Raw genomic sequence first — 72,089 nt, 5'->3', positions numbered from 1 at the left:
CACAAGGTGGCGACAGACTCACTTATGAATTCGTACAGGAACACTCCTGTGAAAGGCGAGTCCAGAAAGAAATATTTAACATAACATCCTCAAATGCTGCCTCTAAGAGCAGAAATGTGAAAATCCCAGAAGGCAAAAATCATTGAGAAAATTCACGCCTTATTTGGGTAGCTCACATTCAGATAAGTGCTGGAAAGTGGAAGGAACCCTGGAGTAGGAAGAAGCCAGGACGGATACGTGCTTCAGGGAAAACCGAGTCTCTGGTCCTGGCCTCACCAGCATCTCACTCTGTGACCCCACTCAAGTCGGCCACGAGTAGCTGTCACGTGTAACAGGAGGAACTTGTATGAAGAAACCCTTGGAGAGCGATTTCAGTCAGAATTGGAACTGCCTTTAAAAATCACGCTTATTAGAGGACTTTGCTTAGAAATTTTTAGCCAGGTAGCAGTTGCCTAATTCTTAACGTAGAACATTGACAATTTCCCATGAAGCACAGAGGGTAAATCCAAAGCACATTCTGATTACGCGGGCTTCAAAGTTTATTTTGAAAGGACCTTATAGACTGTTTTGACAGAGAGTGCAGTTGGATCCATATACCTGGCTGGTTGTATTTCGGTTCTAGCTCTATTAGTGCATCACCTCCTGTGCTCATGTGCTCAGTTGTGTCAGACTCTTTTCAGCTCCATGGGCTGCAGCCCACCAGGCACCTCTGTCCATGGAAATTTTGCAGGCAAGAATACTGGGGTGGGTTGCATTTCCTCCTCCAGGGTGTCTTCCTGACCCAGGGATCAAACCCTCATCTCTTGTATCTTCTGCCTTGGCAGATGGATTCTTGAGCACTACCACCACCTGGAAAGCCTCAGATCACCTCCTAAATGCTGACACATCATTCTATGCTGCTTATTATTTGGAAAACGATCCTTTCAGAAAACTGCTCTTGTAACTCAGTCATCCTCCTGAGGTTTGAAGTAATCAGTCACCGCATATACGAGCAACACAGACTTTGAACTAATCCCGGTCCAGTAACCATCTTACTCCCGTTGCACGAGAGACCTCAAGCAAGAATCATCTAGGAGACCTCATTCAGTAAACAAATTCCATCTGATAATTATGTGTTTGTTGTTCAAGAAATACTTACTGAACATCTACTATGTGCCCAAACCATGCATTGACTTACAATACTACAAAGGTACTTGATCTCATGGAGCTCAAACGGCAATAGTGGTAATGAAATAATAACAATAGTAAAATGAGATATAAATAAATTATCAAATTTCGTATGTTAGGAAGGAAATAAATAAGCTGTGCAAAAGGACAAAACAGATTAACCGCTTCTTATTGATAAACAACTTTTTTTTTCTTTTTTTACTTTGTTTGGTTTTGCTTTGTTGGAAAGGAACAAGCATAGTTACAAACACACACACACACACACAAACTACACACACACACAAAACAAAACCTAGTAAGCTCACAAGAGGACAGAATGGAGTTTGCCAAACACCTGCAGATGCAAACCATCTGCTGTCAAGGAGTGAATTAAAAACTATGCCCATCACACCTGGTTACTTTAGTTGCTTCCTGAGTTTCTAGATGTTTAGAATTTAAAACTATTTTATAATTATCTTGTACTTCTTGGATTTTCCTTTCCCACACTGCTTTTTATGAAAGTAAAAACTTATTCTTGTTTATCCATACCTGAATTTTAAAGGAACAGAATTTGATTGGTGGCTACTTACACATCATAGATCAGAAAAAATGGCTTAAAAAAAGCTAGGCTAATGTGCTATGCTTTATTTTTAATTTTTCCCAGTAGAATTTTTTCCATGATAATTGATTTTTTAAAAAACTTGAAATACAGTTACTTTACAATGCTGTGTTAGTTTCCAGTGTACAGCAATGGGATATACAGCAGGTCCTTGCTGTTTATTTTACACGTAATAGTGTATATATGTTAATCATGATATCTGGTTTAACACACACTATGTATATTGAGGAGCTCTGTCAGTGGGTAGAGCAGGAAGGTAAAATAGTGGGAAATGAATTTCAAATTCAAGCACATGGCATAGAAAATAAATGGAAGATATGTCACTAGTCCAGTCTCAAGGGTGATTGAATGCAACATAAATAGACCATTGTTATGCCCTTACTCTTGTAATTGAATCATAGACTTCCCCTCATTGTTCTCTCATGATATTTGTCCAACTTTAGCCAGGAGAGAAGCAGAGTCTTACAATCATAAAAAAGACCAATTATAACATAGCAAAGAAGAAACTAAATCCTGTTTTAGAAAAGTGGGGAGAAAAAGATTAAAAACGGTGAGAACCAGGGAGATTTGAGGAAAAGTTCAGAAAGAAATGAACATTTGATTCACGTTTTCTACAGTTACTAGGCTTTCTCTGCTGCTGCTGCTGCTGCTAAGTCACTTCAGTCGTGTTAGACTCTGTGCGACCCCATAGACGGCAGCCCACCAGGCTCCCTGTCCCTGGGATTCTCTGGGCAAGAACACTGGAGTGGGTTGCCATTTCCTTCTCTGCATGAAAGTGAAAAGTGAAAGGGAAGTCTCTGAGTCGTGTCTGACTCTTCGCGACCCCATGGACTGCAGCCTACCAGGCTCCTCCGCCCATGAGATTTTCCAGGCAAGAGTACTGGAGTGGGGTACATCGCTTTCTCCGGGGCTTTTTCTAGGCAAAGAATAAAAGGATTATATAAAGGAGTCTGTCACACATATGGAGCAAAAATGAAATCCTAAAATATCAGGATCCGTTTGAAGAGTGGTCAGGAGCCTGCATTTGAAGCATGGACTTCACAGAGGAAGTGTAGATGGCTGATCCTGAATGACATAATAGGTTGACATGACTTGGCTTTGCAGTGAGTTTATTGTCAGGAAACATTGACTCAAATACTGCAAATAAAAAAATGTTCTCTTATCTGATACTTTTTAATCTGTCTAGAATATGGTTAGACTTGCCTTCCTCCTGGAATTGCATCTTTATAGTTGGAGTTTCAGAGATGACATCAGCCTTATCATATGCAAGAATGAATTCACATGATTATTTAATAGTGCAATAACAAATGACAGTGCAAGAACCTAACTTCTTGGGCTTAGTTTCATTGTAAAAGGTTCGTACAGAAGTGTGCTTTAGGGGTGCTTGATTTCAAATATCAGAAGTATAGGAGAATGAACTTAACTTTATCCTGATCTGCTTTAGAAGGTTACTTTGAACATCATTCCAAGGAGGTAGGAATGTATATTGTCAATTGTGGGAACATTTTTTCTAAAGTTTCTGCTCTTTACAGATCTTTTCACCCAAAGTATCAGATACTTCAAAAATCTCACTTTTTATCATATATTACTTTGTAATGATACTCTTGTCTAGAATCTTTTTCTAAACACTTATTGATATTCCCTAAGTGATCACTCACCTGGAGCCAGACACCTTGGAATGTGAAGTCAAGTGGGCCTTACAGAGCATCACTAGGAACAAAGCTAGTGGAGGTGATGGAATTCCAATTGAGCTATTTCAAATCTTGAAAGATGATGCTGTGAAAGTGTTGCACTCAATAGGCCAGCAAATTTGGAAAACTCAGCAGTGGCCACAGGACTGGAAAAGGTCAGTCTTTATTCCAATCCCAGAGAAAGGCAAAGCCAAAGAATGCTCAAACTACTGCACAATTTCACTTATCTCACACGCTAGTAAAGTCATGCTCAAAATTCTCCAAGCCAGGCTTCAGCAATATGTGAACCGTGAACTTCCATATGTTCAAGCAGGTTTTCGAAAAGGCAGAGGAACCAGAGATCAAATTGCCAACATACGCTGGATCTTGGAGAAAGCAAGAGAGTTCCAGAAAAACATATATTTCTGCTTCATTGACTATGCCAAAGCCTTTGACTGTGTGGATCACAATAAACTGGAAAATTCTGAAAGAGATGGGAATCCCAGACCACCTGACCTGCCTCTTGAGAAACCTGTATGCAGGTCAGGCAGCAACAGTTAGAACTGGACATGAAACAACAGACTGGTTCCAAATAGGAAAAGGAGTACGTCAAGGATGTATATTGTCACTCTGATTATTTAACTTATATGCAGAGTACATCATGAGGAATGCTGGGCTGGAAGAAGCACAAGCTGGAATCAAGATTGCTGGGAGAAATATCAATAACCTCAGATATGCAGATGACACCACCCTTATGGCAGAAAGTGAAGAGGAACTAAAAAGTCTCTTGATGAAAGTGAAAGAGGAGAGTGAAAAGGTTGGCTTGAAGCTCGACATTCAGAAAACAAAGATCGTGGCATCTGGTCCCATCACTTCATGGGAAATAGATGGGGAAACAGTGGAAACAGTGTCAGACTTTATTTTTTTGGGCTCCAAAATCACTGCGGATGCTGATTGCAGCCAGGAAATTAAAAGACGCTTACTCTTTGGAAGGAAAGTTATGACCAACCTAGATAGCATATTAAAAAGAGACATTACTTTGCCAACCAAGGTCCGTCTACTCAAGGCTATGGTTTTTCCTGTGGTCATGTATGGATGTGAGAGTTGGACTGTGAAGAAAGCTGATCGCCGAAGAATTGATGCTTTTGACCTGTGATGTTGGAGAAGACTCTTGAGAGTCCCTTGGACTGCAAGGAGAGCCAACCAGTCCATTCTAGAGGAGATCAATCCTGGGTGTTCATTGGAAGGAATGATGCTAAAACTGAGACTCCAATACTTTGGCCACCTCATGCGACGAGTTGACTCACTGGAAAAGACTCTGATGCTGGGAGGGATTGGGGGCGGGAGGAGAAGGGGATGACAGAGAATGAGATGGCTGGATGGCATCACCAGCTCGATGGACATGAGTTTGAGTGAACTCCGGGAGTTGGTGATGGACAGGGAGGCCTTGCGTGCTGTGATTCATGGGGTCGCAAAGAGTAGGACACGACTGAGTGACTGAACTGAACTGATTCCCTAAGTAATTGCACAAAATGAATTCTACTTTGAATTTTTGATGTGTTCAAAATTTTATATTAATAATTATTATAAATCAACATGCATGGAAAGCAGAAACTAAAGTTTTATTTTGGTCATTATACTATTATTTGATTTATATGATTCAGGTTGGCACTGACTTACCAGAGTGAGTAGATATCTATTTTTCAGTAATTTTATTATGAGTCTCCTTAAAGGATAAATTCAATATTACTATTTATTTCATTTCCATAGAAAATTTGCCATGTTTTCTTTTAAAACTGAATACTCAAGAGAGCTATCAGAATAAACATGTCTCTTCTGTAACGTTAGCTTCCCCAACTGTGGAGTTGGAAAAAAAAAATCACACTTTCCACGATAGCAATGAAAATTTTGATTACATATTTCCTATAGAATGAACCATAGAAACAAGTAAACATAGAAGAAAAATAAAAAAGCACTGAAGAGAAAATCATAATTCAAAAAGACACATGCAGTACAATGTGTATAGCAGCACTATTTATAGTAGCGAAGACACGGAAACAACCTACAGATGTGGCTCATATTTACAATGGACTATTACTCAGTCATATAAAGGAATAAAGTTGGGTTGCTTGTCGAGACGTGGATGGACCTAGAGACTGTCATACAAAGTGAAGTAAGTCAGAAAGAGAAAGCTAAATTTTGTATTAAAGGAGACATGTGGAATCTAGAAAAATGGTACAGGTGATCATATTTGCAAAACAGAAGGAGAGACACAGACTTAGAGAACAAACGTATGGACACCAAAGGAGAACAGGGGTGGTGGGAGGAAATGAGGGATTTGATTGACATATATCCACTATGATGCTATGTGTAAAATAGATAACTAACGAGGATATACAGTATGGCAGGGTCCCCAACATTCTGGATCTAATGCCTGATGATCTGAGGTGGAGCTGATGTAATAATATGGAAATAAATAAATAAATGCACAATAAATATAATGCACTTGAATCATCCTGAATCATACACCCCTCCCTAGTTGGTGGAAAAATTGTCTTCCCGATATTGCTTCAGTTCAGTTCAGTTCAGTCGCTCAGTCATGTCCCTGGTGGCAAAAAGGTATAGCACAGTGAATAGCACATGGAACACTAATTAATGCACTGTTGGAAAGAAGTTGGGAGGGGATATATGTATATGTATGGTTGGTTCATTTTGGTGTACAGTAAAAACTAACTCTGTACAAAACAGATCTTCACGACCCAGATAACCATGATGGTGTGATCACTCACCTAGAGCCAGACATCCTGGAATGTGAAGTCAAGTGGGCCTTAGGAAGAATTGCTATGAACAAAGCTAGTGGAGAAAATGGATTTCCAGCTGAGCTATTTCAAATCCTAAAATGATGCTGTGAAAGTGCTGCACTCAATATGCCAACAAATTTGGAAAACTCAGCAGTGGCCATAGGAATGGAAAAGGTCTGTTTTCATTCCAATCCCAAACAAAGACAATGCCAAAGAATGCTCAAACTACCACACAATTGCACTCATCTCACACACTAGCAAAGTAATGCTCAAAATTCTCCAAGCCAGACTTCAACAGTACATGAACCAAGAATTTCCAGATGTTCAGACTGGATTTAGAAAAGGCAGAGGAACCAGAGATCAAATTGCCAACATCTGTTGCATAATCGAAAAAACAAGAGAGTTCCAGAAAAACATCTACTGCTTTATTGACTATGCCTTTGACTGTGTGGATCACAACAAACTGTGGAAAATTCTTAAGAGGTGGGAATACCAGACCACCTTACCTGCCTCCTGTGAAATCTGCATGAAGGTCAAAAAGCAACAGTTAAAACTGGACATGGAACAATGGACTGTTTCCAAATTGGGAAAGGAGTAAGTCAAGGCTGTATATTGTCACTCTGCTTATTTAACTTATGTACAGAGCACATCATGTGAAGTGCTGAGCTGGGTGAAGCAAAAGCTGGAATCAAGATTACCAGGAGAAATGTTGATAACCTCAGATATGCAGATGACACCACCCTTATGGCAAAATGTGAAGAACAACTAAAGAGCCACTTGATGAATGCAAAAGAGAGAGTGAAAAAGTTGATTTAAAACTCAACATTCAGAAAACAAAGATCATGGCATTCAGTCTCATCACTTAATGGCAAGGGGAAACAATAGAAGCAGTAAGAGACATTATTTTCTTGGGCTCCCAAATCACTGCAGATGGTGACTGCAGCCATGAAATTAAAAGACATGTGTTCCTTGGAAGAAAAGCTATGATGAAGCTTGAAAGCATATTAAAAAACAGAGACATTACTTTGCCAACAAAGGTCCGTCTAGTCAAAGCTATGGTTTTTCCAGTAGTCATGTATGGATGTGAGAGTTGGACTGTAAAGAAAACTGAGCACCGAAGATTTGATGCATTTGAACTGTGGTGTTGGAGAAGATTCTTGAGAGTCCCTTGGATTGCAAGGAGATCAAGCCAGTCAATTCCGAAGGAAATCAGTCCTGAATATTCATTGGAAGGACTGATGCTGAAGCTCCAATACTTTGGCCACCTGATACGAAGAACTGACTCATTGAAAAAAGCCATGATGCTGGGAAAGACTGAGAGCAGGAGGAGAAGGAGACGACAGAGAATGAGATGTTTGGATGGCATCACTGCCTCGATGGACATGAGTTTGAGCAAGCTCTGGGAGTTGGTGATGGACAGGGAAGCTTGGTGTGCTGCAGTCCATGGGTTCACAAAGAGTTGGACATGACTGAGCAACTGAATTGAACTGAGAAGCTAACACAGTATAAAGCAATTATACTCCAATAAAAATTAATTTTTAAAAAAGCATGGATAAAATTAAAATGGAAAGAACTTTGCAATGATGGGGAAAAGTTAAGTTCCTTTCCCCAAATTCCTTTAGTAATGGAACTCTGATATAAGAGTCCAGAGAATGGATATTAATCAATTATCTAACACAAAATATAAAAGCAAAAATTAGAGGCTGGGGAAGAAGCAGAGAACTTTATAAATATTGACTAAAACGTTTTAGTAGTGAGATAAGGCACAGAGGGGGATGGATGAAAGCTGCAGGATTAGAAACCATTCCCCTTAGCTGGTTTAGGCTTTTATCCATAGCTCATCACTGTCTCTTAAAATGAGACTTTTCGTTAGAGTATAGCTACTTTACAATGTTATGTTAGCTTCTGCTGCAAATGAAGTGAATCAGCTGTAAGTATACATATATCTCCTACCTCCTGAGCCTCCCTCTTGCCACCTTCCCCATCAGACTCCTCTAGGTCATCACAGAGCACCGAGCTCAGCTTCCTGTGCTATATAGCAGCTTCCCACTAGCTATCCATTTTACACATGGTTGTATATTAATGTCAAAGCTAACACACCAGTCAGAATGACCATCATGAAAAAATCTACAAACAAGAAATGCTGGAGAGCATGTGGAGGAAAGGGAACCCTCCTGCACTACTGGTGGGAATGTAAATTGATACAGCCACTATGGAGAACGGTATGCTGCTGCTGCTGCTGCTAAGTCACTTCAGTCGTGTCCGACTCTGTGTGACCCCATAGATGGAAGCCCACCAGGCTCCCCCTTCCCTGGGATTCTCCAGGCAAGAACACTGGAGTGGGTTGCCATTTCCTTCTCCAATGTGTGAAAGTGGAAAGTGAAAAGTGAAAGTGAAGTCGCTCAGTCGTGTCCGACCCTTAGCGACCCCACGGACTGCAGCCTACCAGGCTCCTCCATCCATGGGATTTTCTAGGCAAGAGTACTAGAGTGGCTTGCCATTGCCTTCTCTGGGAGAACGGTATAGCAGTTCCTTAAAAAACTGAAAAATAGAACTATCATATGATACAGCGACCCGACTCCTGGGCACATGCCCTGAGACATCATTTCTTTAGGTATAGGTTTTCTCAACATGCCCTGAGACATCTTTTCTTTAGACATATGTTTTCTCAGTTATTGAATGAGGAGGTTAGCTATGAACTTTTGTAAAATTAACAAAAATTAGAATTCTCAGTGTGTGTTCACTTTGTACCACAAAATGTGCATGGAGGCACTGTGACAATATATACAGTTAAAATGACAGAGATCTGAGTGGAAATTAAAGAGATGGAAGGGGATGGTTAGTCAACTGGAAGAACATAATACTTTATTTCTGACAGGTTTTACTTCTTTTTGGCAGATCCATCTATTTACTGCAGCACAGGATTCCGAAATAAATTGTGTGCTTGATATGCAAACGCAGCTATCTTCTTTAGCATCACCAGAAACTGGTAATCTGTGGAGCAAAAGAAAAGACTCTCTTTAGTGTTCATGACTTTGTCACATAATTCTCATGATCCAGACAGTATTTTCTGTAACTTTCAGGAAACAACGAGATGCTCAGTTATTAAGCATTGGGTAAGTAAACAGTCTTGGCTCAGAGGTTAAAGCGTCTGCCTCCAATGCGGGAGACCCGGGTTCGATCTCTGGGTTGGGAAGATCCCCTGGAGAAGGAAAAGGTAACCCACTCCGGTATTCTTGCCTGGAGAATCCCATGGACGGAGAAGCCTGATAGGCTACAGTCCACGGGGTCGCAGAGAGTCGGACACGACTGAGCGACGGAACGGAACGGAAGTAAACAGTCTAAAGTGGCAGAAAATGAAGAGGAACTAAAAAGCCTCTGAAAGAGGGTGAAAGAGGAGAGTGAAAAAGTTGGCTTGAAACTCAACATTCAAAAGCTAAGATTTCAGCATCCAGTTCCATCATTTCATGGCAAAGAGCAGGGGAAAAAATGTGAGCAGTGACAGATTTTGTTTTCTTGGGCTCCAAAATTTTGCAGACAATGACTGAAGACCCGAAATTAAAAGACCCTTGCTCCTGGGAATGGCTACCCACTCCAGTATTCTTGTCTGAAGAATTCCATTTCCGTGGACAGAGGAACCTGGGCGGGATACATCCATAGCATGGGAAAGAGTCAGACAGGACTGAAGGACTAACACTTTCACTTTTTTCACTTGCTCCTTGGAAGGAAAGCTATGATAAACCTAAACAGCATATTCAAAAGCAAAGACATCACTTTGCCAGTGATATCAGTATAGTCAAAGCTATGGTTTTTCCATTACTCATGAATTTGTGTGAAATTTATACCACAAAGAGAGTAAGTGCCGAAGAATTGATGCTTTCAAATTGTGGTGCTGGAGAAGACTCTTGAGAGTCCCTTGGACTGCATGCAAATCAAGCCAGTCAAGCCTAAAACAAATCAACCCTGAATATTCCTTGAAAGGATTGATGCTGAAGCTTTGGAAGGACTGATGCTCCAATACTTTGACCACCTGATGGGAGGCCAAAGGAGAAGTGGGAGGCAGAGGATGAGATGGTTAGATAGCATCACTGACTCAAATGGACACGAATTTGAGCAAACTGGGAGATACTGGAGGACAGAGGAACCTGGGGAGCTGCAGTCCATGGGGGACACAAAGAGTTGGACACAACTTAGCAACTGAACAATAATAACTACACAGTCAGTCACAAATATAAACTTTTAATAGAAAGCTCATATAAACATCTGGAACTTTCAAGTTCATCTTCACTGGGAGAGAAGCATTCTAAATAGAAACGTCATCATGATATATACAAAATGAAGCTTTGAAAATTGGAAACTGAATCTCCTATTAACATGTCACATGAAAAACTTCTTGCTTTCACTGAACTTTGATTTTCTTAAATATTTAGGACATCACCACCTAGTTTCTGGGGAGACATTGAGATGATACCTATAGAAGTGTGATCAGGCTTAAACACAGTCTGTGCTCAGGAAATGTAGTTAAGTATGTAGACAGATACACAGGGTCTCAGAATTTGAATGTGGTCAGAAAAGGAGGCTCAGTTCATGTTGCATGTAGTAGAAGATTCCTTTCTCACCATTCCAAACAGTTCACAAGTGTCTGCTGTGATCAACGTTCTACTAGTGCCAAAGATGCAGGAGTCTTGTGGCTCATTACAGGTGGGGTGTGAGTAGCAGTCAAAGAATGGGATGGCAGTGCAGAGCTGGTAGGCCAGGATGGGGTATGCGCAAGACATTCACCTGCTTGTCCTAAATTGAAAGTGAAGTGGTATGGTGGGCAGGGCTCCCTCACAGATTTTCTTTCTTCCTTTGTTCCATTTCTTCATAAAGCCCCTTGGCCCTGAGAAGTCCACCTGATTCCCTCCTAGTGCCTGACAGTCTAGTCACATCAGTATTTCTTTCAAGCGAGTAATAGCAAAAGTCCCCTGTATTTTATCTCTTTCACCCTTCTGGTCTCCTTCTGCAACTTTCAAGGTAACTTTTAAAATGCTCATTTGACCAAGCCCTTTTTCCAAAGACCCTCAGTGACTCCCAGGCCTTCTTTGACCAGATCTTTGCCTAGTTCTTTACTGTTATCTTCTTTAATTTCCAAAACAGTGAAAAAAATTATTGGTTTATGTTTTTCATTACCTGAAAACCAGGGTAGAGAACTATATAAAACCAGAGTCTAACTGCTACTCTTTCTACTATCATATGATACCTTTCAGGTTTACCTGATCACTGTCTTAATCAAAGCATCCTTTCAGTCTTCAGAATAGAATAGAATGCTAATTCAATTTAGTTCATCAACTTTGCCTGTATTTCTGCTCATAGACACTTCAGAGATTTCCAATTTTATCATAAACCTTAATAAAATAAACATAATGGCCCAATAAGAAACATACCCATGCAGAAACCAAAATTAGCCTTTTTTATGTTCAAAAAAATAGAAATAAGCTAATATCAGAGTTGCATTTATATGTAAATATAGAATATAGTCCCTAGAAAACAAATAAAAAATCAGAATAGATTTTAACAAAATATATTTGCCTTTTCATGCATTTATTCTTGTCCAGGACCCTTTATTTTAAAGTGATATTCATTTTAAAGTACTATATTTAAAAATATTATATTTTAGAACATGGGTGAAACAACATAAAAATTTGCTAATTAAAGCAACATCTCTCAAATTTTTGTAATTTTCTACATAACAAATTATTACTTTGTTTGAGATAAATTTTTACCTGCTTCTGTGTCTTCAATTTTAATGTCTTATTTTTTTAATGATTAAAAAAAATCCATTTTAACTGTACTTTATACAAATGTAAATACATCATTCACAGACTCAAAAATCATAACAGGATATCATCTGTTCTGAAAAACTCATCAACATTTCTTTAGAGCCTGTGCTCTGCAACAAGAGAAGCCACTACAATGAGAAGCCCACATAGCACATCTAGAGAGTATCCCCTACTCTGACCAGCAATGAAGACCCAGCACCACCAAAAATAAATAATAATAATAATAAAAAAAAGAAATAGCAAATAGCTCTTTCGAGGCTTATGTAGTTTCACTGCATCTCTTCAAGCAACTCTCTACACCACTGATTAAAATAGGATATAATATTTGTCACAAGTTGACCAATTCTCTCAAATGCCTGGATTCCGCAATCTAATATTTACTGTACTTTTTTCTTCTTGTATTCATTATTTCAATGCTGATTGTGGCCTACTTATTTGGTCCCACAGTTTGAAAATTTCTACTTAAATTCTTTGTATTTAATAATATTGGCACAAAATTTTTTTGTCCAATAGCGTCCAGCTAGAAATTTCTTTATTTTTAAATTTTGTTACTTAAAAATTTTTTTTGGTGTCCCTCCCAAAGGAGTTGGTCTATCCCGTTTCCTAAAACTCAATTGCAATTAAAAATATACATTGTGACAAAGTGTGATGTCTTTTCATATATGGAGATTTTCAACTAACTTCAAAAATCATTCTTCTTTTCAGACTATACTGCTTCTTTTGAAAATTTCTAAACTAACTTAAAACTATAAATCTTAGTCTTCAATAGCAATGTTACTATCTTGCCTTGCAAACCTGATACAAATTGAATATTCAAATTAGCTTATCTAATACTCACATATTAGAATTTAAAAAGGATCCATTTATCCACTTCCAGTTCTTCTCCGATAATGTAAAATTTAATCCAATCCAAAACAGAATTGCTTCTGTTTTTATCAGGTTTCTTATGAGTCTCTGTAAATAAAATTGAAGAAATTACTGAATATTGAATCTGTTTATCTATTGCTGGTTTGCATTCTTATGCTCATCCTCTGAAACCCAGTTCAAGTATCACTTCCTCTATGAAGCCTTTCCTGACACCCCATTGGAGTTAATTATTCCTTACTTGTGATATTTCTATTCCATTCATTTATATATCCAAACATTAATATCAATATTTTGTATTCATTAAATAATATTTATTTTGCTTATATGTCCATTTAGTCTCTCAGATTGTGAGCTCCTTGAAATCAAGGTTAATACTTCCATCTGCATTGAACCCTCAAGACTAGAGCAAAAAAATCTTGATATGGTTAGAAGCTAGTGCTGAGTTGTAATAAAGTATTTTACTTATTAATAATTATTTACCAATTCCTCCTGATCTTGAATAAGCAGTAGACTGGATTCTCTTGTGGAACAGTCAGCTAGACTGTCATTCCAAGGTTTGGAAGTTTCACTAAAACATAAGTATTTATCTCGGATTTGTTGCCAGTGCATTGGACATGTTAATGGAACTGGTCTCTCTAAAGTAAGAAAGAAGAGGGAAAATAAAAATAAAGTAAGAAAGAGGAAGAAAAAAAATGAATGTTATATTTCTAACTTGTCCCCACCCAACTTATCACTAACCACACATATACAGTTCAGTTCAGTTCAGTCGCTCAGTCGTGTCCAACTCTTTGTGACCCCATGGACTGCAGCATGCCAGGCCTCACTGTCCATCAACAACTCCTGGAGTTTACTCAAACTCATGCCCATTGAGTCTGTGATGCCATTCAACCATCTCATCCTTTGTCATCCCCTTCTTCTCCGGCCTTCAAACTTTCCCAGCATTAGGGTCTTTTCAAATGAGTCAGCTCTTTGCATCAGGTGGTCAAAGTATTGAAGTTTCAGCTTCAACATCAGTCCTCCCAACGAATATTCAGGACTGATTTCCTTTAGGATGGACTGGTTGGATCTCATACAAGTCATTATAAATTCAGGAAAGTCTTTGATCATCATTGTGAAAACAATTCATGAATTTAATATAACTGAGTGTTTTGAGACTACTGTTCTTTCTGCTATTAAGATTTGAAAATTAGTGACCAACTAAAACACTGACAGACAGAATAACCTGTTCAAGTCCACACAAGCAGGTGGTGATAGAGTCAAAACTCTTTTTGAGATTCCTTATAGTCCATGGGGTTGCAAAAAATCGGACACGACTGAGCGACTTCATGACGAAATTCCTTATCATTGCTCTTCCTACTCCATGGACAACTATATCAAACGCTCTTAAAAAAAGCTTACTTGAAACAACATGTAAAATGAAAAGCAAATAATAATTCATACCCACAATTAATGGCAGATATCATGGAGAAAAATTATTAGAAAATTTCTAACTGCTAAATTATATATTTGCCTAATAATGAGAGCTATTGGATAGCAACTTTTAGAGGGATATTCTCAGTTTCTTAAAATTTCTTTTCTGTACAAATGTATATAATAAATGATCACATTCTGCTACAGTCTCTCAACAATAGAATATTAACACACACTGCTTAGTAAGTGTATAAGGACAAGATCAGTATCTTAATGGTTAATACAATAAATGTTAAGGAATTCATTTCATGTTTGTGTTCCATTCATTAGCTTCAGTCAAAGGTTAGCTGCTTGACATATTAAAATCACCAAATATCACACTTAATGTATATTTTACTTTATAGCTTGGATTTTGACTAATAATTATTGACTCTCCTAGCCTGAGTACTCATAAGGCAGTATTATCTGGTAGTTAAGATCATAGGCTCTGACGATAGACCACGGAAGTACAATCTGCAGTGTCATCCCTTAGCACATGTATGACCCCAAATGAGTTGTTTAAACTTTCCATGCCTCAGCTTTGTCAAACATAAAATCAGAGTGATAAAACTAATCTTAACATATGGGTTGTAATGAGCCTCAACGAAAATAATACAATGATAACTATCAAATTGTAGCCGTTAGTCTTAGAAAATTCAAGCCACAAAATATACCTGTTGCTTCCTTCCTGTTCTCTTGAGCATCCATGCTGGTTTTTTCTATTGATGTGTTTTGTCTTATGAATATCACTGGTAAATAAAGAAACACCGTTAAGAAGATAAAATGCTGAAAGGTGCAATGAAATGGATATGCTATATTTATCACTCCAGGAAATTGTCGTCTCAGTACTATCTCAACAAGTTTGAAATGAACAGAAGATAAGAGCAGTAGCAATGTAGTAACAGGGGGTCTGCTTAGAAGACAACATGAACAAGCACATAAGTAAACACAGAGAAGCATTGAGTTACTTGCATATAATACATAAGTAATCTGGAGAAGGGAATGGCAGCCCACTCCAGTATTCTTGCCTGGAGAATCCCATGAACAGAGGAGCCTGGAGGGCTATGGTCCCTAAGATCTCCAAGAGTCAGACATGACTGAAGTGACTTAGCATGCACACACCCACTATATAGGTAAACTCCCAGGTGTTACTTAAATTCTTAAATTGATTACACTCCTGTCTACATGTTCCATTTTCAGAATGAGTATAATTGTGTCTGTCCTATGGGAGACATTGCCTAGGACAATATGGAATTTAGTAGGCACCTAAGAAACTGTAGGGATGTTCCAGGAAGTCCAGTGGTTAAGACTTCACCTTCCAATGCAGAGGATGCTGGTTTGATCCCTGGTTGGGGAGCTAAGATCCCACATACCTTGGAGCCAAAAAACAAAAACAAGACAAAACAAAACAAAACAAAAAAACCCAGAACATAAAAAAGAAGCAGTATTGTAACAAATTCAATAGACTTTAAAAATGGTCCACATTAAAAAAAAAAAAAAGAAACTCTAAGCAATTGTAAACTTATTTTCTTTGTTATTATCAAGCTTTTATCATAATTGCAATTTTTAAAAAAGTTCTTGGAGCACTTGTAAATCCCCTATGAAGATTCTTAGAACAATTAGAAAGAGAAATACGAAAGCCTAGGGTTTGCAAAATGGATATGGGCTGGGCACTATTAGAGCACTGTTTCATAACATTTTATTTTATCAGTCTTCTGTTAAGTTTGGGGTGGCCAAAGCTGTTAACATACTTTACTATTTCTGGCAGAAAGAGAATAAGTAGAACAAGACATAAATGATCTTGTATCACTTACCTGAAACACTCAATCCAATCACAGTCAAGGCAAGAAGTATAATCACAGCACAACCAAATCTCAGGGCAAAGTTATGCCAACGTGGACCCTGACAAATATCTGAGACATTAAGAAAACATGCTTGGTTAACTCAGTTGAGTTCATCTGGTACAAAAAGCAAAGGCTGTTTGGCTCACATAGGAAAGAGCTAGATTCAGGTTGGGGGTTAGGGGCAGGAAAGAACATTTATCAGTTAACCTACAGTAGGGTCCTAAGGACTTTCCTGGTGGTCCAGTGGTTAAGAATCTTCCTGCCAATGCAGGGGACACAGGTTCAATCCCTGATCCAGGAAGACCCCACCTGCTGTGGGAGGGTAACTAAGCCTGTGGGCCATAAGCATTGGAACTTAAGCACCCTAGAGACTGTGCTCCACAACAGGATAAGCCACTGCAACGAGAAGCAACTAGAGAGTAACTCCTACTCACTACAACTAGAGAAAGCCCACGCAGCAACAAAGATCCAGCAGAGCCAAAAATAAATAAAAATTAATTAATCGGTTTAAAAAAATGTTCCTGCAAGTCCATTTATTTCTACTTTGGTTTTTTACACTCCCCCAGGCGACTGAGTTGTGTGACCCAGTTTTCAGCCAACTACTAATGATCTCTCCTTTTAGGACGTTGACATTTGTATGAGTTAGCTCTTTCTAAAACATCCTTGTGGAGATGGAATTTAAGATAGCTAAATGTGATAAAAGATTAAGGTAGGAAACAGAATGGATCAAATTTCAGATAATGACACCTGGATAATCATCTGGAGGAGAGAGAGAAAAGATAACACCTAGAGGTGCTCCAAGGTCCTGGGTGTAACCTGAAAATGAGAGAAACCACACTGGAGAATATTGACCTAAACTTCTAACGTGATCCTGTGTAACACAGAGCAGCTAAACTTAGTGAGCCTAAGACTTAGTCCTAGGTGAACTTTCCTGACAGCTGTATGGTATTTTACCTTTCTGTCTCTTTTCTTCCTTATTCTTTCCTGCCTTGAAATTTTGAAAAATGGAGGCAGTTTCATATAGTCACTACCTTAACATTTTTTACTGAAAGACAGCAGTGGTTAAGAGCAAAGGCTCTCAAATGTAACAGATTTGTATTTGAGCCTGTTACTTTAAACCTGTAACCTTCATAAAATATGAACTTCCTCACCTGTGAAACATAAAATAATAGTTACTTTGTGAGGTTTTGGAAAGGGTTATATGAAAAAATTCTTCTAGACATGGAGTCTGGTACATAATAACTGTTCATTTAAAATTTATGGAATTGAGAGAAGGGTCTTATGACTCTTCTGAGCTGTTTTTCTGCAATGCTACATGACTTAAGTACTAACAAAGTCACAACAAATTGAAGATGCCAGGTAAAGTTTCAGTTCAGTTCAGTCGCTCAGTTGTGTTCGACTCTGGGACCCCATGAACCTCAGCACGCCAGGCCTCCCTGTTCATCACCAACTCTTGGAGTTTACCCAAACTCTTGTCCATTGAGTTGGTGATGCCATCCAACCATCTCATCCTGTCGTCCCCTTCTCCTCCTTTAGTCATCTGGAAATACTCACGCAGGGCTATTTTTCCTTTGAATATAAACAGTATGTCAAGGACTTCCCTGGTGGTGCTGTGGATAAGGATCTGCCTGCTAATGTAGGGGACTCAGTTTCAATCCCTGGTCTGGGAAGATTCTGCCACAATTACTGAGCCCATGCTCTAGGGCTCACAAGCCCGCATTCTGAGACTACTGAAGCCCATGAGCCTAGAGCCCATGCTCTGTAACAGTGAGAAGCCCTCAGACTGCCACGAAGACCCAGTGCAGCCAAAAATAAATAAATACATACATAAAATTAAAAAAAAAATAAATAGTATGCCAGATCATCTCACTCGATTGCTCTAAACCTTTCCTTGGCCTTCTCTCAAGCAGATTTAAGTCTGTACATCTGTAAAACAGTCTATAAATTCCTATTCAATCCAATTTCCCATTACCTCTCTGACTTCATCTCCTGCTGCTTCCAACACAGACATGCTCTATTGTTTCACACCCAACCTATGGGCTCCTCCAAGAGGACAGGAACGTTCTCATCCCAGGGAACTTGCACTTGCCCTGGTCCATCTTCTAAAAAGCTCTTCTCCAAGGAAACCTATCTTTGTCCTTTAATTCTTTCAGGTCTTGGCATTTTTTTGTGTTTATGTTATACTGCTAGGAAGACATACAAATAAATAACTAAGTGTATATATATATACACTGAATCCATATATATATGGGTTCAGTTCAGTCTCTCAGTCATATCCGACTCGAGGATAATATTAAATGCAGTAGAGAAAATTTAATCTATATTTTACTCTCTTATATTCACCCCTCTACTTTTTTTATACTTTATTTATTTATTTATGGCTGCACTGGGACTGTCATCTTGTGAGGCAGGCCTTCTATGATTCTTCTACTTGATATCATACCCTCTCCGAAAGTTAATTCTCAATTCTATTACAAATAAAAAACAGTTTCTCAAGACTTCCCTAGTGATCCAGCAGTTAAGAATCCACCTGCCAAAGCAGGGGACAGGGATTCTATCCCTGATCTGGGAAGATTAGCCATGGAACGACTAAGCAGTGCACATCAGGGACCAAGTCTGAGCTCTGCAACAAGAAAAGCCACCACAATAAGAAGCCTGTGCATTACATTTAGTGAGTAGCTCTTGAGTAGTCCACAACTCGAGAAAGTTCATGGGCAGCAGTGAAGTCCCAGTGCAGCCATAAATAAATAAATAAAGTATAAAAAAAGTAGAGGGGTGAATATAAAAGAGTAAAATATAGATAAAATTTTCTCTACTGCATTTAATATTATCCTCGAGTCGGATATGACTGAGAGACTGAACTGAACCCACATATATATATATATACTTAGTTATTTATTTGTATGTCTTCCTAGCGGTATAACATAAACACAAAAAAAGAAAATATTTTTTCACTTGTCCTAACCTCAGCACCAGGGCACGCCTGGCACAGGTGCTTATTTTTGGATGAATAGGTAAACTCTAGAGGCATTTTGTGAACACTTATCTACTTTTCTAAGAAATCAAGTGTTGGGTCATAAACTAAATAGGTCACAACTCACATCTCTGGTTTACCTGAATGCCTTTGATATAATCACTATTCTGCAGTTTCCACAGCCTGAACAGTTCAGCCAAAGAGCTCAGGGGTGGTTTCACAATAATTGTAATACCAGCTCAACGTGCGGAGAAAGAATGTCAGCTGCCATTTCAGTAAACAAGAGATGTTGCGACCATAAAGCCATCAACCAGGGCAACTGCCCCGATGTTGAAGCCTGAGTGGAATTCAGAGTGAAGAAAAACAGGATACTAGCGCTAGATAGTTAAAACGAGTGTCACGGGAATAATTTCAGTAAGCCCAGACTCTTGCGTCCTCTCACACATAAGAAAACACTAAAATCATTAACTCGATATGTCTGCTTTTGTGATTAGCAGTCATCTTTTGGTCGTCAACTATATATATATTGTTTTATTTTCAGCAAAATCTCCTATATGTCCTGGCTTCTCCCTGACCATTTGGGAACAGTTCCTTGGAGTTATCTAAGAGGCTGCCTTCCCAGCTATGGTCCTCGGTAAAACCATCAAATACAAAATTCTTAACTTGTAGGTTATACATTTTTTGCAGTCAAGTGTTTTGTAACCACATATTCTGTTCTGACTTTATTCTGCTTTGTTTTTCAGGTTTACTTTTATAACGATATTTTGAGGAATAATGATTATGAGCAGAATAGACACATTTTCTGACCCCGTTGATTTGGGATCTTAGATCATGGCTTTTGAGGAAAATCTTGCTTTTTCTGTATTCATCCTCCCACATCTCCTTTCAACACCATCCTCCTTTCTCTCCACTTTTGCTAGATTTGAATAGGAAACAGAAAGCTTTGCTGTTTCCCATCAAAAAATAACTATAGCTTTACCAAATTGTCACTGTAGTTATCAAAATTCTCCAATTTTCCATAACCCCCATTTGAAGGGTATCGTGAAACTATTTGATAATCCTAAGACTTTTCAGTCTCCAATTTAGAATGTTGATAACTGAATAGTTTGAAATTATCCCATGTCATCCTGAAAGGATGCAGCGCACCTGCTAAGCACACAATGGAATGAATATCAGGTGGGATAAATATTTCAATATTAGTAAATTTGGTTTGACATCAGAAGGCAGTATTATATTATGATAATTTTATACATCTTTCTACTTAGATTCTAGTTTCTTTTCAGCCATGGAATCCATCACCTGTTACCTCACGTTAGAATCCTCATCTCCTTCACTCAGAATACTAGCTCCTCTGACATACAGAAAATTGCCAAATTCAACAAATATCAAGTAGGTTTATCAGTGATATTCTCCTGTGTCTTGTGGCTATATCTCCTTCTAAACTGATACATCTTTCAATTTAAAAAATCATCAGATTGTGAGTATATTCACATCTTTGATCTTGAATATAATTTTCTTTTAGAACATTTTTTCCTTCCCTTTGAACAGTGGAAGATGTTCATCATTAACATCTTTAACACTTTGTTTAATTAATTAGCAAAGTGTTCATCATTTACACTTTGTATTCTGAAAGGAATGCCATGGATGCAAATGCATTGGAACTTAATCACAGTATTTTACAGAGAGATTAGAAATAAAGTAGGTTACTATTACAACAAGGTAGCAGAACATTTCTAAAAACATTTCTTTGTTAAGAAACAAAAACAAAAAAGGGAATTCCTGGCTGGTCCAGTGGCTAAGACTCCGTGCTTCCACTGCAGGGAGCATGGGTTTCATCCTTGGTTGGGGAACAAAGATCATGCACCTCACATGGGACAGCAAAAAATAAGGCAAAAACAGAAAAACTCCTTTTATTTCCAAATAAGATAAAAAATACTCCTTTGTTCATACTTGTAAAATATTTATTCAGGTTCTTTTAGCCAAGGCTCAGTAACAGGAATGATGTTCACTTTTCACAAAAGTATCTTCACAAAAAGAAATCTACAAGGTATGTACTTTTTCCCACACCTGTGATTACCTACAGACAGGCCATGCTATATCAACTTAATATTAATACATGACTACTGCTCATCTTCAAAGTCATGATTTAAAGCCACAAATTTACAGGAACATCTAACTATTGGAAGATATACAAATGCCAAAAGGAAAATTAAAACCACTTACTCTGAAGAAGAGATGGGGGTGATGACCTTTCAATGCCAGAATCCCTGGGTAAGTTTAAATCAGCATATACCAACTGACTCTCCATTGCAAACAGAAGAATGTGGTACTATACTCGTATAAAAGGAAAAACTCCAAGTTCTATGAGGCAAGATCTGCTGAAGGAAGTGACCAGTTTAAAAAGTTTTGTTGTCTCTCGTGTCAGCATCTACCCACACTGCTAGCTGTGGGTTTTGTCTATAAATTAGTGAGGAAATCTACTTACTGGGTGTCCAGTGTACTTAGACATGTAATATTACGTTAGCCAAAAAGTTCATTCAAGTTTTTCATAATATGGAAAACTCCAAAGGAACTTTTTGGCCAACTCAGTATCTACTTTGTTTAGTTAATTGGCCTATTGTTTGACAATATTCTGGAAAGATTGTTTGTTGGCTTTGTAACTATCTTTTTCCAACACCTTTTTCTGGGCCAGGACCAGAGTGAAGGAAATGAAGCACTCTGATTTGGCTCAAACAAACAAACAAACAAAAAAACCAAGAATCAAGATAAACCATATTTAATGCAAGGTTGTAAAAAGTAAACACTAACACACAAAAAAACCTGTAGGACACTTTTCAAAAGCTCTCAAACCTTCCTGAAATATTTGTGCTCCTGCCAAGAGCTGCAAAATGTGGGAAAAGGAGCTATAAATGTGGAAAAGGTCACTGAGTAAGACAACAGAGAAAGCAAAGAGCCAAAGAGCCAGACTATTCTTAGCTTAAAAGAAAGCTTTCAGTGCACTGAAGTCTCACTTCAAGTTAGGAAGCGTGACTATGATCATGAGGAGTCCACAATGGCCATGTTAAAACAATTGACTGAGGAAAGAGTATTCTTTTCAACCAGAAGCTTGCAAAATTACGTGAGCTTCAAAAGTATAAACCAGTCAGAAATATAAACCAAAGGAGACTCTTCACTTGTGCATATGAGTGAGAAACATATTGATGGATGTTTTCATTTGTTGCAACCATCTTATAGGACAGAAGACCCTGACGATGCAATCACTATTGTACACTTTTAAGATGGACTTCCCAGGTGGCTCAGTGGTAAAGGAGCCGCCAGCCAAAGCAGGAGATGCAGGAGACAGGGGTTTGATCCCTGGGTCAAGAAGAGCCCCTGGAGAAGGGAACGGCTACTCACTCTATTATTCTTGTCTGGACCACCCCATGGACCAGAGGAACCTGGCAGGCTATAGTCCATTGGATCACAAAACGTCAGACACAACTGTGTGACTAACATACCTCAACACAATAAAGAGCATTTACGAAAAGCCCAGGGCACAATCAATGGTGAAAAAAGAAACAAAAGCTTTTCTTCTGAGGTCAAGAACAAGCAAGGATGTCTGTTCTCACCACTCCTATTCAACATAGGTATGGAAGTTCTAGCCAAACCAATTAGACATGGAAAAGAAGTGAAGTTATGCAAGTTGGAAAAAAAAAGAAGCAAAATTACATCTGTTCAGAGAAGACATAACCTTATGTGTACAAAACCATCAAGACTCCAGACACACACACTCACAGTTAGACTAACAAATTAATTTGTCTAAGTTTCAGAATAAAAAGTCAATACACAGAAATCAGTTGCTATATACTGATTAATGATATGGAAAGAAAATGAAATTCATTGGCAACAGCATCGAAAAGAGTAAAATACTTCAGAAAAAACCTAATTAAAACTTGTACTGAAACCTGTAGAATATTGCTGAAAGAAATTAAAGAAGACATAAGTAAATGAAGAGACATACCATGTTTGTGACTTGGAAGATTAATATTGTTAGCATATGGATACTAGAACTACCATATGACCCAGCAATTCCATTTCTGGGTATATGTCACACAAAAAAACGAAAACACTAGTTTGAAAAGATATATGCCCTTCAATGTTTGTAGCAGCATTAATTATACAATTGCCAAGATATGGAATAAACCTATGTCTAGGGCTTCTCAGGTGGTGCCAATTGTCAAGAATCTGCCTGCCAATTCAGAAGACATAACAGATGTGGGTTGGATCATTGGTTTGGGAAGATTCCCTGGAGAAGGGCATGGCAACCTGCTCCATTCTTCTTGCCTGGAGAATCCCCATGGATAGCAGAGATGGGCGGGCTACAGTTCTTGGATCACAAAGAGTAGGACGCAACTGAGCACCCACGCATACACGCACATAAAGAAATGGAGTATTGATTGCTAGAGTGAAACTTGCGTAGCTGCTTCAAAAACCCAACTGTTTTTTGCTTTGCTGGTCTTTGTTGTTTTTGTTGTCTGGTTGGCTGGTTGGTTTTTGCTTTGGGGTTGCTTTTTGTTGTTTAATGTTTTTAAAAATCTGAGTTCATTTACTAACAGTTCCTACCAGGGGGCGCTGCTGGCCTTTTTTTTTTTTTTCAATATCCTAAGACTTGAGAGTCCCTTGGACTGCAAGGAGATTCAACCAGTCCATTCTAAAGGAGATCAGTCCTGGGTGTTCATTGGAAGGACTAAAGCTGAAGCTCCAATACTCTGGCCACCACATGCGATGAGCTGACTCGCTGGAAAAGACTCTGATGCTGGGAGGGATTGGGGGCAGGAGGAGAAGGGGACGACAGAGAATGAGATGGCTGGATGGCATCACCGACTCGATGGAGGTGAGTTTGAGTGAACTCTGGGAGTTGGTGATGGACAGGGAGGCCTGGCGTGCTGTGATTCATGGGGTCACAAAGAGTCGGACACAACTGAGCGACTGAACTGAACTGAAACCTTCTGTATACTGAAATCAGAAGGCTCAAGTTATTGGTTAATGCTTCAGTTCACATTATTTCATTTGATACATTAATATCTGCCTTATCCAGGCATTGGATTTTTTTGAATTTATGGATGAGTATGGAGCAAGACTGGAGAAGGAAATGGCAACCCACTCCAGTATTCTCGCCTGGAGAATCCCAGGGACAGGAGCCTGGTGGGCTGCCGTCTATGGGGTCACACAGAGTCGGACACGACTGATGTGACTTAGCAGCAGCAGCAGCAGCATGGAGCAAGACTGACCATCTCTTTCCTATCTCCAAAGCCTGGGCTCCTTTTGCGACCTACCGCACCACATTTTGCTCCTGTAATACCTACAAAACCAAGTTATGCAGAGGAAAAAAAAGCTAAAATAAATTTTGCTCAAGGCTGACCATTGTACTGCAAACAGTAGCTCTGCTTCTGGGTAGGTAGTCTGTCTAAATTAGAGTGGATGAAAACAATATTTACTGTGTTGCTTATTGTGCCAGGGTACCTCTGAACAAGATTGTTGTGTATGTGTATGGTGACCTGGACAGCCTTGATATTTTCCTAACTTTGTGTACACTTTGTGCTTAGTCGTTCAGTCATGTCTGACTCTTTTGTGACACTATGGGTCTCAGCCTGCCAGGCTCTTCTGTCCATGAGGATTCTCCAGGCAAGAACACTGGAGTGGGTTGCCATGCCCTCTTTCAGGGATCTTCCCAACCCAGGGATCTAACCCAGGTCTCCTGCATTGAACGAGGATTCTTTCCTGTCTGAGCCACCAAGGAAGCCCATGGATAATGGAGTGGGTAGCCTATCCCTTCTCCAGGGGATCTTCCTGACCCAGAAATCGAACTGGGGTCTCATGCATTGCAAGCAAAGTCTTCACCAACTGAGCTACCAGGGAAGCCCCTTGTTTAAGCTCTAGACAGGTGTTTGCCTAAGTCAAGAGATAACCTTCTCCAGGAGATGTTCCCCACCCAGGGATTGACCCCACAATTCCTGCAGTGGCAGGTGAATTCTTCACCAAAGCGCCACCTGGGAAGCCCAGATCTACATATGGATATCACCATCAGATTAATTATACTATTTGCAGCTGAAGATGGAGAAGCTCTATGGTGGCGGTAGTTTAGTTGCTAAGTGGGTCTTAGTTGAGGCATGCAGTCTTTTTTTGTGGCACGGCTATTCTCTAGTTGCAGCCTGAGGGTTTAGTTGCCCCACAGCATGTGGGATCTTAGTTCCCTGAGCGGGGACTGAGCCTGATTTCCCTGAATTGGTAGCTGAATTCTTCACCACTAAACCACCAGGGAAGTCCCAATTGTATTTACCCTTCAGCAAGGGTAGATTGATGCATAAAAATTCTGTTTCAAAAGTTACTGTGGTCATAGCAAAGCAAAAGTAGAGATTTCAGCCTCTCTTTTTCTCTTGATGGTTTAGTGCTTTAATTTGTTCAGCATTGTCTCCAGTGGTCTCTAAGGTGCCTTTTTCAGACTTATGCTTTAAGTTTAAAGGATTATGACAGCACATAATCTTTGACCCTTAACTCATGTCACACAGAACACACTAGAGCTCCGTATATGTCACATCTTTAACTTCCAGTTCTAGTTTAAGGATGAGAGCGGTTTCCTAGGTCAATGAGCTAAAAACAGTAATAATGCTGACTAACAGTCAACTGCTCTTTTAAGTTAAGAGACTCCATTTTAGGTTTATTAAAAAAAAAAAAGCAGTTTCAGGTTCGGGTTAAAAGCAGAAATGCAGAGAGTTCCCATAGACATTTCTTCCTCATTCACAGCTTTCCCTGTTTTAAACACATTGCATTAGTTTGCTTTATTTGTTACAGCTGATGAACAAATTTTGCTACAATATTATGAACTGAAGTCCATAGACTACATTAGGGTTTACTCTTTATGTTCTATATGCTATGGCAAGCTTGGGCTTTCCTGTTGGCTCAGCCAGTAAAGAATCCGCCTGTGAAGTAGGAGGCTGGGGTTCAATCCTGGGTCAGGAAGAGTCTTTGGAGAAGGGAATGGCTATCCACTCCAATATTCTTGCCAGGAGAATTCCTTGGACAGGGAAGCCTGGTGGGCTACTGTCCATGGGGTCGCAAAAAGTCAGACACGACTGAGCAACTAACATTTTCACTTTCATAATGACATGAATTTGATAGGGATAGAGTAAAGGGACAAAGCAGATAATTAAATGGCTAATCCCACTGGTGATTGTAAGTAAAAAAGTATGAGAATGGGAAACCCCTGTAAGTTAATGATTGCTTAAAAAAGCAGGTTTGTTTAACTACAAAACCAAGCAGGCTTGCTTGGCAACAAAACCTTGCCAAACAGAAGCATGAGACATCTCTCAAAACAATAGAACAATGATGGCATGAGACCCACGTCCACCTAGTGAGCTCAGTAAGCTAATGACCCCTAGGACAAGCTGTGTGCACATATTAAAAAAACAATAAAATAGAAAGGTGACATTCAAAGTGAAAGACCCTCATGGTACTGAGACTTGAAACAATTTTACCATAGTGCTATGACTGTCCTGGCTTAACCACATAGGGACAAGAAAACTCCCCAGCCTGACGTGAGGGCAGAGCTGACACGATGGAAGCTTGACATCTATTCAAGAATGAGGAAAAAAGTGGTATTTCCCCCTCCCCATTTTTCCTTTGATTATTAATATAAAACTATAGCCCACTAAGTTCTCAGGCACAGCACCTTCTCATCCACCCACTTGTTAGCCTCACAAACCTCCTATTCTAATAAATCACTTCTTATCTATCACTTTGCCTCTCACTGGATTCTTTCTGTGCTGAAACATAAAGGAACTAGAGCTCTTGAGAATCTCTCAAAACACCACCTAGTACTTTTAAATTCATCATTACAGAATCACAGAGTACAGTTTCATTCCTTAAAAATCCCTTGGCCTCCCCCTATTCATCCCTCCAAATCTCTCCACCTTGGCCCTCAGACATGTCTTTTCAACATCTCCATAGTTACGCCTTTACCTAAATGTCAAATTGTTGCAATTTTACAGTATGTAGCTTTATCAGATTGCCTTCTTTCACTTAATAACCTGCACAAAAGGTTTTTTTTTATGATTTTTTCTTTACTTGAGAACTTTTCTTAAAGTCCCTGAACATTATGCCATTGTTTGGAGAGTCTACAGTGTGTTTAGCCATTTATATATTAACAGGCATCTTAGTTGCTTCCAAGTTTTGGCAATCATAAATACAGCTGCTATAAACACACTTGTGTAAGTTTGAATAAACATCAGTTTTCAACTCATACCTGTAACTGCCAAAAAGTGAGACTGTTGGGTGATCTGGCAAGTATATTAATTTCATAAGAAACTGACAAACTGTCTTCTAAAGAGTCATCTGCTTTTTATTGTCACCACTTGGTGAAACTTCTAAATCATTTCAAGGATCAAAATAACTCACCAGGAAAAAAAATTTTGTTCATTGAAGACCGATTTCTGCTATTACTGTCTTAAGACTCTGTTTGTAAACTCTGTTCCAACTGGACCAGTCTCACTGTAGCAGATCCTTAGGGTTGAAATCTTATCACCCCACAAAAGTCCTTAAAAGGGTAATGTAGACAGGTGATGATATATTTGCTGATGCTGTTTAGTCACTAAGTCCTGTCCAACTCTTTTGCAACCCCATGGACTGTAGCCCACCAGGCTCCTCTGTCCATGGAATTTCCCCAGCAAGAATACTGGACTGGGTTGCCATTTTCTTCACCAAGGGATCTTCCTGGACCGGGGATTGAACCTGCCTTTCCTGCATTGTCAGGCAGGTTCTTCGTCATAGAGCCACCAGGGAAGCCTGATGATGTATTTAAGATCTTTCAAAAATAAAAATGGAGTAACTATGGTTCACACATACAAAATGGAGCCAGATGGCCTTAGGTGGAGGTAGTTTCAGATGCATTCTTGCATCTGAAAACTTGCAGATGCATCACTGAGAACTTAAACTTTCTGAATTAAATCAGACTCAAGACCATCACCAGACATTTTCAAAATAGTATCTGCAAGCAGTGCCAGGTGCAAACATAGTTTCAAAGGGCCTCCCTCCTACACCTGCAACTGTGTAACAACAAACATTTTGAGCCCCAAACAACTCCTGTTTAAACAAGCATTCTTATTTGTTCCCAACTCTAATCCTAATTTCTGACAATTTATATAATCATGTAATTTTTGGCCTTTATAACCTTTCCTCATTTTGTAGTCTCAGAACATAATAGCCTGGGGGTTTGATCTGTGTATAATCTCCTGAGAACAGTGGTGCTAACAAGCCAAAAATCAACACCTTTTAGGGTAGGTTTTTGTGTGTGGGTGGCTACACACAACAGGGTTTCTATTCTTGGAGGTCTTGGTTACCACAGGTTGACCCTCAAAGAGACAGAGCCTTATCCCCATCTCTGCTAGGCCAGGGAGACTCTCAGGCTGTGGAGATTTATGCAGACTTTTTCCTGCTCAGATAGGAAGGGACCCAGCATGGCAGACAGCCTGAGCAGAGGGCTGTGCTCTTAGATCCACCGTTAGTCCACCAGGTCCCCATCAGGCATTTGGCAGGTTGGAAAGGACCCAAAGACCCTTCAACGGCAGGCATCCTGTTTACAAGTGTTCTGACTTTCTTTTTTGCCTCAACATCCTGAGAAATGAAACTCAGGAAGTGGGGCGTAACTAGATCTAGGGCGGAGTGCGGAAGGTGGAGGGTGGTGGGGAGGGAGGGTTATCTAGTACCATCTGGGGTACCATCCGCTCTATGGGCCTAATTTTCCAGACCCTGCATCCGGTGTCTCGCTTAGATCTTAGCAGACGGTTGAGACCTGGATATGGGAGACAGCCGCGGATGGAGAGGGATGTGGTCGCCCCACAGGGAAGCTGGAGGCACCGGGAGAGGGCGGCGCAGCCCTGAGAGGCCGCTTCCCGGTTTGGCCGCCTCTGGTCCAGAGCAAAGTCATAGTGAAAGAGGAACCGCAACCGAGAGAAGAGAAAGAAGAAACTGCCTTCTCGGTCTCAAGCAGGTTGCAAACCCTCCAGGGCTGTCCCAATACGGGCTGAACATCTGGCCTGGTTGCGTGATTTGAAAAAAATTTAACTTGATTTCTCCCTGGAAGGCTGTGCGCCTAAACCGCCCTCTTCATAGGAGTTTGCAGAACTTTAGTGGGTGACTGGGAGATTCCTTAGGGTAAGCTCTGTGGTCTAGGGATTAAGGGCTTCGAAAGGCTGACAGAGGGCGGCAGGTGTTCTTAGTGACCTGGTTCAGGGTCTTTCCCCTTTTTATGTCTCCGTCTGTCTAGCTCCCAGGATTGTATCTTAATTGAAAAGTTGAGATCCCTTTGGAACTGGCCTGAATTCCCCTCTTTTCCAGAAACACAGAGGTCTCAGAGTTCTTGGGGAGACTTGTCTTTCCACTTTGTCTGAAGAGCCTTAAGCTCCCGCTGGCAGTATAAGGGTGTTAAAAAAAAAAAGAAAAAATTCCCTTCCTGGTGTCATGCAGGTTAACTGTGTCACCGTTTTCATACTGTATTGCTTTTATTAACTAAAATTTCACAAACGAAGACCTGATTGAGACGAAGAGGCAGTTTTTGGCTCGATTGTTAGAGCCCCAACTCGGAGACACAGGTGCAGGAAGCTCTGGGTTGTGACTGACACACTAAAAAAAAAAAAGGAGGAAGTTTATTTATTTCTTTAAATGTGATAAGCCATGGGTTTGTTACAGAACTTGTTTCTCAAGCATTAAAACTTCAGTTGATAAGTGAAGTGTGTTAAGCAAGGACTTGTTGCGTGAACACAGGGAAGGGAGGAAGGGAGATCTTGAGGGAGACAACAGGATTTCTTGGGGTACCTTGAGGCCACAGGAATTCGCAGGTGTTACTCTGTCCTTCTGTGTGGCACAAAACAAAGATACAAAGAAGTTCTAGTTCTTGAATTCTGAAATCGGACCCTCGCTTTCCAACTCCATTTTTGTATGCTAAACACTTCATTATAATAATGATCACTCTATTATAATTTCAATTTGTCGTTGCTCTTAGCTCTGTCAGTTTTTCGGTGGTACTATAAACTGTGATCTTTTAAATGTCGCTGTCTTGAATAGACACCAGAGAAGACATTAAACTTGCCTCAGCCATTCTGGAAAATCCATCCAGACCTCTCCCACACAAGACCCAGGTTCCTGCTTCATTCTCTTCATCAGAATTTGCAGAGCTTTTGTTTTTCAGTTCCTACCATAGTAGTAAACAATCAGCAGATACTTGGTGACTGGATAAGAAGTGATTAGTAATGCAAAAAATATGGAAAAAATGAGGCTGCCACTCTGACTAGATACGTTACACAGCTGCTACAGTAGATAACCTCCTAAATTTCATTGATAGCACAGTGTAGATTTACTTACCACTCATGTAGCTGTGAAATATAGGCGTTTCTAGTTAGAACACAGCTTTCTTCCACGTGGAAATTCAGGCACATAAGTTTCTTTCATCTTGAGGCTGTGCTACCTCTAAAGTCTCCTTGTTTTTTTTTTTTCCCCACAAACAGAGAAAGACAAAGATTTTTGTGAAGACATGTCTGAGCTTGGGTGGCCTCAACCTGCAGGGACTTGAAGTAGGACTTTGGTTTCTGGCCAGAGATTGAAGTCAGGCTGAGTGCTGAATCCTGGCCATTAGGATTCATTTCCAGAAAGTGAATTTCCACAGAGAAACCAAAACTAGTGAGGGAAAACAGTACGAGTGAATAGGCACACCCTGGCAAGCCCAGAGCGTCGGGTCCTTGTGGTAGTTTGAATCACTTTTATGAGATTTTTTTCTGGGTTTCCTTTGGCCAAACATCTTGCTTTGGCTCATTCTGAGTCCAGATTTAGAATATATCAGTGTCCTCCCATGTGTGTACCCATATTTCTTAGCCAAGATGGGTTCTAGTGAAGAGGCCTGTGGGCAGGTTGACACTACTCCCTTTTTGATTTACAAAGAGCCTTGCTGTGGGTGTATTCTTGGAAAGGTCCTCTGGACCTTGACAATGAGAAAAGTACTATCTCATATCTGAACAGGATTTAGCTCCTCCTCCTCTTTATCTTGGGGTATCTGTCCACAGGGGACAAAGTCCAGATAGCTTTGGACAGCTAAGTGGACAGCTCGGAGTCCACTTAGCTTGTGCCTCATTTCCAACAGCACAAGAGATGACTCTAAACATGGCCACCTGATGTGAAGAGTCGCGTCACTGGAAAAGACCTTGATGCTGGGAATGATTGAAGGCAGGAGGAGAAGGGGATGACAGAGGATGAGATGGTTGGATGGCATCACTGACTCAATAGACATGAGTTTGAGCAAGCTCCAGGAGATGGTGAAGGACAAGGAAGCCTGGTGTGTTGCAGTCTATGGGGTCACAAAGAGTTGGGCAAGGCTGAGTAACTGAACAACAACAACATGTACATTTTTGGAAGGTCTGCACCCAGTGACATAGTCACATGATGCTGTTCAGTTGCTAAGTCATGTCCAACTCTTTGTAAACTCAAGGACTGTAGCACACCAGGCTCCTCTGTCCTCCATTATCTTCCAGAGTTTGCTCAGATTCATGTTCCTTGAGTCAGTGATACTATCTGACCATCTTATCCTCTGGCATCCCTTTCTCCTTTTGCCTTCTGAAAAGACCCATCATCAGGGTCTTTTCCAATGAGTAAGTTCTTCACATCAGGTGACCACAGTATTACAGCTTCAGCAACAGTCATTCCAACGAATGTTCAGGACTGATTTCCTTTAGGATTGACTGATTTGATCTCCTTGCAGTCCAAGGCACTCTCAAGAGTCTTATCCAACACCACAGTTCAAATGCATCAATTCTTTGGCACTCAGCTTTCTTTATAGTCCAACTCTCACATCCATACATGACTACTGGAAAAGCCATAGCTTTGACTAGATGGACTTCTGTTGGCAAAGTAATGTCTCTGCTTTTTAATATGCTGTCTAGGTTGGTCATAGCTTTTCTTCCAAGGAGCAAACATCTTTGAATTTCATGGCTGCAGTCACCATTTGCAATGATTTTGGAGCCCAAGAAAATACAGTCTGTCACTGTTTCCATTGTTTCCCCATCTATTTGCCATGAAGTAATGGGACTGGATGCCATAATCTTAGATTTTGAATATTGAATTTTAAGGCAGCTTTTCACTCACTTTCATCAAGAGGCTGTTTTGCATGAGAGGTGGAGTCTAAACTGAGAGGCTGCTAGTTTCTTTTCAGCCAAATGTTAACAGAAGTTCCTTTCAATTCACATTTCCTGCTTTGCAACTGCTGAGAAAAGGTACCACCAAATCCTTTTTTTTCCCAAGCAGAAACATGACAACGACAGAGGCGTCTTTAAAAATCTTAGAGACAGATCTTACCTACAGAGAGAACTTGGAGATGTGGAGATCTGGTAAGGTAAAATTGATAAACTTTGACAAAACAAAACGGGAACTGGGGAGAGGAGTTCTTATACTACTTATCACTGAGAGCAGAGTAGAAATAGTGCTTCACAGTTAACCTCCATAGAAGGAGAGATGTTTTGAGGGACCAGAGTTGGGTAAGAGGGTAGGTGTGTAATTGTTATGTTAGTTATTCTGCTACTGGATATGTTACTTAAATAGTACTGCACAGTGAATTATGTTATAGGAGGCTAAGAGAAAAATGGTCTTTGGGTTTTGTTTTTAATTAGTCTTCGTATTTTCTCCAGGTTGCTGGCTACTTGCATTCTGGCAACTCACATTATGATGTTAAATAATAGATGATTATATCCCAAAGTGATGGCAAACAGACACCAACAATTTTGTAATACATATACTAATAAAAGTTACCCATACCTCCTATATAACACAGGGAATTCTGCTCAATATTATGTAACAACCTAAGTGGGAAAAGAATTTGAAAAAGAATAAACACATGTATATGTTAAAAAAAATTAACCATGACACCTATGCTGTAGTCTGTTTGAAACTAATAATAATATATTTGGAATCTGTTATTTGTTAGACACAGAGCTACAAAGCCGAATTGTATTTAGACCCTGCCTTCAGGGCTTCATCATCTCAGGGACAGACAAATGAGTTACTACAATTTTATGTGATTTGTACTATGAGGTATTTAATGAAACCTGGAGAATCCCAGGGACGGCGGAGCCTGGTGGGCTGCTGTCTATGGGGTCGCACATAGTCAGACACAACTGAAGTGACTTAGCAGCAGCAGCGGCAACAGGGAATTGGTGATGGCTTTACTTGTGAAGATACTTTTGATCTGGGCTTTGAATGAGTTGTCACATTTTCTGGAAGAAGTATGAGTAAAAGTCACAATTTTGTGTTCAAAAAAAATCTAAACAAATACAAAAGTATATTTTCTTACCCTTGGGCACAGAACTGTCCTGAAAAATTTTCTTTTGGAATTAAGAGTAAATGTGATTTTCAGTGATGTCATTAAGTGTTTCAGATGAAATCTATTGAGGCTCATTTATGTGTTCAAATGACTTTCCCTTTGTCTTTCCCTGTGTCTCTCTCCAGCTTTCCCAAGTGGTTCAGTTGGTCAAGAATCTGCCTGCAATTCAGGAGATGCAGGTTTGATAACTGGATGGGGAAGATCCCCTGGAGGAGGGCATGGCAACCCACCCCAGTATTCTTGCCTGGAGAATCCCATGGACAGAGGAGCCTGGCAGTCTCTAGACCATGGGGTCACAAAGAATCAGACATGACTGAAGTGACTGAGCATGCATGCACTGTCTCTCTCTTGCTTAATGTCTCTCTCTGTCTCATGGGCTCTGGTGTACTTCTGTGTTCTCTCTCTCTTTTTTTCATTCTCTGGACTTTTGATTATAGCACATCTTCAGCTAAGCTTTATATCATCCTGTTTAGAATACATTACCAAAGTAGTTTATATAATGTGTCTTACCAGAAAATTTCAGAAGTGATCATAAAAATGAAATGAGCATCTTTTAAACATAACCATTTTAGTTAAATTAAGGGATTTCCTGGTGGCTCAGATAGTATAGAGTCTGCCTGCAATGCTGGAAACCTAAGTTTGATCCCTGGGTCGGGAAGATTCCCTGGAGAAGGACATGGCAACCCACTTCAGTATTCTTGTCTGGAAAATCCCCTGGAGGAGGACACCAGTCTCTTCTGTTCATGGGATTCTAAAGGCAAGAATGCTAGAGTGGGTTGCCATGTCCTCCTCCAGGGGATCTTCTGGACCCAGGGATCAAACCTGCGTCTCTAATGTCTCCTGCATTGGCAGGTGGGTTCTTTACTACTAGTGCAACTTGGGAGCTGAGAATTAATTTCTTATTGTTCTCTAAAGAGACTTTGTTTGATAAAATCATGAATAATTATTGATTTTTTAAAAGTTACCTGCAAAAACTGGCTCTATTGGTATATAGATCCTTTGTAATTTATTTATTTCTATTTTTAAAAATTTTAATCTTTGGTAATTTAAAAGCAGATGTAGAGTTTGAAAGTAGGAACTGGACCTAGACCTACCCACCAGCAAATTCTTTAGCATTTTTAGTTTATAGTAAATTTGATGATAGAAAGAACATAGCTTATGCAAGTTTTTTCTTCAGTCCAGTAGAAAGAATACTTTTTATAGCTTTTACTGAACTTCTATTTTCTGCTAAAAATATGCATTTTCTTCTCTCTTCTTCCATTCTCCCCTCTCCCTGAACTTTACTTTTTATCTGGGACAATAGGATATTGAAGTTCCTGAAACACAGGGCTTCATCTAAGCCACGTAGATGAAACTACCTGAGCAGCACAAAGGTGAAATCTAATTAAAAAAAATTTTTTTTCTTTATTTTTTTTATTGGAGGCGATTATTTTACAATATTATATTGGTTGGTTTTGCCATACATTGACACGTACATGAGTTCCCCCTCCTGAACCCCCCTCCCCCCTCCCTCCTCCCTTTATCCTCCCTCTGGGTCATCCCCGCACACCAGCCCCGAGCATCCTGTAACATGCATCGACCCTGAACTGGTGATTCGTTTCACATATGACAACAGACATGTTTCAATGCCAAGTAAGTTAACTAAGTTTTCTAGGACATGAAACTAAAAGTTAAAACCAGTAGACCAGTAATATGGTTCATTTCTCTGTTCTTCTGTAAGACAATTCCTATTATCACTTTTCAAGCTGGAAATTTGAAGGTTTTTGTGTTGAGTGTACTATAAGAGGCATATGAATTTAGAGGGAGACAGAAAGAGAATGCACCTTAGGAAAGTGTCAGGGAGGAAGAAAATTTCCTCCGCTCTTCTTAATTAAATTAACTTGAGACAGGTGAAGTGAAGTGAAGTCGGTCAGTCATGATCGACTCTTTGCGATCCTGTGGACTGTGGCCCACCAGGCTCCTCCGTCCAAGGGATTCTCCAGGCAAGAATACTGGAGTGGGTTGCCATTTCCTTCTCCAGGGGATCTTCCCGACCGAGGGATCGAACCCAGGTCCCCTGCATTGTGGGCAGGTGCTTTAACCGCTGAGCCAACGGGGAAGCCCCATGAGACAGGTAGCAAGGGAAAATCAAACAAAAGTTGAATAACATGTTTACGTGGGACAGACCCAGGAAAACTGAGTAACTGGCCAAAATGACCAGAAACTTCACCTTAAATACCATCTCCAGCTAAACATGAAAGATGTTAGGGGTAGTAGTTTGGGACTTCAAAGGGAAGGGAGTTAACTGACATGGAAATGGAAAACCAAATGTTTGTCGAGTAAAGGTTTGCAGTGCTGTGCAGAGATAATGATCTTTAGGGACACAGTGAACTCTGATCTCCAGGCCCTGCTCAGCGTCCCTCACATACTCAGCCCCTATTCTTTGCAGATATATGTGGTGGCAGCTGTATTCTGGGGACAGATGCTACCTAAATTCTTTTAGGCAGTTAGGGGGAGGCCCAAAGTTTCTTCTTGAGTTTTTTATGGGCATTAATGGTTTTCAGCTCAAAATAATCTACATGCCAAGGAGACATTCCTGAGGTGGCAATTTTTATTCCCCTACCAAAAGAAGTAGAAGAGAAGTAAATATGCAAGAAAGAAAAGTGGAACATGAAGCAAGGGAGGTTGTTGGGAACAAGACAAAAGGAAATAAAGAAGAAAAAGAGGGGACTTTTAGAAGATCCTAAGGGGGCAAATAGGGGATTCAGTGGAGAGATGTAACAGGAGATTTACATCTCACTTCTCTAACAATGAAAAAAAATTGTGGAAGTCATAACATACTGAGTTTCTAAGAGGGTTGTGCTTTAAGGTACAGCCAGAAAGCATGAAGGTCGAGATTTTTATATGGAGTCCACATCCAAATGTCACTGTATAGCTTTTAAATAAGCCAATCCTGTCTTCTTTCCTCTATCTAGCATTTAAACTGAGCACCACCCTCCCCACATCATTGTGAAAGATATACGTGAAGTGAGAGAAATGTAGTGGTTAAAGAAAGTCAGCAGGAACTTTTTAAAAATATAACTGACATTCAGTAAAATTCATTCTTTTTTTTTCAAAAATAAATATTCATTTTATTTGGTATTTCAAAAAATCAGATTTTTCTGTAGCTAATTTATTTATGAATGTTGTTCTTAAGTTGACATTCAGAAGATAAGATTCTACCCAGCAATCCGACTACTGAGCATATACCCTGAGAAAATCATAAAAAGACACATGTACCCCAGTGCTCACTGCAACATTATTTAGATTAGCCAGGATATGGAAGCAACCTAGATGTTTGTTGACAGATGAATGGATAAAGAAGTTGTGGTACATATATACAGTGAAATACTACTCAGCCATGAAAAGGAATGAATCTGAGTCAGAAGTGAAGTGGATGAACCTCTAGAGCCTGTTACACAGAGTGAAGTAAGTCAGAAAGAGAAAGATTAATATCATATATTAATGCATATGTATGAAATCTAGAAAGATAGTACCGATGGTCCTATGTGCAGGGCAGCAAAGGAGACACTGACATAAAGAACAGACTTTTGGACACAGTAGGAGAAGGAGAGGGTGTGATGATTTGAGAGAATAGCATTGAAAAATATATATCACCATGTGTAAAATACATAGCCAGTGGGAGTTTGACATATGATGCAGGAAACTGAAAGCTGGTGCTCAGTGATAACCTTGAGAGATGGAGTGGGGAGGAGTGAGGTGGGAGGGTGGAGTTTAGGAGGGAAGGGACATATGCTTGCCTATGGCCTATTCATGTTGATGTATGGCAGATGCCATAACAGTATTGTAAAGTAATTATGCTCCAATTAATATAAATAAATAAATTTAAAAAGCAGGCATCATTCAGTTCAGTTCAGTTCAGTTCAGTTCAGTCACTCAGTCATGTCCGACTCTTTGCGACCCCATGAATTGCAGCACGTCAGGCCTCCCTGTCCATCACCAACTCCCGGAGTTTACCCAAACTCATGTGCATCGAGTCGGTGATGCCATCCAGCCATCTCACCCTCTGTCGTCCCCTTCTCCTCCTGCCCCCAATCCCTCCCAGCATCAGGGTCTTTTCCAATGAGTCAACTCACCCATGAGGTGGCCAAAGTATTGGAGTTTCAGCCTCAGTCCTTCCATTGAACAACCAGGACTGATCTCCTTTAGAATGGACTGGTTGGATCTCATACGTTAATGCGTATATATGGAATCTAGAAAAATGGTTCTGATGAATGTATTTGCAGGGCAGGAATGGAGACATAGACATAGAGAATGGACTTAGGAGGGGGAGGTGAGCGGGACAAACTGGGAGAGTAGCATTGACATATATACACTACCGTGTGCAAAATGGATAGCTAGTGGGAAGCTCAGGGAGCTTACTTTGGTCAGGGCTCTGTGATGATCTAGAGGGGTGGGATGGGAGGGTGGGAGGAGGCTCAAGAGGGAGGGGATCTATGTATACTTACAGCTGATTCATGCTGTTGTATAGCAGAAACCAGCACGACACTGTAAAACATCTATCCTTCAATTAAAAATAAATAAAAAAATAAAAGTCATTCTTTTGGTGTACACTTCTAGTTTTGACAAATACATATAGTTGTGTAGCCACATCACAATCATTATAAAGAACAGTTCTGCCCACACCCACACCTTTGTAAACATTGCTTTCCTCTCTATCCACCCTTTGATAAAAACTGATCTGTTATCTTTCCTTATACTCTTGCTTTAGAAGAATGTCGATGGAGTCTGACTGTTTTCACTAAGCATCGTGCATTTGAAATTCATCCATATTGTACTGTGTTATCAATAGCATAGTGTTAAGAAGGAGAGATATTATTTACAAGGACTCCTGCAATAGGAAAAATGCTCTGATAAAGGTTCTCATTTTATAAACAGGTCAAGAAGTGGGTTGGACACTTGTGGGGGAAGAGAGCATGAAGTGTAAAGAGTGGGTGATATCCTGAAGTTAGCACTTCCCACTTGTGTCCCGGGGACATGAACTCATGATCACACATGAGCTATGATGCATCTCACTTCTCTTTTTAGAGCTTGTTTACATTTTCAGGCAAGCCAGAGTTTGGGGATTTTGGGGGGAGAGTGAGCCTCACTAAAATTTAACAAGCCAAAGAAAAATAAGAAATGAGCAATTGTGAATATAAAGTCAAGTTTTTCTTTTCTCCTAATACCAAGTGGTATTTATTTATCTTTCTATCAGCTGAAGGATATTTGAATTGTTGCCAATTTTGGTGATGACGAATAAAAAGGTGAAACAAAAGCCACTCAGTTGTGTCCGACTCTTTGTGACCCCATGGATTATACAGTCTATGGAATTCTGCAGGCCAGAATACTGGAGTGGGTAGCCTTTCCCTTCTCCAAGGGATCTTTCCAAGCCAGGGATTGAATCCAGGTCTCCTACATTTACAGGTGGATTCTTTACCAGCTGAACCATGAGGGAAGTCCAATAATGAATAAAGTTAACATAAATATTCAAGTCTAGGTTTTTGTGTAAATGGAAGTTTTCATTCCTCTTGCATAGACACCAAAGGATTCTTGCATTGCTAGGGCATATGGTAAGGATATGTTCACCACACCTAACTGCCAAGATGTTTTCCAAAGTGGCTATACAGTTACATTTCCAACAGTTCATGGGAATTCCATTTGTGTCTTTTCTTCCCTATCACTTAGTTTTGTTATTTTGTTTTACTTGCCACTCTGATGCACATATTGTGGCAGCTCACTGTATCTTACTATCTGTTTCCCTAATGACTGGTTATGTTGGTTTCTTGATTCATGGCAGCCAGCAGGGAAGTCACAGGAGCTGTCTAGGGCTGCTAGAGTCAGCAGTCATGGGTGAAAGGAGGCCTTAGTTCCCAGGAGCCTGCTGGGAACTTGGTGTCACAGGAGTCACTTGGGTCACTGGAGCTGGTAGGCACCTGGGAGAGGGGGGCCTTGCTTGGTGAGTCTGCAGGGAGTCACACAGGGCTGCAGGAGTCAGACTGATGGGGAAGGCAGATCTGGGAGATGTAGTGAAGGCAGGTGCTGTTTTACTCCCCCTTTCCCACAGGGAGAGGGTCTCTCTCCGTGCTGGACTGCCCAGTCCTGAGGGAAGGGTTTTGGGGGCTTGGTCCCCAAGAGTTCACTGGGAGCCAAATGTCACAGGAGCCCCACCTGGAGCTGCTGGAGTTGGCAGATGCAGGGGGTAGACAGGAGCCTGGGCTCCTAGGAGCCCACAGGAAGCCCTGGATGGAAGCTGTCTAAGGCTGCATTATCTGCCTGGAATTGCTAGAGCACACAGGAGCTGGGATGAGGCAGGGGGTGGGTGTGCCTGGAATCCTTGGCTATGGGGAAGGTATTTTATTGTGCAGATAATTTTCAAATTGACATTTCTACTGGGAGGAGAGTGGATGTGACTTCTAGAAACATTTTCCCTTCTTTCTAATCTCTTTGCCTTTTTTACTTTTGCCTTATTTACTTTTCTTGCCTTATTGGCACTCATAGAAACTCTAGTAAAATGTTCAATTGGATTGGTGAGAGCAGACATCCTTGCCTTGTTCCTGACCTTTGGAGGAAGGCCTTCACTTTTTCACCATTAAGTATCATGTTAGCTGCCCTATTTCTATGAAAAGTGAAAGTTCAGTTCATAGTTTGTTGGGCTTTGTTATTTTGGATGACTGTTACGTTTTTCCACATTTTATGTCATAATTATAGACATGGTCATATCCATTTCTCTTCTCTTATTCGGTTAATATGATGAATTGTAGTGATTAATTTTCTAATGCTCCTCTCAGAACTTCTAACCAAATTTGTTATTTATGGAGGCAAATCTGAATTGTTTGTATGTTTCGTTTCATTCTGATTTCTACTCTTTTCATTTCTCACTCTCTTATTAGCTCTTCTTCCAATAACTGGAAGACTCTCCAGGGGAGAAAGCTTCAGTTTCTCTTTTCTCTAGTCACTTTTGGGCTGTGGTCATCTCTCCTGGACATGGACCTTTAGTGAGAGAGTTTGGCAATAGAGGAGGTGATGTACAGCTGACTTTACATGTTGATTCTGTGATAAATTTTTCTTTCTAATACCTCCATGAGATTGAGATTATGACATTTCTATTTACAGGTAAAGATCTCCGAAAGAAATGCCTAGCAATTACATCTCCTGTTACACCTGCCAAGCTGTACTGCTGCATTGTGATTATCTTTATACTTGTAGCTCTAATTGTGGCGTTACTTTCCATTCTTGTGGCAGGTGAGTTACCTATTCTCCTTGTTGTACCATGTTCTTTGCACATTCACATTGGCAATAAGTATTTATTGAGCTCTGTTATGTGCCAGGATGTGTGAAATGCTTGAAGTGTATCAGTGAACAAAATAGTCCTATTCTATTAATAGCAGGAAGATGCAGATGTTATAATATAGGGTAACAGGTTGAGATGAATGTAAGTGTCCAGGGCAAGCCTCCTTGAGAAAACGACTTTTCAGCAAACTGTTGAAGGAGATGAAGAAGCCATTGGCTATGTGCGGAAAGCATTCCAGGTGGCAGGAACAAGTAGAATGAAAGGAGGAATCTCCTGGTAGGTTTGGGGAAGAGCACGGAGGCTTCTACAGCTGAAGCAAGGTGAGAATGAGGAAGAGTAATGGGCTGGGGGTCAGGGAGGTCACAGCCTAGTGGGTCAGGTAGAGACTCTGGCTTTTAATCTGAGTGCAGTGGAGGGTATCAGGAAGAGGGAAATTGTAGGAGAGGAATGCCATGATCTGAATTTCATTGTAGAATAATGTTTTGACTGCTACATTGAGAATCATGTAATGTGTATATTTATTAACATAATAGTTTTCATAAAACATTCTATTCTAAGGCAAATCCTCAACATAATAAAACCACTTGGGAAAAGCAACTGCCACTAGTTTGTACTCAGCAAATGATCACGGATCTCAGTATTCCATTTTCCCAGAAACCAAAAAGGAAAAACGACCTCAAAAGACTTGTTTTGGCAAGCAGTGAAGTGCAATCACATTTCCAAGTATTGAGTAACAGTTGTTGTTTTATAAATGACTGATAAGGCTGATAGCATTCTAAGAGGCATTAGAAATGCACTTGAGAATATGTTCCTGGAAGTAAAATAAGATGAGAGAAAATTATGTAATGGATGGTGCCAAAATACATATAAAGGAAAACTATTCATTTGGAAAAACAGACAAATTTGGCCTTGGAAAACATTTCTAAAAGTCTGTCTACCTATAGAAAGTAGCCCCTGTTCAGATTTTGAGAAAAGCAAAAGATTATTAGCCAAGGCCATAAAAGTACAAGAGTCTAGCTGTTCTTTGGCCGTGCTTTTCTTCAAACCCCTCATTTTGGAATTTAGTTATCCTGTACCTACATATACATGTACACAGGTATATATGTATATATACATATGTAAAAAAAGACTGACCTCAGGATGGTAAGTGGACAAATAGATAAAAGGGATGAGAAATTTTATTTGTTATACTTCACTGTGTCTTTACAACTTTTAGTGAGAAGCAGAGAGACAGACTCACAAGTTCTGTATGTCACCTGCCCAAAAGGTTGGATTGGATTTGGGTGTAAGTGTTTTTATTTTTCTGAAGACTCAAAGAATTGGACATTCAGTCAGAGATCCTGTGCTTCACTGGAAGCTGTTCTTGCTCAGTTTGAAACAGAGGAGGAGCTGGTAAGGAATATTTTTGGATCATGTTCTTTGTTAAATACTTAGCCCCTGATATAGGCTGCACAGGGTGACAGCTGAAAGAAGAGGAAGAATCGCATTCCAGGCAGACTTGGGGGCTTGGAGTGCATATTAGTGCCTGATATTTCTTGGGTATGTTCTCTGCCTGGAACCCTGTGACACAATTTGGACACATTCTCTCATGTAATCCTCATAGTTAATCTTCAAATTAGATATATTGTTCCCACTGTAAAAAGAAGTATGGTAATCATGTAATTTATCATCCAAATTGGGACATTTTGGGGAGTGAAAGTGACAATATTATGTTGGAATGTTGGAAGTGACAATATTATGTTGGAACCACAGGTATAACCTGGGACTTTCCCAGTCAAATTGGGATGTGTGATCACTTTAATGTAATTTAGGATCAGAGACATTTGAGTGACTTAAGCTGAGAACTGGGGACTAGTCTTTTCCCTTCAGTGTCTAAGCTTCTCAGTCTTACCAGGCTGTCATCCAAAGAGAGAAGGCTGGGGGGAAGAGGACTCAAGGGTAAAATGAAGGAGACATGTGTTTTTGCTTTCTGTGTTTTATAATAGAACTTTCTGAAAAGATACAAAGGCCCTTCTGACCATTGGATTGGCCTTAGCAGAGAATCATCACAGCATGCTTGGAAGTGGACAGACAACTCTAAATATAATGCCTCGTAAGTTTTTAGGCTGCCTTCTATTGTATGAATATGTAGTTATGGGTGTGAGTTGTATTTATGGGAATGTAAATTTAATATCATGAAAGGTTTCCTGCATGATGTAAGAAATAGAAATCCTTTGTATGCTCTTCTGTTTATTAGCAGTGCCTTTGGGAAAAGTTTACATATCATGTTTTCAGTTGAAATCTTTAGCATGATGATGACATTAGACATAGTTCTTCTGCTTTCACCCACTGACTTAAACTGTGCTGAAATCCATATTTAGAATGTAGAGAGAACAGCTGAGGTATTCTGGGGTCCTATAGTTTTGGAAAGCCACTGAAGAATTGGTATCCACAGACCCTCAGTCCACTCTGCCAGCTGCTCTGTTTACTCCTAAAAGGAATAAACAGGGACCCAGAGGGAATCCCTCCCTGTGTGATAATTTATCGCTGGAAGAAGCTTAGTAACACATCTTGGGTTCTGAACACTAGAGTGGAGAGGTCTTAACTGTAACCATTACACTGGAGCAGACAGAATAAAAAGGGGCAATCACTTCCCTCAGTCAAAGCCAAGCCTGTTTAAGAATTTACTAGTAAGTACATAATTTTATTTTCACACATGTATGAAACAGGTCAGGAGAACACTGAAAATCATCTTCTTTGAAGGCCAATGAAAATAATCAATAAACAATCAAAAATAAAAGAGAAGAGTTTTATTTGAGCCAAGCTGAGGACTAGCCTGGAAGCCCACCTCCCAAATCGCTCTGAGAAACTGCTTCAGAGAAACAGGGTTTCTAGCCCAGTTTTATGTTTTGTCAGAAGAGAGAACATTAAACAAGTCAGGGTCACATTCCTTCAAGATTTCAAATAGAAAGAAGAATAGACCAGCACATACACGGGGGGTCAGTATGGCCTTGGCACCTGGGAAAGGAGTCTTATCACTGAAGGAGGACCAGCAACAGTGCCCTCGAAGAGAGACATTCAATCTTTATTTTTAACATGGACATTTTTTACTTCTGGTCAATGTGCCCTTTTCTTCAGTCATTAAAGCAAAAGTACACTATGTGTTTGATAGGCCACAAACAGGCTGTTATAGATGGCCTAAAATTCAAGTTAACTCATGTGTAAGCCAGAATGACTTCCCTATATTTCAATATATGAAAATTTCTTTTATCTATACCCATGGCAGCAGTTCACTTGGCCGCAACAGCAAGCGCTAAATAAGTAGTCAACAGCATACCTGGATTTGGGATGGGCAATGGCAATCTTCTGATATTCAAGTAGAGAGTTTGAGAATAGAAAAGGAACTAAATACAAAAATGATGTGTATATATTATACTAAGAAGCCATATGAAGACAGATTTTTACTTTTCTCTGGTTCACATTAAAAACACCTGGAGTGGGGGTGTGGAAGAATATGAGGAGGAAGGAATGCAGATGTCCAACCTATGCTTTTTAATATTTTTGTGTTTGGTTTTAGATTTGTCATCACAGGAGTTGGGGAATGTGCCTACCTGAATGACATTGGAGTCAGTAGTGCCAGGGTATACGGAAATAGAAAATGGATTTGCAGCAAGACAAATAGTAATGTCTCCATATCCTTAAATACTTCAAGAAGTTTTTAGGGAATTTCACACACCATTTCCAAGAGATGCATTATAAATTTCTATATACAGTTGCTACTGTATTGCCTGATCTGCTGAAAATTTATCATCAAAATTCATTTATAATATTTGCTAGCAGCGAAGAAGTAAGCTATTCTTGAATGATATAGGGATTTGGAAGAGCATAATTCGAAGTGTTAAATATCGTATGTGCTAAGTTGCTTCAGTTGTGTCTGACTCTTTGTGACCCTATGGACAGTAGCCCACTAGTCTTTTCTGTCCATGGGATTCTCCAGGCAAGAATTCTAGAGTAGGTTTCCATTTCCTCCTCCAGAGGTTGAATAATATGAGTTGATACTTATATTTGAACCTGATAATTGTGAATGGATAGAGAAACCTGACTTTCTGCCATCCACGGGGTCGCAAAGATTTGGACATGACTTAGCGACCGAACAACAAAATATGAATGAATTCCTCTTTTGTTAGACAGACAGCACTTTTCTTTGCACATATGGGACCATAAAAATGACTATGATAGCTAAAACCATGGAAAATGATAATGAGAAATTTATAACTGGTTAACACATTCAAAATTCTCTTACTATCAGTTACAAATATATAGGGAAATTTTCAAAAGCACGAAAATTAAGGACTCCCTGGTGGTCCAGTGGCTAAGAGTCCATGCTCCCAATGAAAGGGGTCTGGGTTTGATCCCTGGTCAAGGAACTAGACCCTACATGCCACAACTAGACGGTCTTATGTGCTGCAACTAAAGATTCCCACATGCGGTACAACAAAGTGAATCAGCTGTACAGCACATGGAATCTTTAGTTGTGGCATGTGGGATTATACTCCAATGGAAAAAAGAAAACACAAAAAGCAGAAAAAAGAAAAAAAAAAAAAGAAATCACAGAAATCGGCAAAAAAGAAAGAAAAGATTCCACATGCTGCAAGGAAAATTGAAGATCCCATGTGCCATGACTAAAATGTGGTGCAGCCAAATAAATTTTTTAAAAATTACCAAGACTAACATTACTTTTAGATTTTGTATTTTAAAACAGTAGAATGAGAAACACTGAAAAAAAGCTTTTTACACTTATTTTCAGTGTTCATGTTTTTAATTACAGTGACCAAATAAATGTATATAAATATCAATTTTTATTTAACTTTACTAGATTTAAAACATCCTACTTTTATCCCACTTAAATCATGAATAGTTAAATACTTCTACTAATGAAGGCTGTGATACCCAAATCTCAGAACTGTTACATATTATTGAGTTTTAAGAAACAAAATGTTTTAAATTTTTACAGCATTAGCTACACTGTACTGATGAGTCCCAAAAAGGACGAAATAGAAATTTATAATGCATTCTCTCTTTCTGTGTTATTGGGTTGGCCAAAAAGTTTGTTCCAGTTTTTCGCTAAGATCTTATGGGATGGAGAAACCTGAATGAACTTTTTGGCCAATCCAATACTTCCATTTCTTCCAACTCACTTGTATATTTCTCGGTTTCTTCTTCTGTAAAAAAATTTTGATTTACAACTACACTCCAATAAAAGTTGTGTTAATTTCAGGTATAGCAGAGTGAATTAGCTATGCATGTACATGTATGCACTCTTTTATAGATTATTTCTCCTATAGGAATTCACACAGTATACGGTAATGTTCCCTGTGCAATACAGGATATCCTTACCAGTTATCTCTTTTGCAAAGAGTTGTGTGTATACATCAATCTCAATCTCCCAATTTATCCCTCTCCACTCCTTTACCATCGGGTAACTGACTGAAATTCTGAAAGAGATGGAAATACCAGACCTCCTGACCTGCCTTCTGAGAAACCTGTATGCAGGTCAGGAAGCAACAGTTAGAACTGGACATGGAACAACAGACTGGTTCCAAATAGGAAAAGGAGTACGTCAAGGTTGTATATTGTCACCCTGCTTATTTAACTTATATGCAGTGTACATCATGAGGAACGCTGGGCTGGATGAAGCACAAGCTGGAATCAAGATTTCTGGGAGAAATATCAATAACCTTAGATATGCAGATGACACCAACCTTATGGCAGAAAGTGAAGAGGAACTAAAAAGTCTCTTGATGAAGGTAAAAGAGGAGAGTGAAAAAGTTGGCTTGAAGCTCAACATTCAGAAAACGAAGATCATGGCATCTGGTCCCATCACTTCATGGGAAACAGATGGGACACAGTGGAAACAGTGTCAGACTTTATTTTTTGGGGCTCTAAAATCACTGCAGATGGTGATTGCAGCCATGAAATTAAAAGACGCTTACTCCTTGGAAGAAAAGTTATGACCAACCTAGATAGCATATTAAAAAGCAGAGACATTACTTTGCCAACAAAGTTCCATCTAGTCAAGTCTATGGTTTTTCCCGTGGTCATGTATGGATGTGAGAGTTGGACTGTGAAGAAAGCTGATCGCCGAAGAATTGATGCTTTTCAACTGTGGTGCTGGAGAAGAATCTTGAGAGTCCCTTGGACTGCAAGGAGACCCAACCAGTCCATTCTATAGGAGATCAATCCTGGGTGTTCATTGAAAGGACTGATGCTAAAGCTGAAACTCCAATACTTTGGCCACCTCACGCGATGAGTTGACTCACTGGAAAAGACTCTGATGCTGGGAGGGATTGGGGGCAGGAGGAGAAGGGGACGACAGAGAATGAGATGGCTGGATGGCATCACCGACTCGATGGACATGAGTTTGAGTGAACTCTGGGAGTTGGTGATGGACAGGGAGGTCTGGAGTGCTGCGGTTCATGGGGTTGCAAAGAGTCGGACACGACTGAGCAACTGAACTGAACTGAATATGCATTTAAGTTTCTTCCATGTCTTTTCATGGATTGACAGCTCATTTTTACATACCTCCGAATAATAATTTTTTGTCTGAATGTTGCACAATTTATCCGTTCACCCACTTAAAGATGTTTTGACTGCTTCCAAATGCGGGTAATTATGAATAAAGTTGCTAAAAACATTCTTAATGCAGGTTTTTACTTGGACAGAATTTTCCAACTTCTTTGGAAATACCAAGGAGTGCAGTTGCTAAATCATATGGTGCCAGTATATCTAGTTGTATAAGAAACCACCAAATCCTTTCCAAAGGGATGGTATCATTTTACCTTTCCCAGTGTATGAGAGTTGCATGTTTCCTCATATCCTTAAGCATTTGGTTTTGTCAGTGTTCCAGATTCTGCTCATAATGGGTATGCAGTCGTACGTCATCGTTATTCATTACTCTAATTGCATCTCCCTGACGCTGGGAGGGAGTGGGGGCGGGAGGAGACGGGGACGAAAGAGAATGCGATGGCTGGATGGCATCCCTGACTCGATGGACATGAGTTTGAGTGAACTCCGGGAGTTGGTGATGGACAGGGAGGCCTAGCGTGCTGTGATTCATGGGGTCGCGGAGAGTCGGACACGACTGAGCGACTGAACTGAACTGAACTGATGGTATATGGTATGGAGCATTTTTTTTTCATGTGCTTATTTGCCATCTGTATATCTTTTTTGATGATGTATCTATTAAGGTTGAGTTTTAAGAGCCCTTTGTATATATATATTTTCAATAGCAGTTACTTAGTAGGCGTATCTTTTGCAAATATTTTCTCCCAGTCTGGTTTGCTTCTAATTCTCTTAATACTGTTTTTTCTAGGGTAAAAGTTTTTTTTTAATTTTCATGAAGTCCAGCTTATTAATTATTTCTTTAATGGATTGCATCTTTGATGTTGTAGCTGAAAAGACATTATCATACCCAAAGGCATGTAGGTTTTCTCTTAAGTTATCTTCTAGTTTTATAGTTTTGCATTTTACTTTTAGGTTTATGATCAATTTTGAGTTATTTTTCATAAAGTGTATTTGATCAGTGTTAAATAATTTCTGTGTATGTTCAGTTGTTCAAATACCATTTGTTGAAAAGGCTACTTTTTCTCCTTTCTATTGCCTTTGCTCTTTTGTCCCAGTTCAGTTGACTACATTTATGAGGGTCTATTTCTGGTCTCTCTTTTCTGTCCTATTGATCTCTTTGTCTTATTTCATCACACTATCTTGATTACTGTAATTAGATAACGAGTTTTGCATTGACTAGTCTGTTTTCTTCTCCTTCAATATTGGGTTGGCTATTATAGGTCTTTTACCATATAAACTTTAGAATTATTTTGTCAAAATCCATAAAATGACTTTCTGTACTTTTTATTGTGATTATATTTAATATATTGATCATACTGGGGAAAACTGACCATCTTGACAATATTGAGTTTTCCTATCTGTAAACATGGAGTATATCTTGATTTGTTTAGTTCTTTGATTCTGTTCGTCCAAATGTGCTTTTCCTCATATAGAACTTGTACATGTACTTTTAGATTTTTACCTAAGCATTTCATTTTTAGGGTGCTGATATAAAGGGCATTTTGTTTTCAATTCCACATTTTTGCCTGTTAATTGTTAATATAATGAGAAGCAACTGACTTTGGTACATTCTCCTCCCACCCTGGACAGAAGGCTAACAGAAGGCTAATATCATGCGACTCAAAGCCCCAGCCCTCCACTCACTTGTGCTCACATGGTTGTTATTTCTGGTATGACTATCCTCACAGTAGCATAAACTATTGTTGACTGAAAAATACACACAAGTGAGTCGAGAATTATGTTTTATTTGACAGAATTATTGAGGACTATCGCCCCATGGTTGGCAGCCTCTGAGGGACTGTTTCAAAAGGGTAAGGGAGGATCCCAGAATATATAAGTGTTAGATGTTCAGTTGTCTGACTCTTTGTGACCCCATGAACTGTTGCCCGCTAGGCCCCTCATTCTATGAAATTTTCCAGGCAAGAATACTGGAGTGGGTAGCCATTCCCTTTCCCAGGGGATCTTCTGGATCCAAGGATCTAACCTGGTCTCCTGAACTGCAGGCAGATTCTTTACCATCTAAGTCACCAGGGAAGCGCAGAATATATGAGTTTTTGCTGAAAAAAAAAAAATGTATTTGAATATCAAAAGATTACCACTAACCATAAGAGGCATCTCAAATTAATAATAATTTTAGTGTTTTCTATGTATGGGAAGATGCAAGAATCTGGACTCAATTAAATTATTCCTTTGATAGGCATTTTAACTATCTAGGACCAGTGTCCTGTTTTCTCCTTGAATTCCTATCAGGAGGCACTGTTTTGGGCTGCTGTTGTGACTGATAGAGTTATGGCCACAGCATCCTTTGTTTACTGAAATGGCAGGTGTCATTCTTTGTCTACTCTAACCAGGATGTTCCTGTTACTTGGGGAAAATCCAAAGGTTTCGAGGTTGCCTCCAGGAACTGGGACAAAGGCCAGACCATGGGCAAGAGACATGAGCAGACATTTCCCAGAAGAGAGATAGTAAACATTTCCCAGAAAAGACATGAACAGACATTTCCGAGAAGAGAATATCCAGAGAGCAACAACCAAGAACAGATGCTTATGGCCATTAATCACTATAGAAGTAAAAATTGAAACCACATGATAAGTAGGTAAAACTTGCCAGAATTACAAAAAAAAAAAAAAGACAATGCAAAATTCTGATGAGGATGCAGAGAAACTGCATTGCTAATGGGAGTATAAAATATTACAGATACTCAGGGAAATAGTTTGACAATTTTTTTTAACTGTGATAAGATTACAGGAGATCTCCTCTCTTAACAAATTTTAAAATACATAACATAGCATTTTTATCTATAGGCACAATGTTGTACAGCAGATATCTAAAACTTATTCATCTTGCATAACTGAAATTTTATGCATGTTTATTAGCAACTCCAATTTTTCCTTCCGTCCAGTTTCTGGCAACCACCATTCTGTCCTTGGCATCTGTGAGTCTGATTATTGTAGATACCTCACGTAACTGGAATCATGCAGTGTTTGTCCTTCTGTGATTGGCTTATAGAACCCCTAGGGATTCTCCAGGCAAGACTACTGGAGTGGGTTGCCATTTCTTACTCCTGGGGTTCTTTCTGATCCAGGGATCGAACTCATGTCTCTTGGGTCTCCTGCATTGGTAGGCAGATTCTTTACCACTGCACCTCCTGGGAAGTCATCTGGCTTTCTTTAATTAACAACAATCTGGGATATCTGGTCCTCTTTAATTAACAACAATCGTTTGATGTTCAGACTACCTGCCCTTTGTTGTAAAACTTCCATTTAACCAGGCTCCTTCCCTTTCCTCAGAGTAGTTCTCTCAGGGTCACTTGAGATGTTGCCTCCAAGACTTGAAGTCCTAAAAATTCCCACCAAATAAAACGTAACTCTCAACTTTTAGGTTGTGAATATTTCTCTAAGGTGACAGCCGGAGGCTCCTTTCCTTGTTTTTTTCACAAGCCTTATTATAACTAAATTTAATTGGGTACCCCTTACTTCCCTGGTGGCTTAGACAGTAAAGTGTCTGCCTACAATGCGGGAGACCCGGGTTCAATCCCTGGGTTGGGAAGAGCTCCTGGAGAAGGAAATGGCAACCCACTCCAGTATTCTTGCCAGGAGAATCCCATGGAGGGAGGAGCCTGGTAGGCTACAGTCCATGGGGTCACAAAGAGTCGGACACGACTGAGCGACTTCACTTTCACTGCTCTACTCATTTCTGACCTAAACCCAACTTTCAAATCTTTTAATCACACAACAGCTTGCCTAGCTTGTCGGTTCTTCCCCTAGATCAAAGAAGTAGAAATGGCAAATAAGATGACCAGGTCTCTTCTGTAGCTTCCCCTTAAGTGACCTCCCAAACAAACTAACTGTGATCTAACCTGTGATCAAGATAAAGGAGCAAGTCTAGAGGAAGATCAGGAGGAGACAGGCCTATACTCAGTGGAGGATGGTGATGACTCTGATCCACTTCCTCAGTGATTGACTGAGGTTACTTCCCCCTTTTTCTTTAAGAATTTCATGGCTAGCAACATCTTTGGAGGTGGTTCTAAGGGGACTGAGCCCACAGTCTTCCCAGATTGTCGGTATTCCGATTAAAGACAGCTTGTCCCTGTACCAATGTCCATGAGTTTGATTTTGTAAGCAATGAGCTGCTGCTGCTACTGCTGCTAAGTCACTTCAGTCGTGTCCGACTCTGTGTGACCCCATAGACGGAAGCCCACCAGGCTCCCCCTTCCCTGGGATTTTCCAGGCAAGAACACTGGAGTGGGTTGCCATTTCCTTCTCCAATGTGTGTAAGTGAAAAGTGAAAGTGAAGTCGCTCAGTCGTGTCTGACCCTTAGCGACCCCACGGACTGCAGCCTACCAGGCTCCTCCATCCATGGGATTTTCTAGGCAAGAGTACTGGAGTGGCTTAAGCAATGAGCAGTCACCCTCAATTCAGTTGGTAACTTGCTGAGAGCTCTTTTCTGCAAAGAACTTTTTCCTGCCAAAAGATGCTTACAAAAAAAAAAACAACAACTGGGTAAAGCAAAAGAAAAAACCCTTTCAAACTTTCAAGTTCATCAGTTCAGTTCAGTTCAGTTCAGTCGCTCAGTCGTGTCCAACTCTTAGCGAACCCATGAACCACAGCATGCCAGGCCTCCCTGTCCATCACCAACTCCCGGAGTTCACTCAAACTCATGTCCATCGAGTCGGTGATGCCATCCAGCCACCTCATTCTCTGTCGTCCCCGTCTCCTCCTACCCCCAATCTCTCCCAGCATCAGAGTCTTTTCCAGTGAGTCAACTCGTCGCATGAGGTGGCCAAAGTATTGGAGTTTCAGCTTTAGCATCAGTCCTTCCAATGAACACCCAGGATTGATCTCCTCTAGAATGGACTGGTTGGATCTCCTTGCAGTCCAAGGGACTCTCAAGAGTCTTCTCCAGCACCACAGTTGAAAAGCATCAATTCTTCGGTGATCAGCTTTCTTCACAGTCCAACTCTCACATCCATACATGACCACGGGAAAAACCATAGCCTTGACTAGACGGACCTTGGTTGGCAAAGTAATGTCTCTGCTTTTTAATATGCTATCTAGGCTGGTCATAACTTTCCTTCCAAGGAGAAAGTGTCTTTTAATTTCATGGCTGCAATCAGCATCCGCAGTGATTTTGGAGCCCCCAAAAATAAAGTCTGACACGGTTTCCACTGTTTCCCCATCTATTTCCCAAGAAGTGATGGGACCAGATGCCATGATCTTCGTTTTCTGAATGTTAAGCTTCAAGCCAACCTTTTCACTCTCCTCTTTCACTTTCATCAATAGGCCTTTGAGTTCCTCTTCACTTTCTGCCAAAAGGGTGGTGTCATCTGCATATCTGAGGTTATTGATATTTCTCCCGGCAATCTTGATTCCAGCTTGTGCTTCTTCCAGCCCAGAGTTCCTCATGATGTACTCTGCATATAAGTTCATAGGTAGTGCTAATGGTAAAGAACATGCCTGCCAATGCAGGAGACATAAGAGACATGGGTTCAATCCCTGGGTCTGGGAGATCCCCTGGAGGAGGACATGGAAACCCACTCCAGAATTCTTGCCTGGAGAATCCCATGGACAGAGGAGCTTGGCGGGCTACAGTCCATTGAGTTGCAAAGAGTCAGACATGGCTGAAGCCACTTAGCACATATGATCATATAGTCAGAATCTGCTACCTAATTTGCAAGTGCAAAATAAAAATAGTGGAGTTCTTTGTTTAAAAAACCATTAATAATTTCGATATATTGATGGTAGGGCATTAAGCTAAGTATGAAACCCTTTTCAGCACAGAGAACTGTGCTCCTGAATGGTCTGTATATCCACGTAGCTGATGGTGCACACAGAATCAGTTTTATGTCCAACTGCAGTTCGCCATTGTCTGTGAAATTTTAGTATTCTTGCTTCTTGAAGAGGGTACTTTTCTCTGCTGAGCTACCTAACAAGAGGTGTTTGGCTTAGCATGAGGCAGGAAATAAATGGACTTTAGGCTTGTCATTTGTAACTAGCCTTCTTTTTTTAAAAATTAAATTAATTACTAATTAATTTACAATTACTAATTACTCTATAACATTGTAGTGGTTTTTGCCATACATTGACATGAATCAAGCAAGGGTGTACATGTGTTCCCCATCCTGAACCCCCCTCCCACCTCCCTCCTCATCCCTTCCCTCAGGGTCATCCCAGTGCACCAGCCCTGAGCACCCTGTCTCATGCATCGAACCTGGACTGGCGATCTGTTTCACATATGGTAGTATACATGTTTCAATGCTATTCTCTCAAATCATCCCACCCTCACCTTCTCCCACAGAGTCCAAAAGACTGTTCTATACATCTGTGTCTCTTTTGCTGTCTTGCATACAGGGTTATCATTACCATCTTTCTAAATTCCATATATATGTGTTAGAATACTGTATCAGTATTTTTCTTTCTTACATCACTCTGTATAATAGGCTCCAGTTTCATCCACCTCATTAGAACTGATTCAAGTGTATTCTTTTTAATAGCTGAGTAATATTCCATTGTGTATCTGTACCACAGCTTTCTTATGCATTTGTCTGCTGATGGACATCTAGGTTGCTTCCATGTCCTGGCTGTTATAAACAGTGCTGCAGTGAACATTGGAGTACACGTGTCTCTTTCAGTTCTGGTTTCCTCAGTGTGTGTGCCCAGCACTGGGATTGCTGGGTTGTATGGCAGTTCTAGTTCCAGTTTTTTAAGAAATCTCCACACTGTTCTCCATAGTGGCTGTACTAGTTTGCATTCCCACCAACAGTGTAAGAGGGTTCCCTTTTCTCCACACCCTCTCCAGCATTTATTGCTTGTAGACTTTTGGATAGCAGTCATTCTGACTGGCGTGAGGTGGTACCTCATTGCAGTTTTGATTTGCGTTTCTCTGATAATGAGTGATGTTGAACGTCTTTTCATGCTTTTGTTAGCCATCTTTCTGTCTTCTTTGGAGAAATGTCTATTTAGTTCTTTGGACCATTTTTTGATTGGGTCTTTTATTTTTCTGGACTTGAGCTGCAGGAGCTGCTTGTATATTTTTGAGATTAATTCTTTGTCAGTTACTTCATTTGCTATTATTTTCTCCCATCTGAAGGCTGCCTTTTCACCTTGCTTATAGTTTCCTTCATTGTGCAAAAGCTTTTAAGTTTAATTAGGTCTCATTTGTTTATTTTTGCTTTTATTTCCATTACATTGGGAGGTGGGTCATAGAGGATACTGCTGTGATTTATGTCAGAGAGTGTTTTGCCTAGGTTTTCCTCTAAGGGGTTTATAGTTTCTGGCCTTACGTTTAGATCTTTAATCCAATTTGAGTTTATTTTTGTGTATGGTGTATAACTAGCCTTCTGTTCCAGCTTGCTGAGACAGGAGACAAGTTGTCTCCAGCCTAGATATTTATGATCCACTTTCTGTCTGCACTTTGAGATAATAATAGCCACAGGAAGAGGCTGAATAGCTGGGCTTTATTTCTCATGTTCACTGTAAGATAACAATTATGGCAGAGATAAAGAAGGGCTAAACCCTGTTTGAGTAAAAGATCAAGAGATCACATATTTCCCATCCTTGAAGAAAGAAGAACCTCCCTGTCTACACATGCGCAGAAAGGCTCCTTGCGGTTCAAAAAGGAGGGAGCACCACCGGAAAATATGTGATGCCAAGCCCCTCCCCTCCCCAGGCCTCTGGGTGGGAATCCATCTTGGAAAAAAGTTGTGCATGCATATTGGGGAGGGGCCTTGGGTATGTCAGCTGTGCCAAAAGAAGCAAGATAATTAACCGAAGATAAACAAAGACCCAGTAGAACTGCCCTGTATAAATCATTTAACCACCTCTTTACTGCACTCTTCCTCATGAAGGGGGTGCCCACACCCTCTTTCTCTGGGTGCACATCTCTGCCTTGTTTCTGCCTTAAACTGTTTCTCTGAGGGTTTTCCACTTCTGTTGTGTCTCTAACCAAACTTTGTACGTGGTTTTACAGTTTTTGTCTCCTTGAGAAACCCATTTTTCAATGAGGGTAAGGGGAATTTTGCTTCTGTCTTCTAACCCCTGGTGGACTATCAGCCAGGATTTCAGGTTTTCATCCAGGCTGTGCTGTGTGCTAAATCGCTTCAGTTGTTTCCTATTCTTGCAACCCTCTGTACTGTAGCCTGCCAAGCTCCTCTGGTCTATGGGATTCTCCAGGCAAGAATACTAGAATGGGTTGCCTTTCCCTCCTCCAAGGAATCTTCCTGACCTCAGGGATGGAACCCGTGTCTCTTATGTCTTCTGCATTGGCAGGCAGGGCTACCTAGGTTCAATTACTGAGCAGGAAAGTAAGGTCTCTCTTGTTTCAAGCCATCAGTTACTGCTGTCTCTTCGAGATCAAGTGGGTTTGCTCATTTCTCTAAAATTCTTTTCATGATGCACTAGGGTGAAATATACCATTTCTCCTACTCTTGAAGAAACATTAGTGTTCATAATATTTAAACCAAGGCACTGGTCAATCAGAAGAGTCTCTAGTCTGTGTTCTAACTTGAGGGTTATAACTTTATCTGAGCCCTGAAGAAAAAAAGGTTGTAGGTATTTCGCAGACCAAACTTCACTGGGAAGATTTTAGACACTAAAGTTCATAATATTTCCTTAAGCATGCATGAATAATTGTAACTGAGTAAGACCCTATGGTGGCACAGTGGTAAAGAATCCACTTGCCAAAGCAGGAGACACAAGAGACCTGGGTTTGATCTCTGGGTTGGGATTATCCCCTGAAACAGGAATTGGCAACCGCCTCCAGTATTCTTACCTGGAAAATTCCTTGGACAGAGGAGCCTGGCAGGCTACCGTCCATGGGATCACAAAGAGTTGGACAGGACGGACTGTGCGTGCATGCACACACACACACACACACACACACACGACCCTAAGGGGTCTTCCTGGGACAGACCCTCCCCTCATGTCCTCTGCCCACCTCTCTTTTGCAGAAAAGGCATAGTCTCCAAGCCTCCCTGAGTCACAAAAGCCTGGCTCAAGAATACATGATTGAACAGTTGTAAACATTTAGTGACAAAGCAGCTGTTGGGTGGAAGGAACTGATAACAGTTTAAAGCAGTAATCAGTCATATGGTGGTCACAGAATCTTTACCTCCTCTCTGAATCACCTAGGTAGTAACATCTGACCCCATATCCTGATTGGTTTCACAGATGCTCAACTCTACCAAATAGAAGAAGTTAACTGCTTGATGCCCATGAGAAGTAGCCCCCAGAGCTACTGGAGCTCTAGGATTGATAATGTTAACCCTTGTGATGCCACCCTGGTTCCTCACCATCAGCCAATCAGAGAATTGAGAGGATCACACACCCTTACTCCCCTCCCTTGCCTGGCCTTTAAAAATACTTTTCTGAGATGTATCAGAGAATTTGGGTTTTCCGAGCACTAACTGCCCTGGACTATTTGTCTCAGTTCAGTTCAGTTCAGTCGCTCAGTCGTGTCTGACTCTCCGCGACCCCATGAATCACAGCACGCCAGGCCTCCCTATCCATCACCAACTCTCTGAGTTCACGCAAACTCATGTCCACAGAGTCGGTGATACCATCCAGCCATCTCATTCTCTGTCGTCCCCTTCTCCTCCCGGCCCCAACCTTTCCCAGCATCAGAGTCTTTTCCAGTGAGTCAACTCGTCGCATGAGGTGGCCAAAGTATTGCAGTTTCAGCTTTAGCATCAGTCCTTCCAATGAACACCAAGGATCGATCTCCCTTAGAATGGACTGGTTGGATCTCCTTGCGGTACAAGGGACTCTCAAGAGTCTTCTCCAACACCACAGTTCAAAAGCATCAATTCTTCGATGATCAGCTTTCTTCACAGTCCAACTCTCACATCCATACATGACCATGGGAAAGACCATAGCCTTGACTAGACGGACCTTTGTTGGCAAAGTAATGTCTCTGCTTTTTAATATATTATCAAGGTTGGTCATAACTTTCCTTCCAAGGAGTGTCTTTTAATTTCATGGCTGCAATCAGCATGTGCAGTGATTTTGGAGCCCAAAAAAATAAAGTCTGACACTGTTTCCACTGTTTTTCCATCTATTTCCCATGAAGTGATGGGACCAGATGCCACGATCTTTGTTTTCTGAATGTTGAGCTTCAAGCCAACCTTTTCACTCTCCTCTTTCACTTTCATCAAGAGGCTTTTTAGTTCCTCTTCACTTTCTGCCATAAGGGTAGTGTCATCTGCATATCTGAGATTATTGATATTTCTCCCAGCAATCTTGATTCCAGCTTGTGCTTCTTCCAGCCCAGCGTTCCTCATGATGTACTCTGCATATAAGTTAAATAAGCAAGGTGACAATATACAGCCTTGATGCACTCCTTTTCCTATTTGGAACCAGTCGGTTGTTCCATGTACAGTTCTGACTGTTGCTTCCTGACCTGCATACAGGTTTCTCAAGAGGCAGGTCAGGTGGTCTGGGATTCCCATCTCTTTCAGAATTTTCCACAGTTTATTGTGATCCACACAGTCAAAGGCTTTGGCATAGTCAATGAAGCAGAAATAGATGTTTTTCTGAAACTCTCTTGCTTTCTCCATGATCCAGCAGATGTTGGCAATTTGATCTCTGGTGCCTCTGCCTTTTCTAAAACCTGCTTGAACATCTGGGAGTTCACGGTTCATATATTGCTGAAGCCTGGCTTGGAGAATTTTGAGCATGACTTTACTAGCGTGTGAGATGAGTGCAATTGTGTGGTAGTTTGAGCATTCTTTGGCATTGCCTTTCTTTGGGATTGGAATGAAGACTGACCTCTTCCAGTCCTGTGGCCAGCGCTGAGTTTTCCAAATTTGCTGGCATATTGAGTGCAACACTTTCACAGCATCATCTTTCAAGATTTGAAAGAGCTCAACTGGAATTCCATCACCACCACTAGCTTTGTTCGTAGCGATGCTTTCTAAGTCCCACTTGACCTCACATTCCAAGATGTCTGGCTCTAGGTCAGTGATCATGTTATCGTGACTATCTTGCTCATGAAGATCTTTTTTGTACAGTTCTTCTGTGTATTCTTGCCACCTCTTCTTAATATCTTCTGCTTCTGTTAGGTCCATACCATTTCTGTCCTTTATCGAGCCCATCTTTGCATGAAATGTTCCCTTGATATCTCTAATTTTCTTGAAGAGATCTCTTGTTTTTCCTATTCTGTTGTTTTCCTCTATTTCTTTGCATTGATCACTGAGGAAGGCTTTCTTATCTCTCCTTGCTATTCTTTGGAACTCTGCATTCAGATGCTTATATCTTTCCTTTTCTCCTTTGCTTTTCACTTCTCTTTTTTTCACAGGTATTTGTAAGGCCTCCTCAGACAGCCATTTGGCTTTTTTGCATTTCTTTTCCATGGGGATGGTCTTGGTCCCTGTCTCCTGTACAACGTCACGAACCTCCGTCCAGAGTTCATCAGGCACTCTATCTATCAGATCTAGACCCTTAAATCTATTCCTCACTTCCACTGTATAATCATAAGGGATTTGATTTAGGTCATACCTGAATGGTCTAGTAGTTTTCCCTACTTTCTTCAATTTCAGTCTGAATTTGCCAAAAAGGAGTTCATGATCTGAGCCACAGTCAGCTCCTGGTCTTGTTTTTGCTAACTGTATACAGCTTCTCCATCTTTGGCTGCAAAGAATATAATCAATCTGATTTCAGTGTTGACCATCTGGTGATGTCCACGTGTAGAGTCTTTTCTTGTGTTGTTGGAAGAGGGTGTTTGCTATGACCAGTGCGTTCTCTTGACAAAACTCTATTAGCCTTTGCCCTGCTTTATTCTGTGCTCCAAGGCCAAATTTGCCTGTTACTCCAGGTGTTTCTTGACTTCCTACTTTTGCATTCCAGTCCCCTATAATGAAAAGGACATCTGTCTGGTGACTGCAATAAACATGGTAGTTTCCTTCATCACAACTTGATGTCGGTAAATTGGCTTTACTGCATATGGGTGAGCAGACCCAAGTATGATTTGGTAACATTATTAGTAATTGAATAATAAATATACTAACAGCTAAAGTTTTTTGGACACCTTTAACAAAATCATAATTTTCTTTCTCAGAACACTCCTGTCACCATATAGGTTATGAGAGTGAAAGAACTTAATGTGCTGTAATAATTTGCATGCACGCTCTGTGGCTCAGTCATGTCAGACTCTTTGTGACCTCATGGACTGTAGCCCACCAGAGTGCCCTGTCCAGAGGGTTTTCCAGGTGAGAATACTGGAATGGGTTGCCATTTCCTACTCCAAGTGATCTTCCCACCCCAGAGATGGATCACACATGTCCTGTGTCTCCTGTTTCGGCAGGCAGATTCTTTATCAACGAGCCACCTGGGAATCCTGTAACAATTTATGTAATAATAAATTACCAGGAAGTCCCTGATGGTCCAATGGTTGGGACTCTGTACTGCCTTTACAGAAGGCCTGAGTTCAGTCTTTGAAGGAGGAACTAAGATCCTTCAAGCCACACAGTTCAGTTCAGTCGCTCAGTCGTGTCCGACTCTCCGCGACCCCATGAATCACAGCACGCCAGGCCTCCCTGTCCATCACCAACTCCCGGAGTACACTCAAACTCATGTCCACAGAGTCGGTGATGCCATCCAGCCATCTCATTCTCCGTCGTCCCCTTCTCCTCCCGCCCCCAACCTTTCCCAGCATCAGAGTCTTTTCCAGTGAGTCAACTCGTCGCATGAGGTGGCCAAAGTATTGCAGTTTCAGCTTTAGCATCAGTCCCTCCAATGAACATCCAGGATTGATCTCCTTTAGAATGGACTGGTTGGATCTCCTTGCAGTATAAGGGACTCTCAAGAGTCTTCTCCAACACCACAGTTCAAAAGCATCGATTCTTTGGCGATCAGCCTTCTTCACAGTCCAACTCTCACAACCATACATGACCACGGGAAAAACCATTGCCTTGACTAGACGGACCTTGGTTGGCAAAGTAATGTCTCTGCTTTTTAATATACTATCAAGGTTGGTCATAACTTTCCTTCCAAGGAGCAAGCGTCTTTTAATTTCATGGCTGCAATCAGCATCTGCAGTGATTTTGGAGCCCAAAAAAACAAAGTCTGACACTGTTTCCACTGTTTTTCCATCTATTTCCCATGAAGTGATGGGACCAGATGCCATGATCTTTGTTTTCTGAATGTTGAGCTTCAAACCAACCTTTTCACTCTCCTCTTTCACTTTCATCAAGAGGCTTTTTAGTTCCTCTTCACTTTCTGCCATAAGGGTAGTGTCATCTGCATATCTGAGGTTATTGATATTTCTCCCAGCAATCTTGACTCCAGCTTGTGCTTCTTCCAGCCCAGCGTTCCTCATGATGTACTCTGCATATAAGTTAAATAAGCAAGGTGACAATATACAACCTTGACGTACACCTTTTCCTATTTGGAACCAGTCTGTTGTTCCATGTCCAGTTCTAACTGTTGCTTCCTGACCTGCATACAGGTTTCTCAAGAGGCAGGTCAGGTGGTCTGGGATTCCCATCTCTTTCAGAATGTTCCACAGTTTATTGTGATCCACACAGTCAAAGGCTTTGGCATAGTCAATGAAGCAGAAATAGATGTTTTTCTGAAACTCTCTTGCTTTCTCCATGATCCAGCGGATGTTGGCAATTTGATCTCTGGTGCCTCTGCCTTTTCTAAAACCTGCTTGAACATCTGGGAGTTCACGGTTTACATATTGCTGAAGCCTGGCTTGGAGAATTTTGAGCATGACTTTGCTAGCGTGTGAGATGAGGGCAATTGTCTGGTAGTTTGAGCATTCTTTGGCATTGCCTTTCTTTGGGATTGGAATGAAGACTGACCTCTTCCAGTCCTGTGGCCACTGCTGAGTTTTCCAAATCTGCACAGCACTACCAAAAATAAATTAATTAACCTTAGAAAGTTAATGAGTTGCAACAATTCAGTGGTTTCAAACCTACACTAATTATTATTTTACAGTTCTGGAGGTCAGCAGTTCAAAATGAATCTTACTGAATGAAGATTAATGTATATTGGTAGGGCTGAGTTCCTTTTGCAGGCTTTAGGTCGGAATGTGTCTCCTTGTCTCTTATAGCTTCTAGAGGTCACCCGCGTTCCTCAGCTCTAGCCTCTTGCCTCACCTCCAGTGCCATCAGCAGAGCATCATCAAATCTCTCCATGACTATGACACTGATATCTTCCTCTAATAAGGAGCTATGTGACTAAATGTGACCGACCCAGGTAATCCAGAATAATCTCCCCATCTCAAGATCCTTAATTAATTAACATCTTCAAAGATTCTTTTTTTTTCATGTAAGGTAACAAATCCACATGTTTAGGGGCTTGGGACATGGTATCTTTGATAATGGGCATCCATTGCTTTGTCTACCACATATGTGTAAAGTCAAACAGTTAACAAGCTAAAGAATTGTTACTTACATTGAGTTTATTTTGCTCCAAAGACTGTGTTTTTTTCCTGTCTCTTTCATTGAGTATATTCCTCTTTCATCAGCTATATTAACCATCCATTCTGTTGTCAAAGTTAGAAAGGCCCAAGGGAAGTGGGGCAATGGTAAACTGGAAGTAAATTTTCATGCCCTTTGTGCTCAGTTATGTCCAACTCATTGTGACCTCTGGACTATTGCCTGCCAGGCTCCTCTGTCCATGGGATTTTCCAGTCAAGAATACTGGAGTGGGTTGCCATTTCCTTCTCCAGGAGATCTTCCTGACCTAGGGATTGAACCCAGGTCTCCTGCATTGTAGGCAGACACTTTACCATCTGAGCCCCCAGGGAAGTCCACTGCTCTATGTAATCACATATCAGTGATTATTTTATTTTTATATTACTCATTTAAACAGTCACTTCTGTTGGATTCGTTGACTTAAAAAATAGTCACAGTCTAAAAGTTAAGACTTATGTTTTATTTGGTGGGAATTTTTAGGACTTCAAGCCCAAGAGACAGCATCTCAAGTAACCCTGAGAGAACTTCTCTGAGGAGGTGAGGAGAAGGGCCAGCTTATATAGAAGTTTTACAACAAAGGGCAGGTAGTCAGAACATCCAAAGATTATTGTTAATTAAAGAAAACAAAATATTCCAAATTAAGGGATTTGATGCTTTTCTATGTAGGGGAGGATGCAAGAATCTGGGCTCACTGAAATCATTCCTTTCAAATGTATCTCAGCTCTCTGGGACCAGTGTTTTGTGTTTTAACATCTTGAGTTTAGTTGGAGTTCAACGTAGGATGTGGCAGCAGTCTGATGGCTGTTAGAGGACAGGTATTCTTCTCCTTCCTGAATTCCCTTAGGGCTCAGAGGCTTACATTAGAGGGCTACTGTCACTGACAACTGTGACATCCTTTTTTTACTGATCTGGCAGGAAATCTTCCATTTCTCAGGTGGTAATACTTTGACCACCTCATGCGACGAGTTGACTCACTGGAAAAGAGTCTGATGCTGGGAGGGATTGGGGATGGGAGGAGACGGGGATGACAGAGAATGAGATGTCTGGATGGCATCACCAACTCGATGGACATGAGTTTGAGTGAACTCCAGGAGTTGGTGATGGACAGGGAGGCCTGGCGTGTTGTGATTCATGGGGTCGCAAAGAGTCGGACACGACTGAGCGACTGAAATGAACTGAACTGAACTGAACTGAATGTGTAACTTGAAGAACTTTTTCATACCTTTTTCACACTCAGTCAATTAGTCACTCACTTCCATCTCCTAAATATAGGCCAAATTAAATTCTTTTGGAAAATAAAACAAGTTTTTTTCCTCAATAAAATTAAAATAACTCTCTGTGTACTTTCTCCCCTCACACTGCAGCTCCTTAGGAACCATGTAAAACCATGTCACTTCATCTTATGTATCATGTCGGGTATCAGGTATAGGGTTTCATAAGAAAGTAAGCAAGACCAGAAGATTTAGGAATTATAAAATTCACATATTTAATAAAGAGCCTTTGGGTTACTTGGAAAGTTATTTTCTCATCCTTCTTCTTTCCTAATGTGTGGTTGAGTCATTTTAAATTTTAGGGGACTTCCATACATTCGCTTCTCTTTTGCAGTTCCCTTCAATAGAATATTTCCCCCTTCAAACTCATTGCCTCGCCCTTTCATTTAGCAAATGTCTACTCAAGTTATTGGTTTGGAAATTTATTTAACACTTCCTTGGAAGACTTTCCACTGAGTAGATATATCTCACTAAGTGCTCTCATAATATACTTATTCCACTGTTTTTTGCAATTTGTCACAATGAATCATTTATACCCCGTTAACTTTGCAGTTTCCTGTTAAACTGCTCAGTGAGGCCTGGTGACTCAAAGGTATTATCTTCCAAAATAGGTTCTAAATGTAAAGTGAGTAACCGTATGAATATTCAAGTACTTAGCTTTCAGCTTCTTGTTCTCAGAATGGAGGGAAGTTAAGCAATGTGAAACAGAACTTTCATGATAAATGCACTGTGTCTAGTGCAGGAATCCCATGACCTGGTTTAGTCACTGACCTTTTACTGCCTTCATGCTGCTGCTGCTGCTAAGTCACTTCAGTCGTGTCCGACTCTGTGCGACCCAATGGACGGCAGCCCACCAGGCTACCCCATCCCTGGGATTCTCCAGGCAAGAACACTGGAGTGGGTCTCCATTTCCTTCTCCTGCCTTCATGGAATTTCTAAATCAGACCATTTACTCTGTTGCTGTCAACTTACAACAAATTTACTTGGTTTCTCACTCAAGGAGCTCATCTTCAAAGTAGTTGAACCAATAACATGAGATACATTTAAATCTTTTATCAATGTTTCTGGCTCATGGTAAATGATGATAAGCTGTAACTTTATGTTACCATGTCATGATAATACGGGTTCAGTTCAGTTCAGTTCAGTCGCTCAGTCGTGTCCGACTCTCCGCGACCCAATGAATCACAGCACGCCAGGCCTCCCTGTCCATCACCAACTCCCGGAGTTGACTCAAACTCATGTCCATAGAGTCGGTGATGCCATCCAGCCATCTCATTCTCTGTCGTCCCCTTCTCCTCCTGCCCCCAACCTTTCCCAGCATCAGAGTCTTAGTTCTGTCAATTATTTGGGAATTCCAAGAAAATGAAATTTACTAAGGTTTGTTCCATTTCTCTTTGACAGCAAAATGATGAGATGATGTAAAAAGGATAAACTTGAAAGTTCATATATACTTCTGTCTATAATAAAGCGACCTGAGAGAGGCCTAGCTGATGCTGAGAAGAATTACAAGTTTGTAAAACGGCATTGGAAAATTTTCAAGGTAATTGGAGGAACAGGAAAGATTCAGAGAAGTGAATAAACATTTTGAGGGTCACTCTTCTCCTAGCAGTATCTTGATGAAGGATCACCTGCTCAGAATCTGAGCAGGGTCATGGCCAGCAGGCACTCTCCTAGGTCAGATAAAAATTGCTATCAATGCACTTGAAGGACCAAAATCCTAAAGAGAAAAATGGGTCAAAGAAAAATTGATATTTTTCCTTTAAGCCATTTGCCAAATTATTAAACTTCACAGGGAAAGAGTCTAAGAAGAAAAATGTGACAAGCAGAGTGGCATTTTGACAGTCATGTTGTTTTGAGAAGAAAAAAAATCAGATTCACTCTCCAACAAGAAAAGGAACTTCATTAATATCCCATGCTCTGAGGTGGAATTTCTAGAGGGTTTAGCCACAGGTGCTAGGGTAAATAAGAAATGGTGGAATGGTAGAAAAATGGTAGATAAAATCTTGCAGAAACTGCAAAGACTTAAGTCAACTCAGTCTTTATTGGATTAAGACAGTATCAATGAATGTAATACTTAGCAGACGATAATGTGAATACTTCCTGGAAGCAGGTTTCATATTTCATACATGTGTGGGTACACTGACAACATTCAAGCAAAAATTTTCTTATTGTACCAACAGGTAAAACAGACAAATGCATAAATAAATAATAGACACATAGAGGGCTCACGTATTAGAATCACCAAACTCAAACTTTAAAATAACTATGATTAACACACTCTAGAAAATAGTTAACAAAAATGATGATTTTACTAGAGAAGTGGAATCCCTAAATATAAATCAAATGGAAATTTTATAAACAAAAATTGCAGTAAGAATTGATGGTTTAATAGATAGGTTTAAAAGCAGATTGATCTCAGCAGAAGACACAATTACAAAAATGGAAGGTAGGTCAGCAAAAATTCCACACTGAAGCACAGAGAAGCAATAAAGAAAATACTATTCAGATATAAGGGCAATAATAAAAAATCTTAATATAAGTGCAATTGTATACTCAGAAGTGAAAAAATTGGAGGAAGGCAAAAGCAGCAATTTAAGAGATAGCAATCAATACTTTTTTAAAAGAGAAGAAAGACATCAAGCTATAAATTTAAGAAGCTTGGCAGATTTCTAGGCAGACGGGAGAGAAGCCCGGCTCCGGCGGCGCAGGCGCGAGAGACCCCCGGCTCCGGCGGCGCAGGCGCGAGAGACCCCCGGCTCCAGCGCAACCGACCACGTGCAGAATCGTGGCTGAGAGGTGCTACCCCGCGCCCAGCGTTAGGGCGGTGGCTGAGAGGAGCTGTACCACATCCAGGAGGCGGTGGCTGCTTAGGCACTGGAGGGCCGATCCACATTCAAAGCAGGAGGGGCGGCCTTGAGGAGATACCCCTCGTCCAAGGTAAGGTACAGCGGCTGCACCTTGCTGGAGCAGCTGGGAAGAGATACTCCACGACCAAGTGGAATATAAGAATCCAATGTTCTGGGGAGGAAGGAACAAGATGGCGGAGGGATAAGATGGCGAGACCACTTTCTCCCCCACAAATTCATCAAAAGAACATTTGAACGCGGAGTAAAGTCCACAAAACAACTTCTGAATACTGGCAGAGGTCATCAGGCTCCCAGAAAAGCAGCCCATTGTCTTCTAAAGGAGAGAGAAGAAATCCAGCTCCACCCATCAGAACACTGACACATGCTTCCCTAACCAGGGAACCTGGACAAGTCACCCGTCCAACCCCACACACAGCGAAGAAACTACATAATAAAGAGAACTCCACAAACTGCAAGAAGAGGGAAAGGCCACCCCAAGCAAAGCAATATAAGCAAGATGAAGAGGCAGAGAAATACCCAGCAAGTAAAGGAACAAGATAATTGCCCACCAACACAAACAAAAGAAGAAGATATAGGGAATTTACCTGATAAAGAATTTCAAATTTTGATGGTGAAAATGATTCAAAATCTTGAAAGCAAAATGGAGTTACAGATAAATAACCTGGAGAAAAGGACTGAGAAGATGGAAGAAAGATTTAATAAGGACTTAGAAGAAATAAAAAAGAGTCAATATACAATGAATAATGCAATAGATGAGATCAGAAACACTCTGGAGGGAACAAACAATAGAATAACAGAGGCAGAAGACAGGATTAGCGAACTAGAAGATAGAATTGTAGAAATAAATGAAACAGAGAGGAAAAAAGAAAAACGAATTAAAAGAAATGAGGACAATATTAGAGACCTCTGGGACAATGTTAAACGCTCCAACATTCGAATCATAGGAGTCCCAGAAGAAGAAGACAAAAAGAAAGACCATGAGAGAATACTTGAGGAGATAATAGTTGAAAACTTCCCTAAAATAGGGAAAGAAATAATCACCCAAGTCCAAGAAACCCAGAGAGTCCCCAACAGGATAAACCCAAGGCGAAATACTCCAAGACACATATTAATCAAATTAACAAAGATCAAACACAAAGAACAAATATTAAAAGCAGCAAGGGAAAAGCAGCAAATAACACATAAGGGGATTCCCATAAGGATAACAGCTGATCTTTCAACAGAAACTCTTCAGGCCAGAAGGGAGTGGCAAGACATACTTAAAGTGATGAAAGAAAATACCCTACAGCCCAGATTACTATACCCAGCAAGGATCTCATTCAAATATGAAGGAGAAATCAAAAGCTTTACAGACAAGCAAAAGCTGAGGGAATTCAGCATCACCAAACCAGCTCTCCAACAAATGCTAAAGGATCTTCTATAGACAGCAAACCCAGAAAGAGTGTATAAACTTGAACCCAAAGCAATAAAGAAAATGGCTACGGGATCGTACTTATCAATAATTACCTTAAACGTAAATGGGTTGAAATTTTCAAAAAGGCTAGGAAACAATTCTCATAGCCATCAATAGTTCAGTTTGAGTTCATGAATAGTTTTTAAAGTTTGGGACAAACTGTAGTATTTGCTATTTGAAGTACTATTTGTAATTGGCATATTACGATGTAACATTGGTCTTCATTTCCAACTTAAAACGCCTAAAAATGCCTAACAGGTTTTTAGATTTGTGAATTTTAGTTGAAATGTATTTTATGATGTTACTAAACCCTCAGAAATATTGAAATATTTCAGAGAACTTATTCACTGTACATTTAACTTATTTTATTTATAAAAGTTATGAACTGTAGAAAGTTTTACTTGTTGGGTCAAATGCTTGTTGCATTTGAAGTGCTAGTTACAAGAAAATCAAATACCTTCAATGTATAAATGCTATTAATTTTTTAAAGGACTCTGGAGTATAAGTAAGTTTGTTTAAAGAAATTTAGTCTATTCAACCTGAATCAGCTCTGTCAAACATTAATTAAAAGCCTCATTTAAAAATAAATAAATAAATAATGGTGGTGGGAGGGTTGGGAAGCTGGCTGGAGGTGGAGGTGGTGAAGTTTATAAATCTAATTAAAAATGAAATTGCATTTCCATTTTCCAAAACCACCCATCCACCAGCGTACTGTGTCACTAGACATTATGTATGATTTTACTTTGCGACAGAAACCATTACATGTAAAAATTCATTACAGCAAGGTTAGTTAGACGCATGATGGATGCAGCTTTAATCCTGCCATATATTATTACAGTTAAAATGTAAATGATGAAAAATATTTTGTGCTTATCAGCATTTATGTGGAAATGTGTTTTACAGTGATATATGGTGTTATATTTCTATTATTGTGATGAAAAAGAAAGCAATACAAAAAGACGAAGTGTTTATTAAAACATGAAAAAAAAAAGAAATAAATGGTTTTGCAGCACTGAAGAGATTATAGAAAGTAAATAAGCTAGATCAGACCTGTTTTATGTAGTGATTTTATAGTTTATTTTAATTATTTCAGTTGTAAAATATTGTTATACTGTTAATTAGTTCTGATTGTTCATATTAAACTATTGTAATGCAAAAAAATAAATAAATAAATAAAATAAAATCCTACAAAAAAAAAAAAAGAAGCTTGGCAAATTAAAAACAAGATAGACCTTTAAAGATCATACATAGGAAAATTATAGTAAAATTACTGCAAAATTAAAAGGAAAAAGCAGCAAAAAAAAAAAAAATAGGTATAGTAAGAATGACCAGTGCCTTCATAATGGAAACAACGAGAAAATGGCTTTTTTTTAAGTGGTGAAAGAAAACAACAGGGTTCTATCCCTGGGTCAAGAAAATAACTTAGAGAAGAAAATGGCAACCCATTCCAGTATTCTTGCCTGGGAAATCCCATGGTTAGAGGAAACTTTTGGGCTATTGTCCATTGGGTCACAAAGAGAGTCAGACACTACTTAGTGACTAAACAAAAACAACAAACAACAAAAAAGTAAGATTATAAAACATGGTACTTGGCAAATTATAAGACACTGATGAAAGAAACTGAAGATGACACAAACAGATGGAAAGATATACTATGTGTATGAATGAAAAGAATTAATATTGTTAAAATGACCATACTATCCCAGATGATCTACACATTCAATGCAACATCTATCAAAATATGAATGGCATTTTTTTCACATAGAACTAGAATAGATAGTTCTAAAATTTGTTCAGAAACACAAAGCCACCTGCTATATAGTAAAAACAATCTTTAGCAAGAAGAAGAGGATCACCCTCTCTGTTTTCAAACTGGGCTGCAAGGCTATAGTAATCAAAACAGTATGACAAGGGCACAAAAACAGACACATAGATCAGTGGAATAGAGTAAAATCTCAGTAATTAACCCATACTTATATGGACAATTAATCTATGACAAATGAGGCCAGGATATATCATGGGGAAAAATAAACATCCTCTTCAACAAATGGTGTTGGGAAAACTGGACATTTATACATGAAAGCATCAAACTAGACTACTCTCTCACACCACACACAAGAATAAGTTTGAAATGGATTAAAAACTTAAGTGTAAGACCTGAAGTGATAAATCTAGAAGAAAGTATAGGCAGTATACATTTTGACACTGATCTTTATAATATTTTTTCATATGTATCCTCAGGCAAGGGAAGCAAAAGTAAAAGTAAACAAACAGGACAATATCAAACTGAAGAGTATTTGCAAGCAAAGGAAACTATCAACAAAATGAAAAAGACACCTACTGATTGGGAAAAGATATTTGCAAACAATATAAATAAGAAGGCATTAATATCCAAAATATACAGAAAAACACAACTCAATATAAAAAAAAAAAACATACAAATGGTCAACAAGTACACTAAAAGATATTCAGCATTACTAATTACCAGGGAAAAGCAAGATTAGCTATCACTTCACACCTGTCAGAAAGACAGCAAATAACAAGTGCTCTCAAGGAGACTGAGCAAAGGGAAACTTCATGTACTATTTATGGGAATGTAAATTGGTGGAGCCACCATGAAAAACAGTATGGAGATTCCTCAAAAAATTAAAAATAGAGCCGCCATATGATCCATCATTACTATTCCTGTGTACTTATCTGAAGAAAAAAAGTGCTAATTAGAGAAGATACAGGCACCTCTATGTTAACTGAAGCATTATTTACAATAGCCAAGATACGGAAACAAGCTAAGAGTATGGATCAATAAGTGGATAAAAAAGATGTGGTATATATAATACAATGGAATATTACTCAGTCATAAAAAGGAATGAAATCTTGTTGATTATAATAAAATAGATGAACCTAGAGGGTATGATGATAAATGAAATTAGACAGAGAAAGACAAATACTGGATGGCTTCACTTTTATATAGAATCTAAAACAAACATAACAAAACATAAGCAGCTATAAATTATGTATAGTGTTATTGATGTTGAGGGAAAAACCAAACAAACAGGTGTTTGCCAGAAAGGCATGGGATCAGGGGCAGAGGGGAAGACATAGGTGAGAGTGATTGAGAGATAAAACCTCTAGTTACAAAATTAATGAGTTACAGTAAGTCCCCTACCTACAAAACTTCAAGTTGCAAACTTTCAAAGATGCCAACATGTGTTGACATGTCTAATCATGTAAATTAGTTCACATGTTTATCATATACTGTCACTCTCAGTCATGTCTGACTCTTTTGTGACTCGATGGACCGTATCCAGCAAGGCTTCTCTATCCATGGAATTTTCCAGGCAAGAATAGTGGAATGGGCTGTTATTTCCTACTTCAGGGCATCTTCCTGACCTAGAGATCATACCCTCATCTCTTGAGTCTCCTGCATTAGCTGACAGATTCTTTACCATTGCACCACCTGGGAGGCCCACAAGGTACTGTACTATAAGGTTAAAATTGTTTTCTTATTTTTTCGTGTGCTATTTGTCTGAAAATTATTCTAAATCTATTACAGTACAGTATAATACTATATAGCCAATTGTGTTGGTTGAGTACCTAGGCTGTTTGACTTATGAACAAATTGGATGAACATGTTCTCAAGCAGATCTTATAGGGGACTTACTCAAGGAGATCCAACCAGTCCATTCTAAAGGAGATCAGTCCTGGGTGTTCATTGGAAGGACTGATGCTAAAGCTGAAACTCCAATACTTTGGCCACCTCATGCGACGAGTTGACTCACTGGAAAAGACTCTGATGCTGGGAAGGATTGGGGGCGGGAGGAGAAGGGGACGACAGAGAATGAGATGGCTGGATGGCATCACTGACTCGATGGACATGGGTTTGGGTGAACTCCAGGAGTTGGTGATGGACAGGGAGGCCTGGTGTGCTGTGATTCATGGGGTTGCAAAGAGTCAGACACGACTGAGCGACTGAAATGAACTGAACTGAACTGATACTTTTTTGTGTTGCAAGTGACCTTATAAAAAAGTGAGTCTTTGATCAATTTAACGTCACTTGACATTTTTACTCAGGAATTCCTGACTCAAATGGTTAACTATGGTCTTAGTTCTCTCGTGAAAACCTGAGGCAAAATGAATGACATGAATATTGTAGAGGAAGACTTTCTTCCAACTGTATGGATTGCAAATCGAGCTAAGTTGGGCTGTATGGAATCAAGGTGGGATTTGAGGTGATAAGGTAATGATCCTGATGGACTATAGTTTCTACACAGGGAAAGTGGTTGATAGGTACGGAGCATTCAGAGATGAGAGACGGAGTGCTAGAAGTCATATATATGTTTATAATTTGTGTAAAAATAGGCAGATATTGAAATTCTTGTCCTAACAAGGAAGGAAAGGGAACTATTAAGAGAAAGATGATATAATCAGGTTAAATTTATAACAGAATGAAATGATTAACTTCACTGAGAACAATACATACTGTAAAGTGTTACACAGATGCAACATATTATTATTATGAAATAAGGTAGAAAATCTATCATGGAAGATTATAGGAGAGAAAACATTACAAGGTAAGTAA

General features: G+C 40.0%; 2 protein-coding genes across 8 annotated transcripts; one reads left to right on the top strand and one right to left on the bottom strand.

Moving 5' to 3' along the window:
• Positions 1-8,191: 8,191 nt before the first annotated feature.
• LOC129535744 (killer cell lectin-like receptor subfamily B member 1) lies at positions 8,192-21,713 on the bottom strand. The gene is made up of 6 exons (XM_055394341.2): positions 21,416-21,713; positions 16,189-16,287; positions 15,049-15,123; positions 13,406-13,560; positions 12,897-13,012; positions 8,192-9,230 (listed from the first exon to the last, which is right to left on the bottom strand). Exons 1-6 carry the CDS (start codon positions 21,498-21,500, stop codon positions 9,080-9,082), a joined length of 681 nt encoding a protein of 226 aa, XP_055250316.2. The 5' UTR covers positions 21,501-21,713; the 3' UTR covers positions 8,192-9,079.
• Positions 21,714-23,875: 2,162 nt separating this feature from the next.
• CLEC2D (C-type lectin domain family 2 member D) lies at positions 23,876-66,070 on the top strand. 7 transcript variants are annotated; one of them, XM_088837351.1, is made up of 7 exons: positions 31,886-32,598; positions 33,713-33,766; positions 40,722-40,850; positions 42,116-42,291; positions 42,885-42,991; positions 44,456-44,559; positions 56,671-56,986. In XM_088837351.1, exons 1-7 carry the CDS (start codon positions 32,520-32,522, stop codon positions 56,904-56,906), a joined length of 885 nt encoding a protein of 294 aa, XP_088693477.1. In that variant the 5' UTR covers positions 31,886-32,519; the 3' UTR covers positions 56,907-56,986. The 7 variants fall into 7 exon arrangements, with proteins under 7 accessions (XP_088693479.1, XP_088693477.1, XP_088693478.1 ...); XM_055394333.2 differs by lacking the exon at positions 56,671-56,986 and adding an exon at positions 46,294-47,572 and having other exon boundaries at positions 32,356-32,598; XM_088837356.1 differs by lacking the exon at positions 56,671-56,986 and adding an exon at positions 64,592-66,070 and having other exon boundaries at positions 32,357-32,598.
• Positions 66,071-72,089: the final 6,019 nt, after the last annotated feature.

Source organism: Moschus berezovskii, chromosome 6 (genome assembly GCF_049115385.1).
Source record: "Moschus berezovskii isolate FMDL1 chromosome 6, NW_MosBer_1.0, whole genome shotgun sequence".
NCBI classification, from domain to species: domain Eukaryota; kingdom Metazoa; phylum Chordata; class Mammalia; order Artiodactyla; family Moschidae; genus Moschus; species Moschus berezovskii.
Note: the sequence above shows the minus strand (reverse complement) of the source record. Positions and strands in the feature narration are given on the sequence as shown.

What these genes read in the sequence shown, in the direction of transcription:
- LOC129535744 (XM_055394341.2), bottom strand. Translation starts at nt 21,500, where the DNA reads ATGGAGAGTCAGTTGGTATATGCTGATTTAAACTTACCCAGGGATTCT. An exon ending in ACCCCCATCTCTTCTTCAGA is followed by an intron (nt 16,288 to 21,415) that starts GTAAGTGGTTTT and finishes TTAATGTCTCAG; the next exon opens with ATATTTGTCAGGGTCCACGT. An exon ending in GAACAGGAAGGAAGCAACAG is followed by an intron (nt 13,561 to 15,048) that starts GTATATTTTGTG and finishes TTCTTACTTTAG; the next exon opens with AGAGACCAGTTCCATTAACA.
- CLEC2D (XM_088837351.1), top strand. Translation starts at nt 32,520, where the DNA reads ATGACAACGACAGAGGCGTCTTTAAAAATCTTAGAGACAGATCTTACC. An exon ending in CTGCAATTCAGGAGATGCAG is followed by an intron (nt 33,767 to 40,721) that starts GTTTGATAACTG and finishes TTCTATTTACAG; the next exon opens with GTAAAGATCTCCGAAAGAAA. An exon ending in TTGAAACAGAGGAGGAGCTG is followed by an intron (nt 42,292 to 42,884) that starts GTAAGGAATATT and finishes GTTTTATAATAG; the next exon opens with AACTTTCTGAAAAGATACAA.